Source organism: Chenopodium quinoa, unplaced genomic scaffold, assembly GCF_001683475.1.
Source record: "Chenopodium quinoa cultivar QQ74 unplaced genomic scaffold, ASM168347v1, whole genome shotgun sequence".
Lineage (NCBI taxonomy): Eukaryota > Viridiplantae > Streptophyta > Magnoliopsida > Caryophyllales > Amaranthaceae > Chenopodium > Chenopodium quinoa.
Window position 1 is genome coordinate 5021798 of NW_018744502.1, and position 72089 is coordinate 5093886.

Here is a 72089-nt window from a genome sequence, read left to right on the forward strand (position 1 = left end):
AACTGCGCATCACCACTGAAGCCCGCAACCTCTCTTCACAACGCAAGCAGCAGCGAGCAACCAACTAGCAATTCAACCCCTGCAGCACCGCAACAACATCAATCAAACCGCAACCCAACAACATTAATTTCTCCCTCACTCGGCCAGCAACCGATTGCTCCCAATCTACCATCAACAACCACAATTCGACCGTCAATTACTACAATTTCGGTCACCAATCGCAGCAAGGACTTCGATTGATGGTCCAATTCAATACCTAGATGGTGCGAAATAGTTGGTGATGGTGACGATCGAGCGGTGATGATGAATGGTTGGTGATGGTGCGAAAAAGGGAATAATTTTCCATTAGAGCAGCCCACGATTTTGGACTGTTAAGCTGACAGTTTCAGGGGTAGTACGCGCCGCCGGGGGGTGGCCGAGGTGGGGAGCAGGGTAGCGGGGGTGGGGGCTGGGTGGCTGGATTTTTTTTTTTTGTTAATTATTAGGTTAATTTTGTTTAATTAACCTAATTAGTTGTTAGTTACAAAATTATTGTCATTTAGAGAAACTTAACAAAAGTAATACTATTTGTGAGAATTTGTAAAAAAATTTGTTACCATTGAGAATTTCCTTACTTTTTAAAAGGACTTCGTTGCTATTTTTTTTTGTAAATTAAACGAAAGTATATCTCATGTATTACCGCGGCTTAAATGTTTTGCTCCTGTTAGCAAAAAATTACGGACCCAAAATTTGGACTCGGAAAATCAAGGACCTTCCTTTTCCCATTGATGACTCATGAGTCATGACTTCACGGAGTAAAGAGCACAACTACAACCTAAACTTAGTCAAAAGTTGCAGTTAGCTCACTGAACTTTCAAAAGTTGCAAGTTACTCACTGTAACCTCTTGTGACCTTCATTAACAGGTTAATTGGTAGAGCTCCCTAAACTTTCTGACATAAAAATCAGAAACTCCCTAAACTTTCTAACATAAAAGTTAGTGCACACTCTAAACTTTCCTAACTTCCTCACATGATTTTTAATTAACTAGCCATTACAAAAATATTTAAATAATAATAATAATAATAATAATTAAAAATCGATTATTATATATAAAAAAAAATTTAACAGCAGCTATATATATATATATACATACTCCAATGCATTTTCGATACTCTGTTATTATTTTGTAAAATAGAAAGTGAAGAAAGCTCCAAAAAAAAAAGTAAAATAATTTTGAATTATTCTGTAAAAATGAAAATAAAATGGCTACTATAGCAAAGTTCTTTTTTTTTTCTTTTTTTGAATAAACAACTAATTATAGTTTGTCTTCCTTTAATAATTATTTTCATTCTGCTTTTTTCAAAAAAAAAAAAATTATAGTAGTGACAAAACATTAAAACAACGGATCTTTAACCAAAATGGCTAATTTTATAAAAAAAAATATTTACCAAAACGGCTATTAAAATAATTTAATTCTATAACTAGCTAAAATATTGATTTGGAAGGAAGTTATTTATTTGTTTTTATTTATTCATCTCCTTTGAATTGGTTTAGTTCAATTTTTTTGGCTTTTTATTTATATTTTTGTTTTTTTTTTAAATTTTGTGTTTTTGGGCTTTTTAGTTAGAAAATTTTATAGCCACGTACTAATATAAGTAAACAACCGCTATTAAGCAACCTTAATTTCAACATCACAAAAAATTCTAAACTTTTTTCTAGATTCTGATTGTATCACAAAAAATTGGAATTTTAAGTAGTGTTTTTTTTTAACAACGCGCGCAACTGCAAATTCATACGACGATGAGGGATTTTTTATGTTTTATTTTGTAAGAAGACGATAAGGGATTTTTAGTACTATGTTCTCTGCTAAAGTCTGCTAATTATAAATTTTGTTGAGTTTAATGTTTATAATAAATCAAACATTCCAACTAATTACTATGTGATATATAATGGCACACAAAGAATATGCTCATCTTGTTCGAAGAACAATCTGATTCTCGATTGTTTGGTTTGGTAAGTCATTCTTTCCACTCTGATGTTAATGTATATGGGTCATCTAAAAAAAAAAACGAACCCAACTAGTGCAAAGGAAAAAATAAATAAATAATTTCCTTGCAAGTCAAAAATTTAGTTAGTTTTAGAATTTAAATTTAGAGTTCCCATTCGCTTACAAATGTATGATTAGATTGTTAAAATAAAAAAAATATATAAAAACAAAAAACAAAATAAAAAAAACCAAAATTTAGGGAGTTTACCTATTAGTACAATAGTTTAGGCAAAGTTTAGGGAGTTAACCTGCTATATCAGGTTACTGCCTGAAAAATGACCTCCAGCCACCTGAGTAGTGAGTAACTTGCAACTTTTAAGAGTTTAGTGAGTAAAGTGCAACTTTTGGCTAAGTTTAGGGAGTAGTTGTTTGCTTAAGGCCCTGTTCTTGTAAGCTTTTTGGCATGGCAGAGCAGGAGTCAGTAACGCTGGGCACGGGCAGGGATGACCCGCGTGCCGCCCGGAACGGCTCGCCATGCAATGCAGCACGGCACGGCCCGGCCTGGCATGCCCACCGGAATTCATGCCACGGGCCGTGCCACGGACACGATCCTGGTTTTCCAGGTACGGCCCGGCACGAGCACAGCTATGGCCCGACGTGCTGGCCCGGCACGTGGCATGGTGTGAAGCACGGCCCGCCAAGCACGAAGTTTGTGCCGGCCCGGCACGGCCCGCGTGCCTGCTATTAATAACGGTAATATTACCGTTTTACAACAACCATTAACGGCTATATTTTAGCCAAATTGCTCCCCAAAATTTCTATAAATATCCACCTCCATTCACTTCCCAAATCACAAAATCACAATTTCTTCTTCTAATCTCTTATATTCTCTAATAATCCTTAATCTCTTATTTTCTTATATTCTCTAACAATTCTCTTAAATTCTCTAATTATTTTCTTAATATCAGAAAAAATTAAAAAGTTCGTAATCGTAATTAGTGGAGCGTTGAAGCAGGTTGTAAGATCTAAACTAATCTTTAATTTATTATTGTTTTTATTGTTATTATTAGAATAATCTTGTTTAATTATTATTGTTGTTAATTGTTATTGTTATTGTTATAATTGTTGTTATTAATTATTATTATTGTTACAATTATTGTTATTATTTATTATTGTTGTTATTGTTATTGTTATAATTGTTGTTATTAATTATTATTATTGTTAAAATTGTTATTATTAATTATTATTATTGTTAATCAGTTTTTATTAAAAATCTAATTGTTAATTATGGCATCGAACAACCCATCATGTAGGGGGGGAAAGGCCGACTTGGCCATAGTAGTAGTTCTAGGGAACCATCTAATACAACGAGCCCCCAAATTCCGAGTCCAACCAATGACCCCGGTTACTTCCCCCCGGGCTATGAGCCATTTAGGCACGATGGTACTTCCGGTTTTCAACCCTATAATATGTCAGGATTTCCACCACCACCACCAAACCAATTTCCACCATCAAACCAATTTCAATCACCACAACAATTCTCACAATTCGGCCAATTCCCACCTAATTATTTTGGTGATCAACAAAACTATTATTCTAGCCAAAGTAGCCAAGAAGATACCCAAATTCTCTCTGATTCTACCCCTTCTACAACTACTAACCCAAACACACATCATGAATAGTTAACCGGAAGTGAGATGCTACTTTTGAAAAACCGAAAGAGTGATGTATGGCATCATTTCCTCCTAAATAAACCCCAAACACATGCAAAATGTAAAACATGTAATAGTGTATTCTCGGCATTATCCAAATCCGGGATGGGACACTTAAGTAGGCACATGAAAACTTTTGCACAACTAGCTAGTGATCCAACCCAGCCAAAAATTCCCAGTACCATCCATACGGCTTTACCTACAACTATGAGAGGGATAGGGATGAACTAGGGAAAATGATAGTACACGCCGAACAAACTTTTCTTTTCTCGGAAAGTGACCCATTTAACACTTACATTAACAAAGCACTACAACCCCAACATAAGAGAATCTCTAGGAAAACCGTTCGTTCCGCCGCCATGAAAAACTTCCTAGAGTACAAATTGCGGTTACAAGCCGAATTGAGTAACCTTAACTGTAGAGTGTCTTTGACAGCCGATTCTTGGGATAGTGGTTATAAATATCACTATTTATGTGTGACTTGCCATTGGGTAGATGATCAATGGTTGTTACAAAAAAGAATAATACATTTCAAAATGTTGGAATACCCACACACCGACATTAACATTGCTCACCATTTAATGCAAGCAATAGACGAATACAACCTTCGAGATAAAATGATGTCTATGACTTTTGACAATGCAAGCTCTATGACATACACCACTAATCTTGTCAAACAAAACTTAACCGATGTAATATTAGACGGTGATGCTCTTCATACTAGATGTGTTTGCCATGTACTTAACTTATGTGTACAGGATGGAGTTCGGGCAATTGGCCCATACTACAACAAAATCAGAGATGCTATTATGTCTATTAATAGCTCAAGCATGAGGTACCAAGAATGGAAGAGTTTTCTAAGACAACAAAAGATAAGAGCAATAAAAATCAAAACCGATTGCCCAACTAGGTGGAATTCCACCTATGACATGTTAACCAAGGCAATTGAGTACAAGAATCCGTTAACAATATTTTACAACCAAAAATTTCCACAAACTGCTTTATATGATGATGATTGGTATAACTGTGAAAGATATATGCAATTTTTACAGTTATTATATAACATGACGTATTGTTTTTCTTCTGTTTACAATCCTTGTGCTCAAAACTTTCTTTCTAATGCATGTTTACTCGCCCAACTTTTCGCTGATCATCGCAGCCAAAGTGATTATGATCAGTATCTTCCAGCAATGGAAACAAAGTGGCGTAAATATTATAGTGAAATTCCTTTGATTTATATTTTTGCATCCATATTAGATCCTAGGCAAAAGTATGAAAACACATTTATGTTAGTTAACATTTATTTTCAATGCATGAATCTTGACGGTGATGTAGAAACCTATAAGACTCATGTGAAGGATCAGTTTTTTGCTTTATATAGAGTCTATGAAATCAAATATGGCACCGTTCCTCGCTCATGCCCTTCCTAACCATCCAAAAACGTAAGTAAGAAAGCCAAACATTTATTTTCACAAGCTACTAACTTGATTTCAAGGTTTTCAGGTGATTCATCAATCAGGAGAACGCAAAGCGACGTCTCGGAGTTGCAGATGTACCTGAGTTACGACTTCACCAAAGGCATGGACGACGATGAGATAAATAGCCTCGACCTCCTTGCATGGTGGAAACAACAAAGCGGGAAGCATCCAACTTTGGCGGCAATGGCACGAGACATTCTTGGTATCCAAGTCTCCTCTGTTGCCTCCGAACGAGCTTTCAGCGCATCCGGAAGGGTTCTGGACGATAGAAGAACAAGTCTAAAACCCGAAACACTAGAAATGTGCATGTGTTTCAAAGATTGGTTGGATGCAGAAAATCGCTCACAAGACCGTTCTTACGAGGACAACGACAACGATGAAGGAACCTCCGCTTCCAACCGTTCGGGTTCGGCTAGTTCCCAATCTATCCAACTAGCCGATGATGCCGAAGCCAACGACGAAGACGAAGACGAGAAACAAGAAGAATAGACAATTTTTGTATATTGTACGATTTTAATCATTATCGTTTATCAATATTATCATTATCCAATTTTCATTGTTATCATTGTACAATTTTCTCAACTCAAGTAATAATAATATGAAGTATGCATTATTCACATCCAAAGCCCAATTTGCCTTTTTTCCCCATTTGTCATAATTTGTATATTAATATAACAAAAAGAAAATTATACCAATTAATAATACAAAAAAATATTTAATAAATCATAAACATTAAATTTTAAAGTAATAGTATAAACTAAATATATAAATATAAATATTGAATATAAAAAATAATAAAACATAAATGTTCAACTTAATTTATTTTATAACTTATAACTTATAAGTTATAGTTATAATGTTGTAACTTATAAGTTATAAACTTATAAATTTATAACTTATAAAAGTTATAAGTTATAATTATAATTTTATAAATTATAGGTTATAAAATTATAACTTATAACTTATAATTATAATTTTATAATTTATAAGTTATTAACCATTAACAAAAAATAAAAAAAATAAAAAATTAATTTACACAAGGCCAGCACGAAGGCCGGCACGGCACGAGCCCGCCAGGCACGAGGGCTGTGCCAGGCCGTGGGCTGGCCTTTGAAATTGGCCGGCACGACACGAAAACCTAGGCACGCCGGCACGCCCGGCACGGCACGCCGGTGATCGTGGCCCGCCAGGCACGACCCGCGGCGGCCCGACACGGCACGATGCCCAGGTTTAGGAGTCAGCAGAGCAGAGTAGAGCATATTTTATTATTATTACCGCATTATTATTATTATTATTATTATTATTATTATATCTCAAAAACAGACAGTCATACAACCTACAATAAATTAGTGGGAAGCCGATATACAATCTGGGCCCCCACTCCTCTAGCTATAGCAAAGCCTACCCTAGTGAAGATATGAGCTGCAGCACGAGCCCCAATGTCTTGCGTCGTCGAGAACCTCTTAACACGCTTCAGCAACTCAACAACCTCCTTCTCTAATTCCCCAAGCGAAGAAAAAGAGAAAGGAATGAAACCATATCCAATCAGCCGACAACTAGCTTCATACTTCACCCGCTTCCGATAAGCCGCATCAGCCACAACCCATCCAGGAACAAAGTCAGATAGCCCTGTCTGTGTCAGAGGAGAAGACCCTGTTAAGTCCACACATACATCGCGACCACGATCCCATGAATAAAGTAACACATCTGCAGGTCTGAGGGCCCCGTCATGTCCTCCAGACAACCCTATGTCAACCTCTTTTCTTGTCGAAATCCCAGATCTGTAGCAAATATCAACAAGGGTATCCCGGACAACATTATGCCGATGTTTAATACCCACAATACCAGCACACGACACTACGTGATCACCGAAAATATCCCCAGTAAAAACCCGAGAACAAGTAGAGCACGACGTCGAGATAGAGAACAATGGAACACCCAGCCGGTAGCACAACACACATCGGTAGGTCTTTGCGTTCATCGTCTAACCCAACCCAGAAAGAGGGACCGCCCGAAGCCAAGAAGAGGTGTGATCTCCCTGCTGCGATTTCCACAATGCAGATTATCGAGGAGACAAAGAAAAGGCGGATTCTGCAGAAGCGGTAACCTTTGTGAAATATATACCTGCCAATTTTTTCATGAGTTTAGGGGCAGCGACCTCACTAGGATTACTCAAAATGTCAGACTCCACCGTTCTATTGAACAAGCTCAACGCATCCTCAAAGGCTCGACCAAGGCCAACAACGTCAGCATGCCGTAGAAGCCTTGTCTGCAACCCAGCAGACTGTAACTGCGAAGCAAGAAAAGCATAATGACATACATCATCTACCCAAGGCCTCCATACGGAAAAGGCAAGGTGGCAAGCCGCCACTGCCAATCACCAAATCCAGGCCCTGAAGCAGTAACAATACGCTCCAAGGAAAATCGAAGAGCCCCATCGATTGTGCGCTGAGCCATCTCAAAAGTACTAGGAGGACAAGTACGCAATGCAAATTAGAGTTTAGAAACTCCGGTACAAGCCCTAAGCAACAACAGCTCACACTAAGGATCATCAAGCTTAGCAACCCTATCCATAAGCGCAAAGGTATTAATTACCCTCTGCAGCACAAGCTCACCTCCAAAACCGGAATCAGAACTAGCGGGACCACTAAGCAACTTAACACCACGCAAGGGTCGAGCAATATTAGGTGGAAAGACACCCACAAGCCTGCTTTGAGGGTCTTCTAAAGGCCAGAAAACTTCAGTTTTTTCCACGTTAAGATGTAACCCAAGACAAGGCCCTTCATCCATAATCCCCACCACCAACGTGTCACCAATAACAGTGTCGTCATCCAAATAACAAGCCTGAAGATATACATCAAAGTGTCTCTGATTTTACACACTAGGGGTTGTAAAACCAAAGCAAAAAGCAGAGGACCAAGGGGATCACCCTGCTGCACCCCCTGAGACGACCATAAGGTGTGGTCCCCGTAATATAATCTAGCTGGATTAAAGTAGAAGAACTCAACCCATCGCGAAAGGCCCGGACAATGATGACGAACTTCACGTAACATGGCCGCACGATCAACTAGATTGAAGGCATTTTGAAAATCCACCAATAACATGGAAAGGCCAACATCAGAACCACGATCCTCAATCAACCGATTCATAGCATGAAGAATCGCCTCATCTCCCGAAGAAACCCCAACACCAAATTGGAGACCATCAAAGTAACTTCCTAAAGACTGGCCAACCATAACAGCACCGACCTTCGAAATCAGACGACGCCGAACAGTACCCACAGCTATAGGACGAATACACCACCAAGCTTGACAAGTGGTGTAAGAGGAGCACTAGCAACATACTCTTCTAGTTCCATAAGACACTTTCCAGCTAGAAAGAGATTAACCACCCCGGTCATAGAGCCAACTAACTTATCTGATACAGCCGCCGCAGCACCACTCAATTAATCCATAAGGTGCTGAGCACGTAAACCGTCCCTACCACATGATGTGCCATGCGGAAAACTCTTAATCCGATCCAAAAGAACAACAGAAGTAGTAACGAGATGTAGGCCATCTACGGGTATACCAGGCAAGGATGGAGCTGGAGAAGTAGGGTGTTTAGACTGTAAATCCGCGAGAGTGACGTCATTATAAGGAGAAACACCTGAAGAAGAAAGAACCCAGACTGCAGTAGTGTAATGACCATCACAAATCTTCCTACGACATTGCTTGATATTACGCTCCTCCAAATCAAGGTCCTCATCACCAACCACTAATAAAGTAGGAGAATCCTCTGCCAAAGTATCCCTCACAAGCTGCAAATTACCACCTACACTCCAAGAACAAATAGCACGGGAAATACTCTCTTCTTGATGCCGACGTTTTGCTGAAGACTTAGATTCAGAGCTGCTCTGCGGGCAAAAGGTTTTAAGGGTGCAAAGAGGTAACACCAACAAAGAGACGCAACTAGAAATGTCATCAGGCCTAGATATGACCTGATCAAGGTCACCTTTGAGAACCCGAGAAAACCCCAAACGACACTTGGGAGGTATAGACTTCACAGTACGAAACCCCTTGGAGAGCAAACAATCAAGAAGAGCCACATCAAAAACACAATGTTGATCTTGCACCAAACCCCCTATGCGCCCAAGCTGAGCCGAAGAAGAGGGAGCTTGCGGCTTGGAGAAACCATGAAGCACAAAATGAATAATACCATCTCCTTCATCCGGGGGTGACACAATCTCACTCGGACTATGACGACACTTAGTACGATGTGTATGCGTTTTGTAACAAACCTCACATAACCAAATCCTCATACGCGAAAAAGTAATTTTAGCCTCAGTATAAACTGCCAAATTTGAAGTAAGAGAATGCCGTGTGATATCCCGCGCACCGATGCAACAATGACGATCACAAAGATGCTTGATCAAAGAACCTCTGATAAGGCCATTTCCACCCCCATCTTGACAACCACTAAGACCCACAAAGGGACAATGAAACCTCACGGACATAGCTTCACCACCACCACAGCCAAAAGCACCTTGAACACCAACAAAAACCTATACAAAACCACCAAGAATTGCACCAAAAATAGAAGGTACAAGAAGACGCTGCAAAACACAAATCCACAAAATTACACCACAATTGCACCAAAACAGAACCCAAAAATGCTCACCGAAAATTGATCACCGACTGAAATAATGATCACCAACAGAAATAGTGATCACCGAAATTGAACAACGACAGAAATAGTGAACACTGACAGATGATCACCGAAGAAACCACTGGAAAAACAGAAATCCTTCCTGTATCTGATCAATAATCTGCTGCCAAACACCCTAAAAACTGACCAAAAAACACGCCTGAAACACACCAGAAACGTTGCTTGAAAACAAACTCAATTAGCGCTGGAGAACAGCCTGAAAATCACCTGTAATTGCACCCAAAACCGCGCCCGAAAAGGAGCTTGAAAGTCACCTGAAAACGCATGAAACACACCGAAAACGTCGCCTAAAAACAAACCCTATTCGCGCCAGAGAACAGCCTGAAAATCGCCTGTAATTGCACCCAAAAACGCGCCCGAAAAGGAGCCTGAAAGTCGCCTGAAATTGTACCAGGAGCAGCTTGAAAACCACCCCTGAAGTACGCCTGAACCGTACGATGCCGCCGAGATTCCACCGGACTTTCTGACGCCGAAAAACCCATCGGAAAATGAACTTACCTAAACTGTACCCTTATCGCCTATAGACGGCCAAATTATCGAGAGAATTTTCAGATTATTATTATTATTATTATTATTATTATTATTATTATTACTACTACTACTATTACTATTACTATTATTATTATTATTATTATTATTATTATTATTATCATTATTATTATTATCATCATCATCATTTAATAATAATAATAATTATTATAAATATTATTTATTTATTATTATTATTAATAAAAAAATTAATAATTATTATCTTATTATCTTTAAAATATTAAATTTTATTATAAAAAATCAATTATTATTATTTTTATTAATAATTATTATTATTATTATTGTTACTATTTTTTATTACTATTATTATTATTAAATATTAATTATTATTATAATTATTAAATATTAATTATTTATTATTATTATTAAATATTAATTATTATATTTAAGCAGAGCAGAACTGCTCTAAAGAACAAAGCCTAACTCCGACTTTACGAGTGACTAAACCCTTCCTTTGTTGTTTTTCGCTTTTTCCTTTTCAACGATATTTCTGTTTTCCAACCAAACACAAATTACACAACCAAATAATAAAACCATGAGCCGAAAAAGAGACAAACCCTACAACTCCCGCCATATTCCATACTCCTACCCTAAACGCCGCCGCCCTATTCCACCGCCACCTCCTGTCGTCGAACCACCCAAACAAAAACCAACCCCACCACCCGCTTTGGTCGTCATTGGGCTCCCTTTGGGCTGCTCGGTTTTGGACCTCAAATCCAGGTTCGAAATCTATGGGCCCATTTCTCGGATCCGGATTGACCCACAAGGTGTTGGGTTCATTTCTTACCGATCTAAATCCGCCGCTGATTCCGCCATCTCCGCCTCCGTTGATCCCTCCTTCGGCATCTCCATTGACTCCCACCCTGTATTCCTCTCTTTCTCTCTCTCCTCTTTAGTTTCTTGTTTTTCTGGGTTTTTAAGTGGGTTTCTGAATTTGGAGCAATTATGATTTTATTTGATGTGGGTTTTTTGAAAAAGGGATTTGATTTTATGAATTTTTTTTTTTATTTTATAATTTTTATGAATTTTGAGTTTTAGAATTTAGATTTGTTTAATTGTTTCTAAGAATTGGTGGTTTTGTACTTTTTATTGTATATTTTATATACAATTGCAAAAATCTTGAGAGTTTATCAAGGAGATTAATTTGGCATTGCTAAATCAGTACTATGAAGTATGAACTAAGGTTATAGATTCTTAAATTTGGAATTGTTTGATGCAATTTTAATTTATTTAGGCTATGTAGATTAATGTGGATTAATGTTGAGTTTTCAGTGAAAAATGTCCTGAATTGAAACTGAGATTGTAATTGCTGTATGTTTCACAGGTTCAAGTGATGTGGGCTAGTGAAATGAATGGAGAGGCAGGAGTTGAGGAGGAAAGTGAGAGAAAGAATTTAAACACGAGTCCGAATGCGAATACGTCGAAGCTGTTGAGGGGGGAGGCGCCACTAAGTAGACATGGGAAGGGGAATAGGTTGAGTTCAGCCATTGTTAATCCCAATATCAATACCAATACGAATACCAGTAGTAGTACTAGTTCTGTGTTGGATGCTCCATTTAAGGATAGGGAAATTATTGCTTATGATGATTTATTTTAGTAATAGTTTATGTATATTATTTGAATTAAATAGATTTTGTTGGGCTTTGCTTTGCCCTCATTCAATTCTTGAGTAAGATTAGCAATTTTTTTAGGTGTTTTTTGCTGCTGCTGTTTTTTTAGTATCTCTGGTTTTCTGAACTCTGAAGTATTTGATGTAATTTACTGATGTCATGTAATTATGGGATGATTTTACTCGTTTGAAAAACAAAAACTATAAGCTTAACTATTTGGCAAGATATGATAGGATGTATGTATCTATGTCATCTTTGACTTTTCAATGCCTAATTTAATCAAAATTTATTTTTTTAATTTCTGATTTTTTTTTTTAAATTAAAAATTCTAATTTTTGAAATTCATTCTTTAATCTCATAAATAAATTTCAGAAAATCAATATTATATTCAAAATCAAAATCAAAAAACTTTTTTCATTGTTTTTCATCCAAAATCAAAACTTTTGAAAATTTGTTACTTTTATTCAGCAATTCGTTCAATTATTCAATGTTAAGTTCGATATATCGCCCATGTCGCTCATCGATTCGTTGAATCGTTTCATTTTTTCCAATTTCCAATTATTAGGTGTTTGTCTACAAAAATCTCACGAACTATCCCATTTTTAATCAAGAAGATATAATACACTGCATAGATGTCACGAACACTCGAGTACTCGACAAATTGGGTAAAGATAGGTCAATTCATTTCTCCAAGCCAGAATCAAACCCAAGATGACAATGCACTTCGATAAAATCGAAGCCTGTAGGAGCACCAAATATCCAATGAACAACATTTTTATTTATAATTATAGGTTCAATTCATCCAATCTGAAACAATATTTAACATCCTCAACCACACAAGGTAAACCCCCAACTATTCCGATTAGTGCTATAAACAATAACTTGCCTCATTTTATTACCATGACTACAAAAGTCGGTAACACGAACAATCTTGTAATCGTAATCCTTGTCATTCAAAACTAGGATTTTTCAGAAATTGGATGGAAGTCAGAGGGATGATTATTTCTTGTAGAAGTTGAATGGAACTCAGGATAATGAAGAACATTCATGAACCGTTTTTTTAATTTTAATTTTTTGATTTTGATTTTTATTTGATTTTGTGAAATTATTTATGAAATTAAAAAATGAATTTCAATAATTAGAATATTTAATTTTCAAAAAATGAATTTTAAAAATTAGAATAATGATTTTAATTAAATTAAGTGTTGATAAGTCAAAGCTGATGTGGATAACTACATCCAATCACCTTCCGCCACATAGTTAAATTTATGGTAGTCACTGTAAAATTTCCAGTTATTATGTGAGTTTGTATCTTTTATGCAAAAGCTTTTGCTTCCTAAATGAAGTTGTCGCTTGATGTTTAATCATCAAAAATTAAAGGAAAGTTTGAAGTATAAAAAGTGTGTCCTTGCTGCAACATGGGCATTTCAGAAAAAAGGTTGCGACTTTGCAGCAACAGGACCAGGGGTAGCTATGATTCCTTGCACTTACAACTTACAAGTACTTGTGACTTCAAACAAATCAAAATTGATCCACCGTACTCAATAGTCCATTGAACTTAAAGTACTGTTTTACGGAACTAATATTAAGGTCAAGGTCACTATGTTAGAATGTTAATATATTAAAATAAAATCGTTATATTAATGAAAGAATTACTATGTCAAAATAAAGGTTATTATGTTTAAAAATAAAAATTATTGTATCATAATAAAGGTCGTATATAATACTCCGTAGATTAATATGTTTTTTTTTTTTTTTTTGAAAACAATATGTTTAATAATGAGAGTTTTAATAAACGGTTTAATATGAATATAAAAAGTCACTATGCTATAATTAAGGTCATTATATTAAAATTAGGGTCACTTTATAATTAACACCACGTTAGATCCACAATAATATTATTGTGAATCAGGTTTTTTCCCCTTACTGGTACCAGTAACATGAATTTTCTGCACAGTGTTTATTTATTTATTTAAAACAACTTCTCAAAAATTCCCTTATTTTTTTACCCAGAAATTCCCAAAATACCCATTACTTACCCCAAAATTACAAAAATTATATCGTTATACAATCCCTCAACAGAACAAGTCTTTAGAAAGCAGCAATGGAGGAACAGGAAAAAGCTTTCAAAAAACAAAAAGAGATCAACGAAGAAGAACAACAAGAAAGAGAAATTGCAACTGAAACAACGCAGCAGCAGGCGACAGAACTCAAACAGCAAGAGTTATGGAGTTGGGGAGCAGGAACAGAAGGACAACTTGGAACTGGAAATTTAAAAGACGAACTTACCCCTCAACTTCTCATCAACCTCTCCAATCCTCTCTCTTCTTTTGGTCAAATCTCTCTCCTTTCTTGCGGTGGTGCCCATGTCATTGCCATCACTTCTGGTACAAAATCTATGAATAAAAATCCAATCTTTTTCTTCAATTTTGTAGGGTTTTCAATTGAAGGGTATTTTGGTAATTATGATTTGATGTTGATTTGCAGGTGGGAAGGTCCTGAGTTGGGGTAGAGGAGCATCTGGGCAATTGGGACTTGGTCAGATTATGCCTAATTCCTTGTACCCTAAGCTTGTGGATTCATTGACAAATTTCAACATTTCCCATGTTTCTGCTGGTTGGAATCACTCTGGTTTTGTTTCAGGTTTATTTATTTTTTTTATGCTTTTCTTGTGTTAATTTGAATCCAAATTCCTTTGTCTGTAAATATTAAAAAGTGTGTTTGGTATGATTGGAATTTGTAAGATTGTTATGTAAGTTGCAATTCAATTGGACAGGCATGCTTGTGTTAGTATTCGAGCAGACTATTCAATATTTCGACAAGTTGAGATACATATTTGTGGGAATATGTGATAATCTACTCATGAGAAGATGAAGACTGTTGTGCATATTATATGGACTGTCACAAGTATGCAGTGTAAATTTAAGTTTTTTGTGCTCATAGGAATTGACTTGATATATGTGTATGTAGTGTGATTATAATCTTGGACAATTTTGCAATGGCTACAATAATTTTGTAGCCATTGTAATTTTTCAATCTCAACCTTTAAAATTTGGTATTAAATCTTAACCATTCATTGAGTTGACTATTTTTTTTTTTTACTTTTTATTTTTTAATAATAAATAAAATTTACTGTAGTTTTTTTCTTTAAATAAAATTAGAATTGATCGATTACTTTTAAGAAAAGCCTCAAAGTATTTTTCTCAATCCTTTCTTCCATTGATACGTTTGATTTTGAATTTCGACTTTAGTATGATGTATTTTGTATAACAATGGTGTTGGGTGATATTTTGTTTGCAGGAAAGAAGATACAGAGTAGTTAATTGTGGAGGATAAAATTTCTAATATTCATATTCTTGATGAAAATGCAAAGTTAACCATGTTGATTTTCTACTATACAATTAATGGAGATTGAGAGATTTGCTGGGTAGATCAAAGAAAATAATAAATTGCTTGTGTTGGCTACAAAAACAAGTTTTTTTTATTTTTTTTTATTTTTTTAAATTTTTTTAATTTTTTTTTTTTTTTTAGAAAAACAAACAGTTATATTTCAAATAAAACAGTTAATTTTTTTTTTTTTTTTAAATTTTTTTATAGTCAAACAAATAAATGAACAAGATTTATCCTTAAAATTTTAATGTTTGAGATTGAAAACAATTACCATGGCTACATATTTGTTGTAGCCATTGAATAGTCTTTTTATAATCTTTGTGCTCATGTAATTTGATTTGATGTATTTGCAGTTCAATTGAGAAGTTGCTTGATAGAGCTATTATGCATATGCTCGTACAATATTGTATTTGATATGAGATTTTTGCTTGTAAATAATTCTAATTTGTATTCAACAAATAAGTATTACTGTGTATATTACATGGATATCACAAGTATTGAGCACAAAAATGTCTCCTAATGTCAGACTTGATTGTTGCCACTTATCCAAGTATCGGAAAATATGCCAAGAGTATCGAGCATTTGACTCTAGTACTTAAGGTGTAATAATTAGATATACTAACATAGGCTATAATTTGGAGTTTTCTTTTAAAGATGTTAAATCTTCACTTTTTACCCATCTCTTGATAAGAATGATTATTCTCCATCCAAACACCGTATTGGGGTAACTTGATATGTCACACGGAAATGTTATGGACTTCTGGATTTTATTCTGGTCTAACCCTGGTGTACATGTTCTTGCATGTGTTTCCTAGGCAATATAGAGACAATCTACTTTTGAGTTTTGACCTGCCCCAAATTATATGAATTTGTAATAGAATGCTTTTGAGATTATCATTGTTTTTCTGTCGTGTTGTGTGGTTGATCGAACTTCTTGTCATGTGGACTGTTGATATTAGATTCATAACTTCCTCTGAGGTGAATATTGATCTTCTATTGTCATTATATGTTGCTGTATTGGCACCAAAAACTAACTATGTTAGATTCTGGACGCCTCTTCACTTGTGGGGATGGCTCGTTTGGTCAACTGGGCCATGGTGATTATCAGTCCTGCAGTTCCCCGATGGAAGTTTCATTTTTCAACTCTAAGCATGTAGAGCAGATAGCCTGTGGCATGCGACATTCATTGGTACTATTAAAAGGTAATTTTTGAAGCTTAATCTCATCCGATGCAAGCATAAAGTCTTTTGGCTAAAAATTATATTGTGTGGTCTTAACAGAAAGATTCTACATGTCTCCTGTTTATCTGCTAGCAACTTCATTCATAATGATATGACTACTTTCTAAAAGAAGTAAAAATCTAGATTATGTACCATGTATCTAATAATCCATAATATATTAAAACCATGAAAAGTGATATTAATTGATGCAGGTAATTTGGGAGACAAAGTATATGGATTTGGATCCGGCAAGCGCGGTCAATTGGGTGTTTCTGAAGATAAAATAAAATCGGTGAGTTTTCCCAAGACGTGTTCTGGATTGGAACATGCTGAAGTGGTGGCCATTCTTGCAAATGGAGATCAAAGTGCTGCATTGTCAGGTGAGAAGATGTGCTTTCTTCATATTAATATGGGATGTAGAAACTTGGGGAAGCACTTGGATGAAGAACCTCTGATTTACGCTGTTTTGATCTTAGGCAGTGGTCGTCTGTACACATGGGGAAGAAGTTTTAGTAGCAGTTCAAATGTTTGTATCCCTCAGTCTGTGTGTTCATCTTTGAGCTTCGAGCAAGCTGCTCTTGGTTGGAATCATGCCTTGGTATTAACAAGTAAAATATGAACTTGCTTTTTAATTTGATCTGCTACTTGCTAAATGTGAGGTTTGTAACAATTTTGACTAATAACTGTATGTTCTAATTAATAGGTGAAGGGGAAGTCTTTATGCTTGGAGGCAGTCACCATGGAGTGCTCAGCGAACCTCAAAAAATGACTCACCTTCATAATTCATCTGGTAATGCGATTATTATTTTCTGGCTTTCTGCATAAAAACCTGGATTTTGATAATAAGAAAAAACCCCAATTGCCTTTATGTTTTGGTATTCTTTTTTAGCCTTCATTTTCTGGCTTGAAAATTTCACAAAAATTTATAGGATTATATTTTTGCTCGACTTGAACCTTTATTTAATGCAAAAGTTCATAGGAATTAATCCGAACTTCTCTGAGAAGATACTGTGTAAAATCCTCAAAGAGCTCCTATATCTAGTTGTTTCCCAAATTGGCATGCTAGACAATTTTATTTGGTTGAACTGTATAATTCTTTGAATGTGACACAGGATATACTATTTCAATGTCTGCTAAATTAAATTATATTGTGAATTGGATATTGCTGCATGTCTAACACTCTAGTTTCTACTGTGATTTGAACGTGTTTGTCTTACATCAATACCGAGCTTCCACTTTCCCGTCTTCCTGTTCTTTCTCTTTGTTTCACTGCAACTGCAATTTCAAAATTCTTTGCGTGAACTCTGTTTTCAGGTGAACCCACTCTGTCAAAAGTAACCGGTCTAGATGGGAAGAAAGTTGCGCAAATTGCAGCTGGAGCTGAGCATTCAGCTATACTAACAGGCAGGTTTACATTTTATTTCATGAAATCCACTCTATTAAACTGCATTTCACCCTAAGTTGAAACTTTCTTTTGTTTTGCAATAACAGATGATGGACAATTATACACTTGGGGTTGGGGTGAACATGGTCAGCTTGGTTTGGGAAGTACTAGTGATCACACTGTCCCCCAGCTTGTTCTATTAAAAGAAAACAGCCTCATATCGAGGGTTTATTGTGGAAGTGGGTTCACGTTCGCTTTGAATATTTAGACTTGTAGAACTCAGTGATTTAATAGTCATAGTACACAGATTACCGATACCAATGTAGTCTAGAGATCTTTCTTTACCCACTGCAATGACGGAAGATGATCCTTTGGTAAACAACCCTGAATTACGATGGATGATAAAGCCCATTTATACTTAACAGGAAGCACGTGTGAAAAAATAATGTATTCGGCAATCAAGGGCTATTTATTTGTTACTTCGTACTATGGAGGCAACCTGATTTCATCAGGATCTAGGTGTTGTTTGATCTACTTTTTGACTCGTTTGAGGTTCTTGAGAAGTAGACTTGATGTTCAGCTAACGACAACAGAGGACGTACAACTTCCTATGAAGTTTATAATGTACACAGGCAACGGAAGGTGATACTTCCTACTTTTCTAGTCTATAAAACCAAAAGTTGTTCTTGAGGAGTAGATTTTGGCGTTGCTCAGTTAACTAAAACTATGTGCTCATTGCAAGGAGTTTATAACTTTATCGGAGGTAACACTTCCTACAGGCTACATGTAACCTCCACCAAATTAAGTATGTGAAATTTGGTTCTAGAAGTGTCTTGAGTTATGTGGCCTTGTTTTCCCATGATCATCATTTGCTCGCGAACCATATGTATTAACGAGATTTCTATTATTGGAAGTTAAATCATATTTTTTTATTTGACCTGTTTCTTTTATTGCGTTTGTCTATGTAAAACTTTAACAATCAATAACTTTAATTCGCCATAAGTAAGAACTATAAAAGTTATATATTATGATAGTACTGAGACGAATATAAAAAGATCCTACATGAATATATTTTTCCTTACATATTATTCACAAAAGACGGTTAAAAGAGATGTGGTGAATAGTATAAAAGTCAAAGTGAGTCAAGTAAAAGAGAACGGAGGAAGTACCTTTTTTTTTAAGGAAGATAAATCATACATTTATATATTTTCCCATGACCATCATTTGCTCCGAACCAAATGTATTAACGAGATTTATATTATTGAAAGTTAAATCATACTTTTTTTTTAAGGATGATAAATCATACATGTATATATATTGAATAATATCTGCTAAAAATAAATAGAGAAATTCTCTTTAATAACACTCAAATTTTCATTTTTCTCTATGGTAAATTGGAAGAAAAGTTATTATCATTGGTAACCTTATATTTTTAATTACCAAAGACAATAACTATTATAATAAAAATCTTTAACCATAGTTAATTATGTATTTTTTTAATAATAAAATTATTTTAGAAATATCTAAAAAAAAATAAAACCAACCCCTTTCCCCACTAACCCAGCCACCACATGAACCTCTTCCCCCGGCCGGCGGCGCCCAGCTACCTACCCTTATCGGCAACCCCACATCCCTCCCTCCCCTGCTGGCGAACCCCCACCCCTCTCCCCATACCCTTGCGAAGTTTCTGGATTTAATCGTCCGCCATTGTTACAAAAATTCAAGGTCGCCATAACCTAATTGTAGAGTTTCAATCGACAATAGTCCGACAATTTAAAATGCAGAAAATAGGGTTTTTCGGCATGAAAGACTTGGATCAATTCAACTCCTTAACAAGATTTCTGCAGGAGTTGCTAAAACCTTATCAATTTCTTCGCGTTCAACTTCCGGCCGATTCAATTAGTTCAAGAGGTTTGCGAGCTCGAAGATCATCGCTAGTCACTAGTGGAAAAATACCTATTCGTAACTGGCGAAAATAGGCTTTTCGTAACGGGTAGCTGCCGTTACGTATACGAGCGTTTTTTTTAAAATGTTATTTGTAACGGGCAAAACAAGTGCCCGTTACGAATAACGGGTTATTTGTGACGGGCATTTTCGAAAGCTCGTTACAAATAGTCTGGGATCCAATTAAAAAAAAAATTCAGCACTTGTTGGAGTGCTGGATTTATATTGTAGAGTCAATTTTTCGAATAATAAGAGAAATTTATATATTATATAAGTACATAATATACAATCATCAAAAGCCTGCATTCATTTTCCTAATAACTAAAACTTGAAAAAAAAAAGAAGCAAATCTCAATTGTAATAATAATAAAAACAAGTTTACTTAATAAGACTAAGATAAGATTCAAATGATTTTCGTCTAAATCAGTGTTGAATAATTTACATCTTCCACCATTTTCCGAGTTGCTGCAACTTTGATCATAATTTTAAGGCTGCCTTAGGAACCTGCAACACCCACCTCACACCTTAGCACATAGGAACACTTAGTTTATTTTTTTGTGTTAATGGCTTTCTGAACCTGTAAAGTATAAACAATCAAAGCTTAATATCAAGTCAAATAATCAGATTAGATGGAATTAAGCAATTGTTTCGACAATCTCCTTTGCCATGTCAGCCATGTCAAAACAAGTTGATGCAATGCATTAACCAAATAATATATTGATGCAATGTTTGCAACTAATTGAAGTTTTCACAAGCACAAGGTCCAGTAAAATATATGGACTCTAGGAGAATTAAAAGATGATTTTCACACTAAGTTCAGTGCATACTTTGACATTAATAAACTTTGTCATACACTAGCCTGAAATTAGATTCAGGCCATATATAATCCCGGAATTAGAATTAGTCCACATATTATTTTGAAAATAGAATCAGTATATATATTTGCCAAGAACCGCCAGCAAATTAGAGAAAATTAACAAAATACAGAACCTATAAACACAAGCAATATCACCTCTTCCATGAATTAAACCGCATAATGAGCATCTGTTCTGAAGACTCCACCTTGATAGACTTTATTATTTTATGGGCTTTATTATTTTATCTAACTTTGTATTTTATGATGGAAGTCAAACCCAACACGTTATATTTATTATGGGCTGTTATAATGTGTTTGATTTTATTAAGCCCAATATATGTAGGATTGATATTGCCATAGTCCACGGTTTATCTTTACTTTGGGCTGTTAGAATATTAAACCTAAGTTAATGTTATCTAACGCAATTCTGATTTTCATATTTATCTTTTAATATGTTGGATATATATTTGTTAGAGTGAATGTTTATCTTTTACACTAACAAATTATGTTTTAACAGAATACATTAATCAAGGGATAAGATTTTATTTTGAATCCATACTTATATACTACTAACCGATTTACTTGGGTTTCCTTTTTAAGTGAAAAATCTGAAGCTTTACTTGAATTTTCAAAGATTTGCAAAGAGTTAGAAACTCCGAAAAACCTACCCATTGGCGCTGTAAGAAGTGATCATGGCAGAGATTTGATCAACTAAATTTTGAAAACTTTTGTGCAAAATATGGCATTTCCCACAATTTTTCAGCTCCTAGGACACCTTAACAAAATGGAGTTGTGGAACGTAATAATCGCACTCTTGAGGACATGTCCAGGACAATGCTTTTAGAAAACAGTTTACCAAAATATTTTTAGGCAGAAGTTGTGAATACAGCTAACTATGTTTCAAACCGTTGCTTAATTCGCCCTATTTTGAAGAAAACTCCTTACGAACTGTTTAAAGGGAAAAAGCCAAATATTTTCTATCTAAAACCATTTGGATGTACTTGCTTTGTCCATAATACTGTCAAAGATAACCTTGGTAAATTTGATGCATGTAGTGATGAAGCAATCTTGTTTGGATATACTTTAAATTCCAAAGCTTACAAAGTCTATAATAAACGTACTAAAGTTGTTGAGGAAAGTATTCATGTGATTTACAGGTTTGAAGTTAAACAAGTACGAAGAGCATCTCTCAGAAGAAGAAGATGAAGACAACTAATCCGAAGATGAAGAGAGAAGCCCTACCAAAAACCTCCAGGAACCCATCCTAAACACCGATGAACTAAATCAAAATCCTGAACCTACTCCTCAAAACCTTGACCCTACACCTCAAGACCTTGAAACCTCTCACTGATTAAGTTACTTCTGAAATAACCCTAAGCCCTCAGATCCATTAAGGCCTTGAAAGTGTGCTTCAAGAACCCATATCCTCTCCTTTAATGATGCGCAAAAAATTCAAACATGCCTAATCCCATCCTATAGATAACATCATTTCTGACCCAAAGGCTGGTACCCAAACCCGTTCAAACATCAAAAATTTCCGTGCTTTCCATGCTTTTGTTTCCCTCATTGAGCCAAAGAATGTCAAAGAAGCTCTTCAAGAACCAGATTGGATAATGGCCATGCAAAGCGAGCTAAACGAGTTTGAGAGAAATAAAGTCTCGACTCTCTCTCCAAGACCCAAAGATCATTCAGTAATTGGAACCAGATGGGTATTCAGAAACAAGCTTGATGAAAATGGAAAGATTGTGAGGAATAAAGCAAGACTAGTAGCTCAAGGATATAATCAAGAAGAAGGGATCGGTTATGAAGAAACTTTCGCTCCCGTGGCAAGAATGGAAGCTATTAGAATTCTGCTTGCTTTTGCATCTTTCATGAGAATCAAACTCTTTCAAATGGATGTCAAGTGCGCTTTCTCAAAAGGTAATTTACAAGAAGAGGTTTATGTCAATCAACCTCCTGGTTTTGAAAATTAGTCTTTTCCAAATCATGTTTACAAACTTGACAAAGCTCTCTGTGGTTTGAAACAAGCTCCAAGGGCTTGGTATGAGCGTTTGTTAAAATATCTTTTAGAAATTGGTTTTAAACGAGGTTTGGTTGACAAAACTCTTTTTATAAAAACCAAATCAAAAGATTTATTGATAGTTCAAATTTATGTTGATGATATTTTGTTTAGTGCTACTAATGATTCTCTTTGCAAAGAATTTTCTGAGATCATGTGCAGGGAATTTGAAATGAGCATGATGGGTGAGTTAACCTTCTTTCTCGGATTGCAAGTTAAACAAGAAAAGGGAGGCATCTTTATTAATCAAGGAAAATATACACGAGACCTCCTAAGGAAGTTCAACATGATGCAATCCAAAGAAGCAAAAACTCCCATGAGTTCTACTTTATTGTTAGTTAAAGATGAAGACGGTAAGTCAGTAAATCAGAAGGAATATAGAGGTATGATTCGATCTCTTTTATACTTAACAACAAGTCACCCCGATATAATGTTTAGTGTTTGTATGTGTGCACGATTTCAAGCTAACCCCAAGGAATCTCATCTTACTGCATTAAAAAGGATTCTATGTTATTTAAATTGTACTAAGGACTTTGGTCTCCTAAAAATAGCAACTTTGAGCTTGTTGGATATTCTGATGCAGATTTTGCAGGTTATAAAGTAGATAGAACAAGCACTTCTGGCTGCTGTCAATTTTTGGGTTCATCCCTTATTAGTTGGCATTCTAAAAAGCGAAATTCGGTGGCATTGTCTACTGCCGAAGCAGAGTATATTGCAGCAGGTGCATGTTGTTCGCAAATTCTGTGGATATCTCAACAACTTCGAGATCTTGGCTTGAAATTTACAAGAATTCCAATTAAGTGTGATAATACAAGTGCTATCTCAATCACAAAGAATCCTATGCAGCACTCTCGTACTAAAAATATTGACGTGCGACATCATTTTATAAGAGATCATGTGGAAAAAGGTGATGTATCTATCTCTTTCATTTGCTGACATTTTTACGAAGACTTTAAGTGAAGATCGATTCAATTTTATACGGCTTGAATTGGGAATGTTAAATAAGGATGCATCTTCATAGGGGGAGCTAAGGTACGTATTTTACAGCTTTAATGTGTTGTTTATTAAGCTACACCTTATTTCGAGATCTTAACCTGCATGACAAAATCCTGAAATAAAATTGCAGTGTATTAAAATTCTTGGAACATTAAATATTTGGTGGTTATCCAAGTGGGTAAACATTAAATATTTTTTTTAATAAAAAAAACATAAAAAAAAATGAAGGATCAATAGGGTAATGGAATTAGTAATACATATAATCTAGAAGAGGGGGTTGAATAGAGTATGACAAATTTTCGAGAATATAAATCTCAAGGTTTTGAGATCAGTTTCAAGGCGGAATAAACTGATTCACTTTTCAAAGTCAAAACATTGAGATTCAATTCAAAAACTTAAAATTAAACTTTGTAAATAAGGAAAAATATAAATTGCGAATTAAACAAAAATAAAAACGAGGAAAGTAAAGCAAATAAAAATGAGACAAGGCACATCGATATTTTTACGAAGTTCGGCAAATATGCCTACATCTCCGCCTAGGGTTGTCCAACATGTAGGATTTTAACTTCTTTTTATTTCTTCCTTTAGAGTCCTAAAGCACCTAGAGGATCAACCTATCTTCTCTCCGCGGCCACCCAACTACACCTTAGTAGCTCAATTCCCAGAAATAAAAAGCTATCTCACTTTTATTATACTTAAGTATTATAGTACTCCTCAAAGTATATCTCACTTTTGATATATTTTTCCACTCTTAGATACACTTTTCTTTTCTCTCAATCTAACTACAAAACAAAGTATTTGAAAAACTAGAGAGAAAAAATTTAACTCTTGCTATAGTGAATAAAACTTGATAATTTTTGTGAAGTGTTGCACGCTATTTATAGAGTTGAGATGCTGGATTTCTGAATTTGAATTTTAAAGCAACCGTTGAGTCATCAACGTTATTTGAATAATTCATCCTACGCTATTATTTGGGGCTTCAAAATCAACGTTAATCTTCAACAGCAATATCCAGCCTATTTTCAAGGGATTCTATAAAACAAACTTTGAATCTCAAGCAAATTAGTTAGCAGTAGATAAGTATGGATTCAAAATAAAATCTTATCCCTTGATTAATGTATTATGTTAAAACAGAATTCGTTAGTGTAAAAGATAAACATTCACACTAACAAATATATATCCAACATATTAAAAGATAAATATAAAAATCAGAATTGCGTTAGATAACATTAACTTAGGTTTAATATTCCAGCAACCCAAATTAAAGATAAACTGTGGACTATGACAATATCAATCCTACATATATTGGGCTTAATAAAATCAAACACATTATAGCAGCCCATAAAAAATATAACCTGTTTGGTTTGACTTCCATCATAAACACAAAGTTAGATAAAATAATAAAGCCCATCAAGGTGGAGTCTTCAATCTCCCCTTTGATGGAAGTCAAAACCATCATTAAAATAATCAATAAACCTGCACACAAAGTTAATATTCAAAATATTTATCATATAACAAGCAGGCAACTTCTCCCCCTTTTTGACATCCAACAAGGGAGGGAAAATGTTTGGAACAGTTAAAAAAAGTTTTAAAATATTACAAAACAGAAGTTCAAAGTGAAAAACAGAAATAGGAAAAACAAATAACAAGGCCTTGATCCCAGCATCAAATCACTTCCTGCCTTGCTGATAACGTACATCCTGAGCCCGGTTAACAAAACGCTTATGAGCCTCCCTCATAGTCTTGTCCCTTTGCATCTCATCCAACCTTCTCTGCTTCTCAACTCTATATTTCTTCACCACTCCATATTCCTCAATGTGATGATAGAAGGTTCAGACACTAGAGGTCTAAGAATTAGTCGGTTGCGCACTGAACGTTCACAGTTTAGGAGGACATTTGCAAATATCTCCCTAGCATGCTCAACAACATTCTCATTAAGAGGCATAATAATGCCAGTAGCAGTGAAGGAGAGGGCATTGAGGTGAAACAGTTGATTTACTTTGGCATTTACAATGGCCAAGAGTTTCATGGGTTTGGTCAAGCTTGCTGTCAAGGTCTTGAATGTCACGACGGAGGTCATCCAAACCAAACTCTAAGGCATATAAGTGAGAAGAGGACAAGGAGGAGTCAACAATGCCTTTCCCCTTAGACAGAGAGGAAGCAGGGCAACAACTTCCTCTAGAGTAAGGTTAGAGCGAAGCTTCCAAGAGCCATCGGGGAGACACAAAATGCCGATTTTGATTAGAGAATTTAGACTAACCTTAGGCGATTGAATGCGCTCAACTTCTTCATTTTCAAGAGAAATGTTGAAGAATTGGAAGGTTTTGGGAAATAAGTTGGTGTAGGGCAGAGGCATTGGCTTGGAAGATGAAAAGTAGTGGACCATATGGTTTAGGATGAGAAACGGCAGATCAAGGTCATATCCATTAAGGAGCAAGAACAGAATTTCAAGGGTTTGATCGATAAGTAGTTCCTTAGAGTTTGTTTGGGGAACTATACATCGCACCAAATATGTGAAAATTATTTTAGGTTCAAGGCGAAGAGAGGAGTGTGTCAATTGACGAGAGGAGGACAAATTTGGAAGCAAGAATTGTGCTCTAGCCTGAGTGACACACTCTAAACGGGAAGGATGAGAATCCCGTGAAAAGTCAGGAGATGTGCCTAAAATTTGGGCTAAAATAGAGGAATTCAGAGAGATTTCTCTCCCTTTGACAAGAGTATCAAGGGTAATTTCCCCACGACTCCTTTTAATCACCCTATTTATGTAAAATAGGCGGGTGAGTCTAGGATAGGCAACATCAGAAACAGAGGACAATTTAAACAAGTTCGACACTCGAAACACCTTAAGACAATGTAATTGAGCAGAGGAAATAAACTCGATATCCATCAATTCAGAAAAGCAATGTTTACGAGAGTGAAAACCATCTTTCCATTTACCATGGGATGTATTATTTGAAACCAAGAGGATGGAAACGAAGAATTTACCTCTGGTGCAAATGGATTGACGGGAACAGAAGGGGTAGGAATCTGAAACAAAGAGGAGTTCGAATTTGATGGTTCACTTGAGGAACTCTCTGCCTTGAGGTTGAAGCACGAGCCTTTGAGACTTTAGAGGAAGAGGGTTTTGAAGCAACAAATTTTCTTTTGGGTGCCATTGATAATGAAAGAAAGATTGAATTTGAGATGAAGAGGCAAAAGAAAATTTCGGATAAGTGAAGGGGATGGAGTGAAGGAAAAGAGAGAAAGAAAAATAAATAGGAGATAGAGAGGGAAAAAAGCAGTTTTAGGGAAGAGGGAAGGTGAAAAGAGGTGTGAAGTGACATGGCAAGGGTGAATTATTACGGTTTGCAAAGGTCTAGTGAATGTGAAGGACGCGTGATTCAAGGCACTATTTTAAAACCAAAAAGAAATTACAGCCGGTAACAAAAAATTTAAAAAGCATTTTTTTTTATAAAAAAAATATTTAATGTTTACCCACTTGGATAACCACCAAATATTTAATGTTCCAAATATTGCAATTAGTAAAAACGAACACATTATTTTCACTTGGATGATCGCTGTAAGAAGTGATCATGGTAGAGAATTTGATCAACTAAAATTTGAAAACTTTTGTGCAAAATATGGCATTTCCCACAATTTTTCAGCTCCTAAGACACCTCAACAAAATGGAGTTGTGGAACGTAAGAACCGCACTCTCAAGGACATGTCAAGGACAATGCTTTTAAAAAATTGTTTACCAAAATATTTTTGGGCAAAATCTGTGAATACGGCTAACTATGTTTCAAACTGTTGCTTAATTCGCCTTATTTTGAAGAAAAGTCCTTACGAATTGTTTAAAGGGAAAAAGCCAAATGTTTCCTATCTAAAACCATTTGGATGTACTTGCCTTGTCCATAATAATGGCAAAGATAACCTTGGTAAAGTTGATGCACCTAGTGATGAAGCAATCTTGCTTGGGTATTAAAATATTTTGATCAATTAAATTTTGAAAACTTTTGTTAAAATAATGTTTAAACTTTTGACGAGGAGCAGTTAGAATAATTTTACATCCTTACTTTACACCTCACATTTTTCTTCATCGAATATTCCTTTATTTTAGGTTGATCTTCTAGGTGCTTTAGGACTCTAAAGGAAGAAATAAAAAGAAGTTAAAATCCTACGGGTTGGACAACCCTAGGCGGAGACTTAGGCATATTTTTTGTTATCGTAATTTATTTTTGGTTTTGAAATAGTGCCTTGAATCACGCGTCCTACGCATTCACTGGACCTTTGCAAACCGTTATAATTCACCCTTGTCATGTCACTTCACACCTCTTTTCACCTTCCCTAAAACTGCCTCTTTCCGTCTCTATCTCCTATTTATTTTTATTTCTCTCTCTTCCTTCACTCCATCCCCTTCACTCATCCTACCCTTTTTGTTCCCGTCAATCCTTCCTTTCCATCTTCTTGGTTTCGAAATAATACATCCCATGGTAAATGGAAAGATGGTTTTCACTCTCGTAAACTTTGCTTTTCTGAATTGATGGATATCGAGTTTATTTCCTCTGCTCAATTACATTGTCTTAAGGTGTTTCGAGAGTCGAACTTGTTTAAATTGTCCTCTGTTTCTGATGTTGCCTATCCTAGACTCACCCGCCTATTTTACATAAATAGGGTGATTAAAAGGAGTCGTGGGGAAATTACCCTTGATACTCTTGTCAAAGGGAGAGAAATCTCTCTGAATTCCTCTATTTTAGCCCAAATTTTAGGCACATCTCCTGACTTTTCACGGGATTCTCATCCTTCCCGTTTAGAGTGTGTCACTCAGGCTAGAGCACAATTCTTGCTTCCAAATTTGTCCTCCTCTCGTCAATTGACACACTCCTCTCTTCGCCTTGAACCTAAAATAATTTTCACATATTTGGTGCGATGTATAGTTCCCCAAACAAACTCTAAGGAACTACTTATCGATCAAACCCTTGAAATTCTGTTCTTGCTCCTTAATGGATATGACCTTGATCTGCCGTTTCTCATCCTAAACCATATGGTCCACTACTTTTCATCTTCCAAGCCAATGCCTCTGCCCTACACCAAGTTACTTCCCAAAATCTTCCAATTCTTCAACATTTATCTTGAAACTGAAGAAGTTGAGCGCATTTAATCGCCTAAGGTTGGTCTAAATTCTCTAATATGTGTCTCCCCGATGGCTCTTGGAAGCTTCGCTTTGACCTTACTCCAAAGAAAGCTGCTGCCCTGCTTCCTCTCTGTCTAAGGGGAAAGGCATTGCTGACTCCTCCTTGTCCTCTTCTCACTTATATGCCTTAGAGTTTGGTTTGGATGACCTCCGTCGTGACATTCAAGACCTTGACAGCAAGCTTGACCAAACCCATGAACTCTTGGCCATTGTAAATGCCAAAGTAAATCAACTGTTTCACCTCAATGCCCTCTCCTTCACTGCTACTGGCATTATTATGCCTCTTAATGAGAATGCTGTTGAGCATGCTAGGGAGAAATTTGCAAATGTCCTCCTAAACTGTGAACGTTCAGTGCGCAACCGACTAATTCTTAGACCTCTAGTGTCTGAACCTTCTATCATCACATTGAGGAATATGGAGTGGTGAAGAAATATAGAGTTGAGAAGCAGAGAAGGTTGGATGAGATGCAAAGGGACAAGACTATGAGGGAGGCTCATAAGCGTTTTGTTAACCGGGCTCAGGATGTACGTTATCAGCAAGGCAGGAAGTGATTTGATGCTGGGATCAAGGCCTTGTTATTTGTTTTTCCTATTTCTGTTTTTCACTTTGAACTTCTGTTTTGTAATATTTTAAAACTTTTTTTAACTGTTCCAAACATTTTCCCTCCCTTGTTGGATGTCAAAAAGGGGGAGAAGTTGCCTGCTTGTTATATGATAAATATTTTGAATATTAACTTTGTGTGCAGGTTTATTGATTATTTTAATGATGGTTTTGACTTCCATCAAAGGGGATATTGAAGACTCCACCTTGATGGGCTTTATTATTTTATCTAACTTTGTGTTTATGATGGAAGTCAAACCAAACAGGCTATATTTTTTATGGGCTGCTATAATGTGTTTGATTTTATTAAGCCAAATACATGTAGGATTGATATTTCCGTAGTCCACGGTTTATCTTTACTTTGGGCTGCTGGAATATTAAACCGAAGTTAATGTTATCTAACACAATTCTGATTTTCATATTTATCTTTTAATATGTTGGATATATATTTGTTAGAGTGAATGTTTATCTTTTACACTAACAAATTCTGTTTTAACAGAAAACATTAATCAAGGGATAAGATTTTATTTTGAATCCATACTTATCTACAGCTAACATATTTACTTGAGATTCAAAGTTTGTTTTATAGAATCCCTTGAAGATAGGCTGAATATTGCTGTTGAAGATTAACGTTGATTTTGAAGCCCCAAAAAATAGCGCAGGCTGAATTATTCAATTAACGTTGAAGATTCAATGGTTGCTTCAAAAATCAAATTTAGAAATCCAGCATCTCAACTCTATAAATCGCGTGCAACACTTCACAAGAATTATCAAGTTTCATTCGCTATAGCAAGAGTTGTTAAATTCTTTCTCTCTAGTTTATCAAATATTTTGTTTTGTAGTTAGATTGAGAGAAAAGAAAAGTATATCAAGAGTGCTTAAATTTTGTTATCAAAAGAGTGATATACTATGAGTAGTACTATAATACTCAAGTATAGTAAAAGTGAGATAGCTTTTTATTTCTGGGAATTGAGTTGCTAAGGTGTAGCTAGGTGGCTACGGAGAGAAGATAGGTTGATCTTTTAGGTGCTTTAGGACTCTAAAGGAAGAAATAAAAAGATGTTAAAATCCTACGGGTTGGACAACCCTAGGCGGAGATGTAGGCATATTTGCCGAATTTCGTAAAAATATCGCTATCTCTTGTCTCGTTTTTATTTGCTTTATTTTACTTGTTTTTATTTCTGTTTTAAATCGCAATTTATAATCTGCCTTATTTACAAAGTCTGCTTTTAAGTTTTCGGATTGAATCTCAAAGCCTTGACACTGAAAAGCGAATCAGTTTATTCCGCCTTGAAACTGATCTCAAGACCTTGAGATTTATAATTTCGAAAAGTTGTCATACTCTATTCAACCCCCTCTTCTAGAGTATACTTATTGTTTATACCATTTCCCTATTGATCCTTCATGTTCATTTAGCTTAACTTAATAAGCATGTGGTTAAAAAGCAGAACATAAATTATAGCTTAACTTTAAAAAATTAGAGGAGAAAAATAAAGAATACCAAGTTCTCAGTCAAAGGATGCACAAAAAGATAGCCACAACTCAATAAAATAATCAACAAAGTTTATAGTTCATCATTGACCAAGTTTACACCAGAAAGAATTATTAATTTGCAAATATACCAATTTAGTAGACGATTGGTTTAGGTAGGGCGGCCGGCCTACTAAGTCTTGTTTCTAGAGCTAATTTTACAACTTAAAATTTACTATGGTATCAACAGACCAGAAATTAAACACCATAAATTAAGTATCATTTACAAAATTTCTGTCCCAGCACTCTATTTTGGTTATATATGAACTGGATAAAACTCCCTTAAAATTGAAAAATGCAATCACCAACCAAGTAATTATGACCACATACGGCTACTTAGTGTGCAAACGGAACTTATATTAAGCACATTTGGTCATTTAGGTAGCTTATGATGATATTGTGAGCCAAGGGAATGACTGATCAGCAATGAACAACTTCATAAACACAGTAATTTTGCAGATTTCAAATTGATAAACTACTAATCCAATTGAAATTGATAAACTTCATAAGCGCTTGTAACGAAGAGACTCGCACTTAGGGTCCTTTTGGTAGGGTGTAAAACATATTCAATGTAAAATGGTTTTCCATGAAGGGTCCGTTTGGTAGGACGTAAAATGTTTTCCCTGAAAACCATTTTCCCCATTTTACATTGTTTGGTCAAACTGAAAATTAGAATGGAAAATTTAGGCTGTAAAATTGTTTTACACCACAGTTGAAAACATTTTCCTCCAAAAATCAAAGGAAAACGTTTTCCTTTCGGTTCTCACAAATCACAAAACCCATCCACTATACTTTCTCTCTCCTCTTAAACGCTCATCAACATTTTCTCTCTCCTCCCAAACGCTCAATCTCTGATCTTCATTTTCGCTATCATCGCAAATCTCACTCATCAATCTCAACGAATTTGGTACATAATTGCTCTAATCTCTTTTATAATAAATTATTTTAGGGTTTTGTTCTGAAAATTCGATTGTTTCTAGGGTATATATGCTGCAAGATTTGATTAATTTGTGTTATATTGTTTGATTAGTTTGTGCAAATTGTTTGATTTATTTTGTGCGAATTTGTTTGATTAGTTTTAGCACGAAATTGTTTGATTTATTTTATGCGAATTTGTTCGATTAGTTTTAGTACGAAATTGTTTGATTAGTTTAGTTTTGTGCGAATTTGCTGCAAGATTTAATTAATTTGTGCTGTATTGTTTGATTAGTTTATGCGAAATTGCATTTTCGCAGCTTCAAATAAAGTGAAGTGATTGTAATCCTGGTTATGAATGGGGTTGGAAGTCAATGTTGCTTATAGTGGATTTGATTTACTGCAACCCAAACAACAGTTATATTAGGAACTTGGTTTTAAACCATATTCCAACATAACGATTGGCAGAGTTTGGTGGGCTGAAAAAACCCAGCTTGAAAGTACCATTTCTTGATACTATAGACTGATAATCCTGTAGGAATTGAGTGCTGGTGATGCTGTGGTTGCCAATGGCAGAGCAAAGCAGCCAGCAAAAATAGTGTAGAAAGATAAAAAGCCAATACAGATGATATGATTGCTTAACTCTTGTTGGGGTTTTGATTAGGTTTTCAATGGGGTTGCTTATCTTTTTATTAGTAATCTTTTTAAAATTTTGATGAGCTTGTGATTTCCCATTTATTTCAGATTGACATTATCTCAATCTATCATGGAGTCGAACAATGTTCAAAAGTCTCAGGTTTAATCCACCTTATGCAATAATAATTTGTCATATGTATGTGATTAAAGGAACTAATTTCCTTGATTTTCTTTTTATTTTTTAATCTTTGTAGATAATTCGTAAACGCATGATCATTGGTGTTGTTACCGCTATTATTGCTTATGTCCTTACTTTCCTTAATGTTAAAAATTCTAGGACTAAAAGACCTAAAATAGTTAGGCAACCTTATGTTAATAGGGATAGCTTAAGGGAGGCTAATATCGATAGTGTTTTATATTGTGGTGATAGTCATTGTCTTGGACAGATTCGCATAAGGCCTAGTGCTTTTTTTAGCTTTTGTAATATCTTGGTTGAAAGGGGACTTTTGTCTGAAAGCAAATAAATGAGCGTTAAAGAGCAAGTACTTATTTTTTTATACTTGTTGGGTCATAATGTAAGATTTAGGGATGTTGAGGGGGAGATTTTTTCGATCTACTTGGACTATACATTGCTATTTTCATATTGTGCTCCAAGCAATCCTTCGGTTGTACCCATATTTAGTGAATCCACCAGGAACTCATATGCAACCAGAAATTCAGAACAATCCTAGGTTTTTTCCTTGGTTTGAAGACTTCATAGGTGCTATAGATGGGACTCATGTACATGCATTAGTTCCTATTGAGATGCAAGAGAGATTTCGAGGAAAAAAGGATAAGACAACACAAAATGTACTAGCGGCCGTAGACTTTGATCTAAAGTTTACTTATGTGCTTGCTGGCTGGGAGGGTTCTGCCCACGACTCAAGGGTTTTGGGTGATGCACTTAGAAAGGGATTTAAGGTTCCCGAAGGTAATATTAATCAATTTTCTCTTGTTGATAATAGTGGTCTAAACTTAACATGAATTGATTAAAATATTGATAATAATTTATGGATGTAGGGAAATACTATCTTACTGACGCTGGGTATGGGGACCGTAAAGGTTTTATGCCTCCATTTAGACGTGTTCTTTACCATTTGAAGGAGTATACCGACAATCCTCTCGAGAATGAACAAGAATTATTCAATTTTTCCATTCTTCACTGATGATGTGTATAGAGAGGGCGTTCGGGGTGTTAAAAAAGAGATTTCGCGTCTTAGATGCTGAGCCTTTTTGGTCATATGAAACACAAGTGGATGTGGTTCTTGCTTGTTGTGTGATATATAACTACCTAAGAGGTGTTGATCCCAATGATGCAATTACACGAGAGGCCGACTTGGAGGTTGAAATACATGACATAAGGAAATCGCTTACTCGAAGGAAATTCGTGAGGAAACCAAAGAGTGTGTGAAAAAACGAAATTCTATAGCATTGGCCATGTGGAATGCATATAAGAAGCACCGAACTAATTGAAGTTGTAGAATGTTATTTCTTATTTAATAGATTGTAAACTATTTTGATAGACTCATGGTTCAGGTGAATATATTACTACATTATCAAATATATTGACTTCATATCTAATCGATTGATTTTTATTTTATCTTTTGTCTTTTTGGCCAATTGCTAAGGTCTAGCAAATCATATACTGTATATTATTGCAGTGTTGCTGCCGTGAGTCTATATTTCTGATTTTGCTTCCTATTATTAGTTTATTTTGTTGTGTGTTTAGTTTACTTGTTATGCAGGTGAAAGACGAGAAAAAAGTTAATTTTCGTCGGTCAAAACAAATGTCTAAGGAGCTATTGAAATTTCTTGCTGAAGAAATGAGGAAAGGACTCCGGCCAAATAATACTTTCAGGACTAGCTCCTTCATTGCTGCTGCAAAGATGATTTATGAAAAGTTTTACACCATATGTAGTGCTGACCATGTTGAGAATCATATGAGGACATTGAGAGACTTTTCAGAAATCACTACACAAAAGAATTCTGAAATTTTGTCCTATTTCTAGTCATAAGGATGATGATATTGGTAAAGAAATTGAAAAGTGTTTGCTTGATTGGGGGCTTGAAAATTTCATGTGCATAACGGTTGATAATGCTAGCTCAAATGATACTGCAATTGGGTATATGAGAAGGAAAATAAATGGGTGGAAAACTAGGATTCTTAAGGGTCGTCTCCTTCACATGCGCTGTGTTGCACATTTTGTTAATTTGGTTGTTTCTGATGGGTTGAAAACTGTTAATGAGTCGGTTCAACGTGTTAGGCATGCTATTAGGTTTATCAAACAATCTCCTGCTAGGTTGCAAAGGTTTAAAAAATGTGTCTTAGATGAAAAAATCAACACAAAAAAGGGATTGTGCCTTGATGTGCCTACTAGGTGGACCTCCACCTATTTGATGTTAAATGCTGCTATTGAGCTTGAGGATGCTTTTGAGAACTATTCTGAGGAAGACCCTCACTATGTAGTTGATTTGAATGAGAGGGATGGTAAGGGTAGCCCTGATTCTGATGATTGGAATAATGTGAGAAGACTTTCTAAATTTCTACAAGCCTTTTATGATCTGACCTTGCATGTCTCTGGCTCTTTATATGTCACTTTGAATTTGTTTTTTCATGAATCGGTGAGTGTTGTTGTACTTATGAAAGATTTGGTTTCAAGTGATGATCTAGATATGTGTCTTATGGCTTGTAGAATGAAAGAAAAATATGAAAAGTATTGGGGTGATCCAGAAAAAATAAACCTCCTGATTTTTATTGTCGTTGTCCTTGATCCTCATTATAAGGTTGATTATGTTGAGTGGATGATAACTGAAATTTATGATCCTATTATTGAATCAAAGTTGGTTGATAATGTGAAGGAAGCTTTGAATGCTTTGTATGAGGAGTATCGTGTTTCTACTGCTAATGATGTGAATAGGGAGGAAGTGTCTTCAGGTAAGGATGACAAAACTCCATTGAGACCCAAACATAAGAAGATTGAAGTCTTAAAGAATAAGTATAAGAAACACAAGTGTGAGAGGGATGGAGATGCAAAAATAGAGTTAGACAAATATTTGGAGGAGGATACGACGGAGGATATTGATGAATTTGACATTTTGAGCTGGTGGAAGTTCAATTGTTCAAGGTTTCCTACTGTGGGGAAAATTTCCCGTGATGTTCTTGCTGTCCCTGTTTCGACAGTAGCTTCTGAGAGTGCATTCAGCACTGGGGGCAGGGTTCTAGATCAGTTTAGGAGCTCATTAACTCCCCGAGTTGTAGAAGGTCTTGTTTGTGCTCAAAATTGATTACGTGCTTCACCATTTCCAAGTATTGAAGAATGTTTAGAGGAAGTTGAGCTTCTTGAAGAGGGTAATATATAAGAACATCTAATCAAAATTTACTTATTTTCATTATGTATATATATATTAACTTGGTTATTTTTGTTATGAATTATGATAGACTTGAAGAATATGGCAATTGGTGATGCTGATATTGATGAAGTGCTTGAAATAATAGGCTGATGCGGCTCTTTTCTCATTACTGACTTGTTGTTGCTAGACTTGCTACTGCCTTGCTCTATGCTGTTGCTGACCTACTTGGGCTGCTTCTGTATTACTGCTACTGCCTTGCTCTATGCTGCTGACCTGCTTCTGCTACTGACCTATTGTTATGATGTTACTGTTAGCCTGCTATTATGATGTTGTTGCTTGCCTGCTGCTTGTTGTTGTTATGCTACTGGTTTCAATTGTTAAAGTTGTAATGTTGAACAAAATTTTTTTTTTTTTTGGATGAAGTGTTGAATTTTTAGAACTTTGAATTAGAACTTTGAAGTTTTAGAACTTGTCAATGTTGTTTAAATCTCATTATGCTACTGCAGTACTGCTATGTTGATGAATATGATATTTATATGATTAAATCCCACAAAAATTGCAGATTAAAGCCCAAATAAACAAGGCCCAAAAAATTCGGTTTGGTTCGGTTTTTTCTTTTGAAAATGAAATTTATATGGTTTGGTTTGGTTTGGTTTCAAAAGTAAAGTGGTGCGTTTTGGTTTCTAAAGTCCATAAACCGAATTAGAGTGGTTCGGTTTCGGTTTGGCCTATAAACCAAACCGAAAACCGAACTTTCACCCCTAATTAAAGGAAGCAGGATCCGAGGAGAGAGAAAGAAAGTAAGTAAGAGAGAGAAGAGAGAGTGTGAGTGACGACTGTTTGAAATGATGAAGTGGCCAAGTATCTAACCTATCTGTATCGGACAACTGGTGCCCGTTACAAACACCAACTTATTTGTATCAGGCAAAGCGCTGCCCGTTACAAATAATGCGATTTTTGTAACGGGCATCATTTTGCTCGTTACGAATACTTTTTTCCTGACCACTACGCTGCTTTATTGTAACGGACTGTTATTTTTCCCGTTACAAATAAGTTTATTATAACTGGCAAATTACTGCCCGTTACAAATAGGCCGTTACAAATGACATTTTTTCCACTAGTGAGTCTGTCATCTAATCTTCAGTCTTAATTTCATAAATTCACCGTTTTGATGTTGAATTCGTGTTAATGGTGATACTTTTCCCGAGGAATTGGTGAAGGAGCAAGCGTAGAGTGCCTGAAATTGGAGGATGATGTGAATCAGGACGTGGGAGGTGTTTGATTCTTATTCAATTGATTGTGAATAAGCATGGGAGGGGTTGAGACTCGTGAGTCGAGGTGGGGGAAGGAGGGAGTGTGGTCGCCTCTGAGCGGTTGACGTGAGGTTTGGAGGATGGTCGGCCGGTAGGGGGCTGGTGCTGCCAGGGGAGAAGGAGGGGGGCTGTCGCCGGCAGGATTTGGGCTGGGTTGGTGCAAGTATTTTATTTTTAAAATTATTTTTAAAATAATTTAATTATTAAAAAGTAAAAAAATTAATCATGGTTAAAGAATTTAACTAGAGTTAGACTCATAATTGCATATAATCATCATTAATGTCACCATTGAATTAGTATAACTAATTAGAGTTTATCATAGATAATAAGAATTTTTACAATTTACCACTAAGAAAATTAAAAAATACGCAGTTATCAAAGAGAATTTCCTAAATAAATAATATCATTATGAATATTATGGTTTAAGGTGGAACATTGAATGGCAAGATGGGAAAATTAGGGTATAAGTTGTCCCAAGGGAGAAATGCCATGAATGGTAACATGTACAAGTATGGAAGTTATCTCCTAAAGAAAGAGATGCCGTGAATGGTAAAATGTACAAGCATGGAGGCTATTTAGTACAGGATGGCCGCAAAAGTCTTGTTAGTATTTGCATCAGCTATAGATATACGAGCATCAACGTCGGAGCTTTTTGTCAGTAGAAATCTCTGATCCTCAGACAAATTGCTATCCTAGGTCTTTCAATCCGCAACTTCAAGCTATCGTAAGAAGATTGTTCTCGCACCCATTGTTGTTTACTATCCCGAAGGAGGTCAACTTGCCAGACACCATCAACGATGAACTTTATCTGTGATGTACAATTAGAAAAAAGATGCAAAAAATTAGTTAAGATTTGCTTGAATCTTTCCCTTGATTTTTTTAGGGGGGAGGGGGGTTCCAGAGGAGAAAGAGCCTGAAACATTAGAACTGTAGTGTTAACCTCGTATTTGCCAGGATACAGCTTCTCGTCTAATATATTCTTAGCATCTCTGCACTTAAGAAACCAGTACAACAATATTAGATTTGGTTATGAAGCATACAAGAAAGAGCAAAGGAGAGAAGAAAAGGCCACAAACACTGATGTTAATTTACAAGGTACACACTGCAGTTCAACATAATAGTATGATGGTAACTCATTGGCTCGTTGCTGACCAGATCACATCCTACCAAGAGATTGGCATGTGAAAAAATATGAGGTCAGATTTATTTGTATATCCTTCTGATATTACATTCCCTTCTGATTTTCGCCTCATCTATCTATGATAATTGCATAGGGTAAGTTACGTTAGTCAATTAAGTGACAGAAGAAAAAGTGTGGGACCCAAAGTGGGACAAAGGTCAACTACCAGTTTGGGAATTGAAACTCCAGTTCCTCACTATCCTTTTAAACAGAAATTAAATACAAACACAATAATTCTCCATTCTTGCCCCCCAAAAAAAATAAGTAGGTTGACAGGTCGATTTCAATAGCCCTCTAAGGTGACTAGTTGAGAACAGAAAAGACACATAAAGTCAGTAATGACACTTAAAAGTACAATAAAAAAAAATAATACAACATAGGGGGACCATAACATAGAGAACTGTATACCATACCTCTTTATTTGGAGCCCTTGCCCAAAAACATACAATGGTTAACGGAACTTCATGCAGCACTGCAAGACCTAGCTAGGGTAGATCAATTAGCAGTGGGCTGATGCGACAGGTATTAATTCAATTCGTGAGACAACATAGCACTTTGCTACCTTGACTTACCAATCTTGTCATGATTAGATCACCAATAATCTTTGCAAGAGCAAACCCCATCCTTAAAACGGTGAAATCTCTTGGTATCTCTGGCAGTTCTCTCCCTCCCGACTACTTTTGTAACTAACTTTATCCAAGCATGGCAATCCCACAAACTTTCAAATTTTTTGTAAATCCTAATGCAGCTGGTTTTATGGCTAGTTTCTCACTGTCATAGTACAAGGACCTCTCCTTCTCCTTCTCATCCAGGTTCTATAGCACAAACTCAGTAGCTGGAACATACCCCAACTCCTTAACTTTCTTCATCAGTTCCTTTATTATATAATCTGTTTCTTTAAAACTTGGTTGAGACCAATTCCCTGCCATGAAAGTGTGAACCTCTCCGCCTATGATCACCCAGCTCATAGCAAGACTCTTTTTCAGTCTATTCTCCCTCATTAAAAGACTTAACGCCAATAACCTGATTCCAGTCACCTTTTGATGCATAAAGATTGGAGGATAGAACTAAGCTTCCCTCGTCTTTAGGAGATAGCTCAATTACTTTATTAAATATCCTCCCTGCCATGGTAATGTCTCCACGGAGTCTACATGCACGCAGCAAAGTCCTCAAAAAAAACAATATCTGGATTATCAGCTTGATTTATTAGTGCTTCTGCCTCCTGAAGCCTTCCAGCACGTCCATAAATATCTACCATGCAAGCATAGTGTTCTTTAGTTATCCGAATATTACGATAGCCAAAAAAGGAGTCAAAGATGTGACGGCCTTCATCAACCAGCCCTGCATTGTCGCATGCTAACAGAACACTAACGAGGGTACGTAACGCCATTAGGTTCAAGCCCCAAGTCATTCGGTTGCTGAAGAAGCTCAAGTGTTTTGTATTCAAAACCATTTTGAGCATAAGCATACATCATTGTGTTCACAAGCACCAAATCACGGTCAAACAAGCCATCATAAACCTGCTTAGCAAGTTCCACACAACCACACCTCCCATATAAATCAATCAGAGCAGTACCAATAAACTTATTTAAATGTAAGGCCCCGTTCACTTCACCTTATTTTTTGCTGAACTGAAATTATTTTTACTGACCTGAAATTATTTAATCTGCACTTAAATTATTTTTTACTGAAATGAAATTAATTTTACTGAACTGAAATTCTTTTTGCTTAATTGAAATTATTTTTACTGATTTTCTATTATTCTCCTTTAAAGTTACTAATTTTTACTGAATTGAAATTATTTTACTGAACTGAACTTATTTTTACTGAACTGAAACTATTTTTAATAAACTGAGCTTATTTTGACTGAATATTATTATTTTCATGTGAGTAAACAGGACCTAAGCTTAATTTTAGTATAATGGTGTGAATATGTTTCCCTTGGTCAAGTGTTACAAGGTTGGAGCATGCAACAAGAGCCCCAGACAAGGTAAAACAATTTGGAAGTATAGAGTTGCGCATCATTTCACAAAATTTGGATAGGGCAACTTCCTCTCTACCATTCAGCGAAAGACCAACAATAAAGGATGTCCAAGCAGTAGCGGAGCCAGAAATTTCAAATCGAGGGACAAATGAACATCACTTAGTTTGACAAAAATATTGGAACAAAAGAATACTTAAAATTAAAGTTTTACTACTCAAAAATATAAAGTACGAAGTACTTGGTCAAAAAATCAACATCATTTACCAAATTTTCCTCCATAAACATATTTGATTTGAAAAATTCAAACTATCAATAATATAACTATTAAAATGTAGTACTTGTTCATAAATCTCACTTTGACCCTTTGCCAACTGCTTTGGTTTAACACATTATGCGCAAAATAATGTATTTAAACAATGTTTTTGTTTAACGTGGGAAGACAACTGTCTCCCCTTGTCCCACGCCAGTGTGTCCAAGTCACCAAGTTTGGGTTAACAAGATGCTCAAAAACCTTAAGTGCATCATCAACCATGCCACACTTAGAGTACATAGTCAGAACTCAGAAGTGAAGTCTGCGGAGAAACTCCAAGCTCATGACCACATTTGATTATAAACCCATGTATTAACATGCCAAGACATGAATGCTTCAAGTTACCACAACTCACCAATAAGCTCGTAAAAGTGTACTCGTTTGCCTTAACTCCTTCCTTAATCATCTGATTAAAAGCCTTCATTGCTTCACAATCTTCCCCATTTTGAACATAACCAACAACTAAAGAAGTAAACAAGATCACATCTTTCTCCACAACTCGATCTGCTACCAAGTGAGCATTCTTCATTTGACCAAGTTGGCATACATATTTGAAACCTCCAACCCCAAAACAACTGCTTTCCCATGAGCTTTCTGGCCATCAAAAACAAGACCCAGATTAGAAAACGCTTTCAAAACGCAAGACAATGTAAAATCATCCGGGCAAACTCCCTCCAACGCCATCCGTTTATACAAACCCACGGCTTCAGGATTCCTCTTTTGCCTAATATAGCAAGAAATCATGGCATTCCAAGCAGCTACATGTCTCTGAGGCAATTTATCGAACAGTTGGTGTGCATAAACAAGGTTGCCAAGTTTTAAATACGCATTTATGAGCTTGTTGCCTAATCTTAGGTAAGGAAAACCGTGATTTCTCATGTGGGTATGAATGTTTCTGATTTCTTCTGTAGCTTTTGAAATTTGGATGAGAGAGATGTAGTTCTCTGAGACTTCTTTGAGGTTTGTGACACTTGAGTGCAATGAAATGCCCAATTGTTTAAGGATTTGGGTTGAAGATGAAGTTGCTTTTTCGATGATTTGTTGGGTTTTAATTTGATTGAAAGTGTAGGTTTGTAGAGCTCTCACAAATTTCGAAAATTTCCAATGTTTTACCCGCCATTTCATAGCATTCCTTTGATACAAAAACAAGCAGTGGCAAAGCCGGGACTTGTAATCTGGGGACAAATTTAAGATGTTTAATAAATCAACAAAAAATTTCAGAAAAAATAATTGATCGGACACGGTTGTTTTTTTTTTTATTTTTTTTTATTTTTTTTTTTAATTGACACGTTTTTATTTTAGGTAAGTTTTGTAAGGTTAGATGACAATTATACCCCTTTCTTTCTCTTCACTACCACGTTCATAGCAGACCTCTCCTTCCTCTCTCGTCTGTCCTCCCGACTCATCTCTCTCCTCCATACCCACTCTTTCTCCTATGCTTCTTTCATCAACCCATATGTATTTTTCTCTCCAAAACTATTAAACAGCAACTATAAAAAGGTTTTATTCATATAAAATCACCGCGCCCTCAATTATTTGCAAATTTATGGGAAAAATTTCACTTTCTTCGACATTTCCTTCTCGATCTCCACCTTCGCCGCTCATTATATGAAGCCACTGGTCTTGAAATCTAAAGAAGTCAAAAATCAAAAAAAAAAAAAAAAAAAAAAAAAAAGGTTCCAATCTTCATACAAGTATTAACAATTGGAAAATTATGGAAATTTTTGAGAAAAAAAACAAATCGAAGGACTTGCGAGTAGTAGTGCCTGCCATTGTTGAGTTTTGTTGAGTCTTGAGCTTCTTTAAAAAAAAATTCTCTCCTTTGCAAATGGGATTTCATAGGTGGTAACAATTAAAATCATTGTTTTGTTGATATTTGATTGAGAAGTTTGCAGGTTAATTCAATTGATTGAGATTTTGTAACAATTTGTAGAATTTAGTGCTGCCAGTGTTCTTGTTAAAGAAGCCTAAGGAGGAGAGAGCTTAAGAAACTACAGCTCAATGGATGATGACCAAATTTGGTCTAGGTGTACAAAGAGTGGTGGCCCTGGTGGGGTAATGATTATGTCAGAGGTAAAACGGAGGGTAATTTAGTATTCATATACCTTACTTCCTTCCTAAAAATACGCGCCAAAATCCTTAAAATACGCGTCAAAATAAAACGTGTAAACTATTAAGAAGAGAGGAAGTACATATTTGAAGTTGCATATGAGATATGATAATTATTCTTATATGGCAAAAGAGGAGTTGTTAAAAGTTTCATTGCATATTATGAAAAATTATCAACCAAAAAATAAATTTTTGTTTGTAAACCCCAATTCCAAGTTATGCAATCCCCAATAATCGATAAATACGATTAATCAAATAATAAGAATTTAAACAAATTGATAATAGATATAAAGGGATTTGGGTTACATTCGGAAAAAAAAAAAAAAAAAAAAAAAAACACAACTTTCTTTTACTAATGAAATTATTACAATGTATTCTGTAAAAATAAAATTTAAAACTTAGTTCCAAACGATTAATAAAAATGGAAAAAAATAATAATATAGGGACACATAGTTAAAGAGATATGTATTCATTACAAATAGTTGAATAACACATTAGTAAGCACTACCAACAAATCACTACTTGATTAAATAGTTAAATGAGAGTAGTTAGAGGTTTGAAGACATATAATACCAAATTCCAAAAACAAGAAAAAGAAGTTAGATGGGGGCACTTTGAATTACCAAAAACAAAGTCCAAAAACAAGAAAAAGAATAAAAAAATTTACAAAAAAACGGATTTTCACCATATACCCCTAAATTATTTTTATGCACCAATGCCCAACTTTTTTTTTTCAAATTCACCAAAAACACTTGAGTTTCAAAAACTTATCACAAAATGCCCATAATGACTAATGGCAGTTAACTCCATTAGTCATTAAGGCTAATTATGCCACATGGAAACCTAAAATTGATTGTCATTTAAATTAAATAAATTCTAAGATAATTATTTAATTAATTACCAAAAAAAAAATAAAAAAATCCACCCACCATAACCCAACCGCAGCCACCGCCTCCTCTCTCCCTCGAAAAACCCTCCCCTCCCAACCGCCGGCGACAAAGAACCCTTCCCCACGCCGGCGAACCCTCCCGCCATCTCCATCCCCTGAACCACCACACCAAAACCCCAAATAAAATAATCCTAAATCAAAATCTAAGGTTTTGATTTTGGGATTTTAGGGTGTTGAGGTGGTGGTTTAAGGGGGGAAAGTGGGAGGAGATGGGCGAAACCCCATCGTCGGCAGCCCAGACCTCTTCCCTACATCGTCGCCGCCCACCTTAGCCGTAAGGGGTTTTTTAATTTAGGGGTGGTGTGTGTTGGTTCAAAGGGTGGAGCTTGGAGGGGAAGAGTCGATTTCGGTTCGTCGGCGCGGGGAGGGGTGCTTTGGATGACGGCAGTGGGGAGGGGAGAGGTTTTCGAGGGAGAAAGGGGGTTTTGAGGATTGGGGGAAGGGTGATTTATGGGTACAAAAGGGCGCCGGCGATGGGTGGCTGGTCCGGGTCGCCGGTCGGGGGTTCAGGTCGCTGGCACGTGGTGGTTGGGCGAGGTCACTAGCGGGGAATGAGTGGTAGTAGGGGATAGGCTTGTGGTGGGTTGGGTTTTATAATTTTTGATAAATAATTATTTTAAAATTTAATTAATTAATTAAAAAGACAACCAATAAGATGCTGCCACGTGGCATAATTAGCCTTAATGACTAACAGAGTTGATTTCCATTAGTCATTAAGGGCATGTGGTGATAATTTTTTGAAACTCAAGTGGATTTGGTGAATTTGAAAATAAAGTTGGGTATATATGGTGAATAAAAAAATAACTCAAGAGTAAATGGTGAAAAATCCGTAAAAAAAAATGTATGGGTGAAGAGTTAAACCAGGGAACAAATGAGAGAAACAAGGCTTATTCAAGCCTAACAACCAACAAACCATCTTTTATTTGTGATACAAGTTGATTATGTAATGTATTTATTCTTATTTACTACATCTGTTTGAGCTAATGTAAATCAATTTTTTTTTTCCCCATGTCCCTATGTGGCTCCGCCACTAATACAAATACAATGCAGGATGCAACTATCATCATCAATGGTGTACATAAACTTATTCTTCGAGATTGTCGATGCTGGAGATCTGCAATCAAAGAAAACATTAGAAATTGTTCGATTACGAACCAATAGATTATTGACATCTTTAAAATTTTGAACACAAGTGAAAATGGAATGGTGAAGCAAGAGTAATATGTAGAGAGAAGATTTGGGTAGCACTTAGCTCAGAAACATGTTGTGCCGTGTTTGCCTTACACAGAATTAATTTGAATATTAAATGCTCTTGGCAGGCTCCTATCATGTACTCCCTCCTTCCTAGAATACATGAGGCGTTGGACTTTTTTCACTATTCATGTATTATCTTTGACCATAGTGTTTTACTAACATAATAAAAACATATTTTATTGTAAAATATGTTGTTAGATAGTTATTAATATATAAGTTTTATAATATAATTTTTAAAATAATTTTCATTACTATTTAATTATATAAAAATAAAGTCAAACTAGTGCATAAGCATGTGTGCAATGTTGACTATGTCATGTATTCTGGGACAGAGGGAGTATTGGTGTGTGTATTTGTACGTATGAACTTGTATCCCCCAAATTTATACATCATTACGCGATTCCCAAGACCGTTAAAATTTGTTGGTCCGTTATTTGCAAATGTGGTTGATTTAATACATCCAGAGTGTTAGAATCCGCCTCTTTCTCTATGTATCCCCCTTCCTTTTTCCTTGTATTTTCCTTATGTAATGTCTTCTAAGTCTTTCTTTTTTCTTTCTAGGCTCTAGGGGAAATTATTGTGTTACTGTAGTTTCAACGTTCACTAGTATTTCTCCATATAATCAATATAAAGCTCTTTATGGGGCAAATGGTTGAATGAATGAAAGCTCCTATCCGGGTTGCCTTTGCTTTAAGACTTGTGTATTGATTTAAGCCTTTATAGATATTGTGCTTTCCTTGTTTTAAAGCCTCCCCACCAAACCAAGAGAACCTCAAAAGACGCCTTCCTAATCGTCGGTCCCGCTTGTGCCCGCTTCGAAATATCGGCCGTCACAAGCCCCGATTCAGCACTCATTGTTGACGAGTGCTTCGTTGAGATACCTTTGGTCCGTGCTGCTGTGTGCCACGAACCCCCCCCCCTTTCGCTCTAGGCTTGCGTCCTTGTCGTCAATAGACAAGTGCGCGCCGCACGATCCAGTGTCAAAACTCTCGGATCGTGACAGCTGGTATCAGAGCCGGGTTGCTCGAGATATGTCGAACGAAGAGATGCCAGGATATAAGTTGGAAGAAAGACTTGCTTGGCTTGAAGGCAAGTCAGAACAGTGGGCTATGCTGGAAGAAAGGATGCCCAAGCTCGAAGATATTGTAATAAAGCAAGCCGAGGAAATGGAGAGGCTCGCGTCGACGGTGGATGGGTGACGGAGCAACTTAACTTTGTGCAAGGCTTAGCTGATGAGGCACAAGACAAATGTGCCACCTCGATGCGTGCCCAAAGAGGGCTCGGGGATAGTGGAGGTACTAAGATAAAACCTCCTAAACCTCGGACCTTTAATGGCACGAGAGACTCGAAGGAGGTTGACAACTTCATCTTCGACATGGAGCAATACTTCCGTATATGTCGGTTGGAGGATGAACTGAAGGTTGATACTGCCACGATGTACTTAGTGGACGATGCTAAGCTTTGGTGGCGCACCAAGTACGCCGATATTCAAGCTAAGAGAACGTCGATAGACACTTGGGAGGATCTAAAGAAAGAGTTGATGGCTCAATTTTACCCCGAGAATACTGAGTTTGTCGCTCGCACCAAGCTTGCAACACTGCAACATAAGACCTCTATTCGGGAGTATGTGAAGGAATATTCGGCGTGCATGTTAGAGATTCATGACATGTTAGAGAAGGATCGCCTGTTCAATTTTGTGCGGGGTCTGAAAGATTTGGCTTAAAGGGAGATATGGCGCCAGAAAATTGATACCTTATCGGGTGCTATAGCTGCAGCTGAAAGGTTGATGGATTACTCGTTAGACAAAGCGCCCATCCAGAAGAGGGGAAATAGTGGGTCAACATCAAGCACCCCAAGGAGCACCAGTGGTAATTCTCAGGTCAGCTCAAACAGTGTGGGGAATAGGTTCAGGAAGGGGGGAGAAGACTCGCGGAAGAATGTCTTCACCGCATCTACAAACAGAGGTGGGTCCTCGGGCTCATCATCATCATGGAACAAACCCCTCACCTGTATACTTTGTTGAGGGTCGCACAAATGGTTTGAGTGCCAGCATAAGTCAGAAATAGACAACCTCCAGAAGAAACTCTCCTCAATGTCTTCTGACCCTCATAAAGGAGATGACAAAGAGGAGGACGTGGGAAGCGAAGAAGAACCCTCTAAGTTGGGGGCAGTGTATTGCATGTACACTATGGGAAAACAAACGTCGGAAGATAAGGGTCGGGCTACCAGCCTGATGTACGTAGATGTCTGGATAAACGGGAAGAAGGCTCGGGCGATGGTTGATACAGGGGCCACTCATAATTTCATCACGAAGCGCGAGGCAAACAGGTTAGGGCTGAGAGCCGTGCATAGTTGTGGTCGCATGAAGGCTGTGAACTCTGAAGCACAACCGACTTGCGGCGTGGCAAAGAATGTGAGCACCAGGATTGGGGAATGGAGTGGCAACAATGGATGATTTTGAGCTGGTCCTTGGGATGGATTTCCTACACACCAGCAAGTCTGTCTCGATGCCCCACCTAGGGTCCTTACTTGTGACAAGCCACCAACCGTGCCTCCTACGGATACACGCCCAAGCTGAAAAGGGAAAAGAATTGAAAGGCCCCCTTCTCTCGGCGATGCAACTCAAGAAGGAGATGAGGAGGAACGAGCCCACGTTCCTCGCCACTCTCTCGATGAAGGACGAGGAGGTCGAAGGCGATATCCCAGAAGTTATAGGAGAGTTGCTCGGGGAATATGCAGACATACTTCCTAAGGAGCTCCCAAAATCTCTTCCTCCTCGAAGGGCCATAGATCACAGCATTGAATTGGTGGTAGGAGCTAGACCACCTGCGCGAAGCCCCTACCGAATGTCCCCTCCGGAACTTGCAGAGTTACGTAAACAGTTGGACGGGTTGTTAGAAGTTGGGTTCATCCGGCCTCCCAGAGCTCCCTATGGAGCACCGGTCCTTTTCCAGAAGAAGCAAGATAGGAGTTTGAGACTGTATATCGACAATAGAGCCTTAAACAAGCTGACAGTGAGGAATCACTATCCGATACATTTGGTAGCAGACTTGTTCGATCAACTAGGAGATACTGTGTACTTTACGAAGCTTGATCTAAGGTCCGGCTACCATCAAGTCCGAATTGCTCAGGGGGATGAACCAAAGACAGCTTGCGTCACCAGATACGGCGCGTTCGAGTGGTTGGTCATGCCGTTTGGGCTAACAAATGCGCCCGCAACATTCTGTACCTTGATGAATCAAGTCTTCCACGACTACCTTGACAAGTTTGTGGTTGTTTACTTAGACGACATCGTAATCTTCAGCAACACCCTAGAAGATCACTTAGAACACCTGAGGAAGGTGTTTGAGAAGTTAAGACAACATCACCTGTTCGTGAAGCGGGAAAAATGTGCTTTTGCGAAGGAAGAAGTAAGCTTCCTTGGACATTTTGTGGGAGGAGGCCGCATAAGGATGGATCCTAAGAAAATCCAAGCTATTAGTGATTGGCAAGCTCCGAAGAACGTCTCAGAATTAAGGTCATTTTTGGGGTTGGCTAACTACTATCGCCGCTTCATTCAGGGATATTCAGAGATAGCAAGTCCCCTCACGGACTTGTTGAAGAAAGACAACAAATGGAATTGGTTGGAAAAACAAGGGGCTTTCCTCAAGATCAAAGAAGCAGTAATGAAGGAACCGGTTTTAGCCCTCCCTAACATTAACAAGCCGTTTGAAGTTGAGACGGATGCATCCGACTATGCATTGGGAGGGGTCTTACTCCAAGAGGGCCACCCAGTTGCTTTTGAGAGCCGAAAGTTGAGTGGAGCCGAGAGGAGGTATGCTGCCCAAGAAAAAGAGTTGTTAGCCATTGTTCACTGTTTGAAGGGGTGGAGACACTACTTGTTGGGAGCAAAATTTATTGTTCGCACCGACAACACTGCGGCCAGCTACTTCCTCACCCAACCAAAGTTAACGGGGAAGCAAGATCGTTGGCAGGAGGTCCTAACGGATTTTGATGTGGAGTTCACGTACAAGACTGGAGCCAGTAACAAAGTAGCTGATGCCTTGAGCCGTCGTGACGATCTGGGCCCCCTACAAAGACTGTCTCCCATGTCAGCCAGCAATGTCACCACCTCAGTCAAAGAGAAAGTCAAACAACACCTCTCAGAAGACCCCATGACGAACACTATTAAAGGTCAGATAGAAGAAGGAAAGACAAGACGCTTCTAGATAGAAGACGGACTCATTTTCACAAAGGGTAATAAGCTATTCATACCAAAGGCGGGAGGCTTGCGGAAGATGCTCTTAAAGGAATATCATGATACCCTATGGGCCGGACACCCAGGGTGGCAGAGGACTTTAAACTTACTATCCTTGGGGTATTATTGGCCGGGAATGAAAGAAGATGTCATGAGTTACACCCGGACCTGCTTGGTTTGTCAACAAGACAAGGTAGACCGTCAGAAACCTGGAGGCCCTCTAGATCCTCTTCCCGTGCCGACACGTCCATGGGAAAGCATATCAATGGACTTCATCAGTGGTCTCCCCAAAGTGGACCAGTACTACGCAGCGATGGTGGTGATTGACCGATTCTCCAAATATGCCACCTTTGTCCCCATGCAGAAGGCTTGTGGTGCGGAGGAGACAGCGACATTGTTCTTTAAACATGTGGTGAAGTATTGGGGGTTGCCCCAAAGCATAGTTAGCGACCGAGATACAAGATTCACGAGCATATTCTGGACAGAGTTGTTCCAACTGCTGGGGTCAGACTTAAACATGTCTTCAAGCCACCACCCTCAATATGATGGCCAAACAGAGAGATTCAACGGTCTCTTAGAGGAATACTTGAGACACTTCGTTAGCGCCAACCAGAAAGATTGGGTGAAGCTCCTTGATGTCGCCCAACTTTGCTTCAATTCCCAAAAGAGTACCGCATCCAACAGAAGTCTGTTTGAATTGGTGATGGGCCAACAACCTCTCCTGCCCCACACCATAGCAACATCCGAAGATGGGAGAAGCCGCGAAGCACGAGAGTTTAAGCGAGAATGGCAACAAAACATGGAAGTTGCTCGCGCATACTTGGAGCGAGCATCGAAGAGAATGAAGAAGTGGGCCGACCAGAATAGAAGACCGGTGGAGTTGATGTAGGGGATATGGTGATGGTGAAGGTCCTCCCAGAACAGCTCAAGTTCCTTAGAGGAAGAGATCGCAGGCTGATCAGAAAATATGAAGGCCCCATCCGCATCACTAAACGGATTAGGAAGAATGCGTACAAAGTCGAGCCGCCTACGTGGATGAAGATATGCCCTGTCTTCCACGTTAGTCGTCTCAAACCCTATCATCCAGATCTAGAAGACAGCAACCGCAACACCAGCAACCGCGCCAACATCAAAACCAGGGCGAGAGCCACACCAGCAACAGAAGAGTGAAGCTGTTATTCTTCTTTACATATATGTTTTGATTTGTAAGTCGACGAGGTCGTCGACAGCTTAAGTGGGGGAGTATGTTAGAATCCGCCTTTTTCTCTATGTATCCCCCTTCCTTTTTTCCTTGTATTTTCCTTATGTAATGTCTTCTAAGTCTTTCTTTTTGCTTTCTAGGCTCTAGGGGAAATTATTGTGTTACTGTAGTTTCAACGTTCACTAGTATTTCTCCATGTAATCAATATAAAGCTCTTTATGGGGCGAATGGTTGAATGAATGAAAGCTGCTATCCGGGTTGCCTTTGCTTTAAGACTTGTGTGTTGATTTAAGCCTTTGTAGATATTGTGCTTGCCTTGTTTTAAAGCCTCCCCACCAAATTAAGAGAAACTCAAAAGACGCCTTCCTTATCGTCGGTCCCGCTTGTGCCCGCTTCGAAATATCGGCCTTCACAAGCCCCGACTCAGCACTCGTTGTTGACGAGTGATTCGTTGAGATACCTTTGGTCCGTGCTGCTGTGTGCCACGAACCCCCCCTTTCGCTCTAGACTTGCGTCCTTGTCGTCAATAGACAAGTGCGCGCCGCACGATCCAGTGTCAAAACTCTCGGACCGTGACACAGAGACAGAGATGAGAATATATCGAGGGTCCTTCGTGATAGGCTAAAGTCGTATCACCTGATCAAAAGTAATTCCTAAAACCACTAACTAAAATAAATAGGGAAGTAGGGTCGAATCCACAGGGAAACAACGTTTTTCTATTCCTAATTAGTTATTATAATCTAAATTATCAAGAAACAAATAAGTTTGGTATGAATTAATCTAAGGGAACAATCAATAATAAAAAACCTAGGGTCACAGACTCACAGGTTCACCAATGATTAATACTCCGGGATAAAACATAACAATCAACGATTGACATTGCAAATATAACATGATTAACAAGCTCTCACAATTTATTAATCAACATAGATCTAACAGGCTCTCGCAATTTACTAGACCTAAGTTCCTATTCAAAATAGCCTTTAATATCAAATTAACATCTCAGCTCCTCGATTCATCAATTCAATATTGCTATACTTTTACAATCAAATCACATCTTCTCGATTTATAATCCAATTGTAAAGAATTAAAACAATTCAATAAGAAATTATCATGCAATATCAACTATCAATAATAACAAATTATCCCCTTATAGTAATTATGGATCGCCTAAGAACCCTAGAATTAAACTACTCGTGCATGATTAAAACTAAACTAATCAAAGCAAAAACAAAGCATAATTAAAAGCAATAATAAGAAACTAATATAGGAGCAATAAAACTAAAACTAAAATTAAGACAATGTAAAACATAAAGAAAAGTTAAACATTGGAAATTAAGAAAAACAATGTAAATTGGAAAAAACAAAACTCAAGAACTAAAACTAATAAGTCTGATAAAAGCTACCTAATCTAAGAATATGATAAAGTTAAACTAAAGTTAAAGCTAAACTAAAGTGAATTGCTAAACATCGCCCGCAAATCTTTACATAAAACCCACAAATTTTAGTGAATTGACACTTTTGCCCTTTTTCTAATTTTTACCAAAAACGTAATTCTCTCTCACGAAAAAGCTAAGTGGAGCCGGAGTGGATCGCCGAGAGACACCGGAGAGTCGACGAACATCGGAGAGCCGTCATCGTCGCCGGAAAGCGACGTAAAATGGGAAAAAATCTACGAAATTTAGGAATGGCGTCTTGCCGGGACACCGCCACCATGGTAGTGGTGTCTTGCCGGGACGCCGCCACCATGGGAGTGGCGTCTTGCCGAGATGCCGCCACCATGGGAGTGGTGTCTAGCCGGGACGCCGCCGCTAAATTTAGTATTTTTTTTCGTAAATTTGGGAAAAAGTTACAAAATTTAGGGGTGGCGTCTTGCCGGGATGCCGCCACCATGGTAGTGGTGTCTTGCCGGGACGCCACCACCACGGTAGTGGCGTCTAGCCGAGACGCCACCGCCACGGTGGCGGCGTCTGGCCGGGACGCCACTGCCACGGTGACAGCGTCTGGCCGGGATGCCACAGTCACGGTGGCGGCGTCCTGGCCAGACGCCACTACCATGGTGGTGGCGTCCCGGCAAGACGCCACTCCTTAATTTCGTAATTTTTTCCCCAATTTACGTCACTTTTCGACGACGATGACGACTCTCCGATGTCCGTTGGCTCTCCTGTGTCCCTCAACGATCCACTCTGGCTTCACATTTTTCGTGAGAGAGAATTACGTTTTCGTTAAAAATTAGAAAAAGGGCAAAAGTGTCAATTTACTAAAATTTGTGGGCTTTATGTAGAGATTTTCCGGCGATGTTTAACAAATCCCAAACTAAAACGCCCCCCCCCCCCAACGCTAAACCTAAGTACTACCTACTTTATATACTAGAAAACTAAAACTACTACTCCTAAACTGACAATCATCTAACAAAAAAAAACCAAGCAACCGACCCAAAAATGCATAAGCCCAATAGCTGAAGTAGCCTGCGCTCATATCCGCCCGACCGGACCAGGCCTCGCCCGATCGGGCCCGGTTAGCTGGAGCTCCGAGCTGGGCTTCAAAGCTCCATTTCCTTTTTGTTCTTAGACTTGGGCTTTTAGAGTTTTCTAACCCAAATTTCTTTACTTGTTTGGTCCATGATACTAACTTGTAAAACTTGGACTTTTTCACCAATCTAGCGCAGATTCTTGGCTGTATACTTATGCAGCTAGAATAGATGCATCACCCTCTCAAACGCATAGCATACTTAATGAAACGCAACTGCACCTTTCTTCCTTAAAAATCCTTAACCTTCTTCTTGCAAGAACCTTCATTTTCTTAATTTTTTATTTCCTTTTCTAAGATTCTCTTTATTTACTTTCATATTATAATTTTGATCACAATTTTCTCTCTCCTCTTTAATTCAATATTTTTTCTCTCCTCTTTCTTCTGTTTCATTTGACATTTTCTTTCTCCCCTGTTCTTTGCATCATTACAGATTTGGTTGTTAATCCTAATGAGATCATAAATAAAGGTTAGTTTTTGTGTTGTTTATTTATAATTAGTTTTAATTAGATTAGATTTTGGCTGAGTTTGAAATTGTTTCTGAATTTATAATTTGATAAATTTGATGAGTTTCATTTTACTCTTGATAAATTGATTTCTAATTTTATAAATTTGATTCATTAGTATTCTGATTTTGATGTGAATATTAATTGAAATTGCTTAATTTGTAATCATTTTCTCTCTCCTCTCTTCTCTTTCTCTCCTTTTTTTTTGTAGTCTTTAGATTCTCAATCATGTTATAAATCAATAATTATTTTCTCTATGATGAATCAAGATTAATTAGATTATATTCAATTTTTTAGCATTTGAATAATTCCAATCGAACTTGAGTATAATTTCTGCATAAAAAATGAACATGTAGTAATTAAAAATGAACATTCAGTACAAAATGAACATTTAGTACACCGAAAATGAACATTTAATACATAAAAATGGATATATTTCAAAATTATGTTTTATCTTTATTTTTCGTTAATAATTATGTACAATGAATTGGAATTTATATGAAAATCATGTTCATTTTATTATCCTGCATGTTCATAACTTATTTTGACATGTTCATTTTTTATAATACTGTTCATTTTTTGAAGTGTTCATATATTTTTAATGAAATGTTCATTTTATTAAGTTGAAAGTTGAATTATTTGAACATTTAGCGTTGAAAATTTGAACAATTTATATATTTATTATGAACATATGTTTCGTTATATATTATGAACATATCTGCTATTAATTATAAACACATATGACATAGAATGATTATTTATATTTTTAACCATTGTATTGATGATTATATATTATGAACATTCTAAACAATTATTGTGAACATATATTGTGATGATTATGAAAATTCTGATTATTCGTTGTTATTTGTTATATTTTAGTGAGTACATATTAGAGCTGTCAATTCGAGTAAAAACGAGTCGGGTTTGGGTCGGGTTAGTAGTGTGGGTCAGGTCAACTCGGGTCGGGTCAATTGGGTTAATGTCATAACCATGTAGGTCGGGTTCGGGTCGGGTCATGTTTGAGTCAGGTCATACGTCTTATCGGGTTTGGGTCGGGTTTAGGTCTAGTCAATAACAAGTCGGGTTACATTCAAGTCGGGTGAATAATAGGTTGGGTTTCATTCGGGTTTTAATGGGTTAAAACAAGTTAGGATCATTCTCGGGTTCGAGTCGGGTTTGGTTAAAGTCAATAATTTGCGGGTTATAATCAGGTCGGGTCATTTTCAAGTCAGATCATTCTCCGGTTTGAGTCGGATTCGGTTCAAGTCAATAATTTGCGGGTTATAAATAGGTCGAGTGTAACACCCTAGAAATTACTTTCCTTTAAAATACCCATTTTCCCCTTTAAAAATACGAAAAAGGAAAATCTAAAACATTACCGCCACCGTGAAAACGGTTAAGGCAAATATCAAAGACTCACACAGAGGAAGATTACCTTTAAAATCATTTAAAACAAGTCAACTTAAAAAGTCAACCCAAACGAAAATAAAGTCAAACTAAGTGAAACAAAGACAACCTACAACTTAGAACCATTGTAGGCTCTTAAACCAAACAATATTTAAAACCTTTGTGTTAGTCTCATGATCACAATAAAATAAATAATATTCAATATTTCAATGCAACTATAACACATCATATTCTTATGAGAACTAAGCATGATTCACTCTTGACTCATGCCTTTCATGAAAATGCTTCATCACCTGAAAAGCTTCTCTCTACTTGTCCCCACTACTCGCCATTAGAGATGGATCGTCGTAGAGCCAAGGTAAAGATAAGGCCAAACAAACATACAAATACACAATCAGCAATGCTGAGTACATAAGCGTAATAAAACACACTAACATGCTTTCATCCTATCATCACACAACTTACCTCATTGCACCTGTTTACAAGCATACAAGACACTCAACACTTAACTAGACAACTACCAATATTCATTTAATTTTGATTACGTATCGAACGGGTTTCCCCCTAACCTACCTCAATAAAGGGGTACTAACACGAGAGCTAACCGTGCCAGTATACAATAAACCACTCATAAGTGGCGGAATTCCTGCACATAATAAAAAGAAAAATATTGCGTCCTGTACTCCCAGTAGAAGTTATGATCAAATATAAAGTCGCATAACTCCCCCCATATGTTCATACTCAAGGTATATACGTTCCAAGAGTTTTGGTGCATAATCTCTTTCACTTTACGTTATTTACATATTATTATACTTGGTGATGACTCTCAAACCACAATACAACCAATCCTTATAACTCATTCAAGCAATCAAACATACCAATTTAATTCTTGAATAATTAGTGACCTCATAAATTTAAAGGTTGAATCCGTTTTAAACTACATCGGTGCTAAATAACACCTTAAGCGCATAAAGCACCACAAATCCTATCCCTCGGTGTTTAAAACACCTTAAGTGCACTTAGGCACCAAAAATATAATTTAATCCTCGTGTACACAGACACTTAAATAGCTCCTTCCTCATGCTTATAGCATCAATAAAAATTATATGAACCATAATAAAATTTATTTTCAATATTCCAAACCAAATTAAACACTTAGTTTAATTAAACATGCTCTACATCACGCTAATAATGAAAGTACGGTTCACAACCAATATGCCAACATAATTAATTCCAATCATCCATTCATCACAGATAATTCATGCATCAAAAATCATTCACCAACATCAATCCAATCAACAAATTCCAACCAACACCTATAATGATACTATTTGGAACTAATTAAACAAAACCTAGCATGCCTCTACATATTCAAGTAATTACCAAGTACGCGAACGTACCTTGAATATGATCTCAAAATCGCCACGACTAAATAAAGTCACTCACTTGAAAGTCTCCTACAAACCAAAATTTCAAAGAAGTATTAATACCTCTTCCATACAAATTTCCAGCAATATATACTCTCTTTAAGTAACTCATAAACCCTCTAAAATAATCTGAAATTTAATTTAAAACCCTTACTTTTATTCCCAATTAATGGGTAATTAAAAATCCTTTCAAGAAAATTAATTATAGCTTATATATAAAAATTCCAGCATTATTAAAACTCATAAAATTACTGTAATTATGTTTTAAAACAACTATTTCAATAATTTAAATCACCCACAATCAAATTCCGTTAATATACATTAATATAGAAACCTAGGATTTTCAATTTGGGGCTTTTTAATTCAAAACCAAATCTAAAAATTTATATACAAAATACTTATTATTAAACACCATAAAACCATCACAAAACCCAAAAAATAATTATATTAAGGTAGAATTAATTAAAAATCAAAAAGAAAGTTTTTTTTTTGTAAACCACCGGTGCACACAACCACCTAGGCTGGCTGCCGCCACCGCCTGGTGCTGCTGCTACCAGCGAGTGCAGGTGGTGGTGGCCGCCGGCCAGTGGTGGCGTATGGTGGCCGACCGGCGTGTGTGGTGTGTGTGTGTGTGATTATTAAAATAAAATAAAATAAAAAGGGAAGGGGAAAAATTAAGGGGAAAAGAAAATAAGAGGAGAGAGAGAGTTTACCTTTGGGTGCACTCCACCTTAGGCGTATAATGGGTATTTATACCCCCTCTCAAAATCCCTTATACTTAAAATTCCTTTACTACCTTTAATGATCCATTTCCTAGTCAAACTAGTATTTTGACCTTCCTTAAATACCATTGACTTTAAAAATTATTTTTTATAAAATAATATGCCCTAATATTTTTAAATCAAAAAATAAAATATTTCCAAGATTATTAAATAATTATAAATACACTTTTAATTAAAATAATTCTTTTTAAACTAGTGAAAACCCTAAATAATTCATTTTGAATTATTTAAATACTTTAAGAAATGCTTATTTAAATTAAAATATGTATAAAAATACGGGATATTACAGTCTTACCCCCTTAAAAGAAGTTTTGTCCCGAAACTTGGGTAACAAAATTCAAACTTTTTCCTCACTTTGTATAATATTGTTGTACCCTTTTGTCATACTCTTGCCTTTAACAACTCTTTGAGATCAAAATTACTCGAAATAACCGTAAAAAATGTTCAAAAAATACAAAAATAAATGAAAATATAGGGAAAAAGCGCGAAATTTTACCGCATTCTACCCCCCTTAAAGAACACGAGTTACGTCCCCGTGACTCACCATACCTTAAACAACTCAGGATACTTCTTTTTCATCTCATTCTCTGCTTCCCAAGTAGCTTCCTTATACTCTTGGTTAGACCATAGCACTTTAACAATCTTAACTTCCTTATTGCGTGTACGACGCACTTTACTGTCAGGTTTCTTGACAGGTCTTTTCTCATAAGTTAAGCTTTGATCTAACTCAATAGTTTCAGGTTGTAGCACATGTGACTTATCAGGGATATACCTTCTTAACTGAGATACATGAAATACATCATGCACTTTACTTAGCTCCATAGGTAAGGCCAACCTATAAGCCACTTTGTCTATCCTTTGCAATACCTCGTATGGACCAATATACTTTGGGCTAAGCTTTCCTTTCTTTCCAAATCTCATTACACCTTTCATTGGTGACACCTTTAACAATACTTTATCACCGAACTCACATTCCTCCTCTTTACGCTTCAAGTCCGCGTAGCTCTTTTGGTGATCTTGCGCCGCTTGAATCTTAGCTTGAACCTCCCTCACCTTCCTAACTGTATCCTTGATCATTTGAGGCCCTAGAATCATTGTTTCACTTATATTGTTCCAACAAATCGGACTGCGACACTTCCTTCTATATAATGCCTCAAATGGAGCCATGTCAATATTTGCATGGTAGCTATTATGATAGGAAATTTAAGTAAGTCCAAGCTATCTTCCCATCCCCCTTGGAAATCTATAATACAAGCCCTCAACATGTCTTCCCAGGTTTGAATGATTCTCTCAGTTTGTCCATCTGTGGCAAGGTGAAATGATGTACTCATCTTAAGTGTTGTACCAAAGTTTTCCTGTACACTCTTCCAGAACCTTGAAAGAAACCTGGAATCTCTGTCAGACACAATATCTTTTGGAACTCCATGTAATCTCACCACATTTTTTATGTAAGTTTTTGCAAGTTGTTCCATCTTCCAGGTCTCCTTCATTGGTATAAACACCGCAAATTTTGTAAGTCTATCCACCACTACCCAAATGGTGTCGTTTCCACTCTTTGACTAAGTCCATTGAAATAAAATCCCATTTCCATCTAGGAATTTTCAGTGATTGCACAGTTCCTTGCGGTGTTTTGTGTTCTATCTTCACTTTCTGACAAGTTAGACACTTTGCCACAAATTCTGCAACTTCATTCTTCATTCTAGGCCACCAATACACCTTTTTCAGGTCTTTATATAGCTTATCCCCTCTTGGGTATACTAAGTATGGTGTATTGTGACCCTCTTCCATCAACTTTCTCTTTACCTCCTCACATTTTTGTGGAACACACCAACGACCTTTGTACCTTAAACTCCCATCTTCATGAATCTTGAAATCCGTAGCTTTTCCTTGCTTTATTTTCTCACGAATCCTATCCAAATTTACTTCTCTTTTTTTATTTTCCCTTATCTCATCCAATATTGTTGGTTGGATACTCAGATTCGCAAGTATGCCTGCTAGCACTCCCCATTCTACCACTTCTAGATCCATTCTCCTCATTTCTCTACGTGACTTATCAGACACTATCAAAGTATTCAGTCCATGACTGGTTTTACGACTTAGAGCTTCTGCAACTACATTTGATTTCCCCTCATGATATTGTATGTCTAAGTCATAATCCGTTGTATATTCTAACCATCTCCTTTGGCGTGAGTTTAAATCCCTTTGGGTGAAAATGTATTTCAAACTCTTATGGTCTGTATAAATCCTACATTTCACTCCATACAAGTAGCGTCTCCAAATCTGTATAAATCCTACATTTCACTTCATTCCTTTGGGTGCAAAATTGGTAAATTCAATTAATTTTGTGATTTTTTTTATTGCTACAGTGGTATTTTTAATGTACTATTATATTTATAGTAGTATTTTTAATGTACTATTATAAATGTATTTTATACTACTAGAGTATAAGCTGTTTTAATAGTACTATTTATAACCATTATAGGTAACAGTGATACAATTTTTGTACCGCTAAGAAAAGAAAAATTCACAACTCTAAAAAAAAATTCACCACTATTTTGTCTTAAGTGCTATTTACTTGCTATGTAAATAGCAGCTATGCACTAATACTTAATCATTCTAACTACTCATCCACCGAGGATGTACTAATGCAGTATTGTTATGCTTTTGCAAATGCATAAAAAATACTTCCTCCATCCCATAATATAGTTCCTATTTTCCTATTTTGGAAATCCAAAATGTTGTTTCTGTTTCTATTTTTAGATAGTATGCAAATACCATTACACCCTCACTTTTTTTTAACTTTATTCATTGTATTTCCTAATTTACCCTTGAATTTTGCACATGTCTTGTACTTTTTTTCCACTTTTTCTCTCTCTAACTTTTGTTTATGATTGTACTTTTCACTTTTATTAATGTACTTCATCCACTTTCTCCTCCTATTTCTTAAATACCGTGAAAAAACACAAATAGGAACTATATAATGGGACGGAGAGAGTGCTAAAATATTAAAAATCACATGAAAAAGAGAGAAAGGAAGAGAGAGAAAGGTGAGTGGAACCATTTTTAATTGTATCACTGAAAGCTTATATTATACCATTGGTTATTTAGTAATACTATATATGCACGTAGTTAGTATTACTGAATGCATATATAGTATCATTAGATACATACATAGTACCACACAATATTCAATGGTACTATTTGATTCCCGAATGGTACTATTGATCACTTAATGTACTACTCTAAAGTCAAAATATATATATTACATATAATTACGCCCTTACCCCTCGTTGTGCAATTGTTTATGTATAACAATACTCCCTTTAAACTCCCACCTCATCTACCATGGTTCAAAACAAAAAACTACTCACCCGCCATGTATAGCCGCCCACTCTGTCGAGCCGCTCTCTCCTCTGATGTCCCCATCACCGACATCAACTCTACGCTGCATCCTCTCCCACGCGCTTCGCCGCCCAGTACTGTATCGTCGCCCATGCTGCCTCCTTAAGTTTGCCGCCCACGAACTTCTCCATTGAAGATCGGCGACTTCCATTATCAACCGGCAGTATCTACCTCCTCCATCACCTAGACTTTCCCCTAATTTAAGCAATTCAACTCCTCTACTCTTCCATTTTCAGCAATTGAGCAAGGTTAGGGTTTCAATATTTTTTTACCCAATTTGTATCTTTAATCTTCAAACTACCTATCCAACGACATTCGCTGCCAAATTCAATCCTCTTCTTCCTCTCTCCACCCCAGAAAAAAGAGGATTGAAATCAAGAACGCACGGCACACCAAGCAATCGAGAACGCACGGCTCCACTTCACGCCTTTCTCTGTAAGTTCTAGTTTTTTACTTTGCAAATCTTTTCATTTTTTCAATGTTTCATCCATATCATTCTACTTTTTTTTCAAGTTTCAATTTTTAATTTATATATGATATTATGTAGTCGTTAGATTAATTTATTATACATATTTCATAAAATGATCATAATCCTAATTAGTGAATAGTGATCTATAAAGTAAATAAAAAAAATCTAAAGTGAATAAAAAAGACTTTAAAATAAACCTATTAGCTCAAGTGGTAGAGCACTATTTGGATGCATAGAAGTGTAGGTTCGATTCATACATAAGTTATCTCTACAAATATATAATTCGCACTAAAGTAACTCAAACTTTCTCAAAAGTAAATCAAAATAACAATAAAGAAATTTAAATTAGCTTAAAAAATCAGAATTTAAAAACAGGTTGTGTAGTAGCAGCAGGAAGGGTGGACTCTTCCTAAATACCTTTATGCAGAATTTCATACTAAGAATGAGAGAGAAAGAGAAACTTGTTACACATGCTCTCTCAAATCATACTTTAAAGTCATCCTCCAATATATCTCAAAAGAGATACAAAATACTAAAAAGTAAATCGAAATATTCTAAAATTAAATTAAAAAAAATGTAAAGAGTAGAGTAAATAAAAAATAATCTTATATCTAATAAATAAACCAACGTGGGAATCGAACCCGCGTTTTTTGTCCATTGCACAATGCTCTGCCATTAAAAAAATCAAAGTAAAGAAAAATGACTCAAAAGTAAATAAAAAAATTGTAAAAGTAAATAACTCAAAAGTAAATAAAAAATCGTGAAAGTACATAATATATCTCAAAAGTAGATATATTTAACATAAAAGTAAATCAAAATATCTACAAAGTAAATCAAAATAGCTCGAAAAGAAATCAAAATGGCTCGAAAAAAAAAATCAAAAGTAGATAAAAATATCTCAAAAGTAAATCATAATAACTCAAAAGTAAATAAATAATTCACTTCTATTATCTGCTAATATTACAACAAGGCCTTGTCAAAAATATATTACAGCAAGGCAAGGAATAGTTTACACATAACTCAATTCTAATATGACCAAAAGAAGAAGAGTTCTACTAATAAAGCTTATATGAACCTACGTTGGATTCGAACCCACATCTTTTGTGCAATTACACAATTCTTTACCTGTTGAGCTAATAGGCTTGTATATTTAACATTGAAAGTAATAAATAATTACTCTTAAGTAAACAAAAAGTAAATAAAAAAATCTATGCGCTGATTTATAACTGTCAATGTATATGGAGGAGGGGCCTGGGAGGAAATTAGTATTTTCTTCACATTGTAGACAAGTCTAAAATCTGAAAGCTAGCCTCTTTCCACTTGCTTCTAGCATCAACTATACTACAACTTGTATAATTGCTCAATATTTGCGTACAAGAGATCTAGATATCCAGCTGCAGTTTTTATAAAAAAATTCTGAGGAAATACTAGCAAAAATACAAGACAGTACTACCTTGCTCCCCGTAATGAGCAGCCAAAACATCAGGCGGGATTCCTTACATTCCATGCATTTCAATATCAGTTGCTTCCCTTTTAGGTTTCGCATTAGGCACCCTGCAAAAATTACAAAAATGAAATCATATGTAAAGATCTTAACATGATACCCATGTGTTCAAGATAAAGCAGCTGAACAACGATTGTGTTTCGGGGTTTTCTGATGTCCTGCGGGAGAGTTACAATTCCGAGACTGGAACCGGACGCCTGTACCTGCAAAACAAACGGATGCTCCAGATGGTTGGAGATCCGCCTCCGACGGTCAAGTTAGTACTTGATTAAGGAGTAATTAATGCGGAAATTAAAGTGATTGGGTCTCTCTAGGTGAGAGTGTTTAATGTGTGTAATCTGCTTTTTTAGCATGTTCCCCCCCTTAATGAGGATTAAGGGAGGTATTTATAACCTCGGGTAACGTGCCAATCTAGGTAGGTTAACCTTGGGCTGATTGGGCTTCCCTCGGAAGTTGGGCCTAGGTGACCGGTTATCCCAGGTGTCATGGGAAGGACACGCGTCGTGTCGTAATTGGTCCATGGTGGACGGATCATTGCTTGACACGTGGCAGACTCCTATTGGCCCATGTGACGGACACATGGCGGAACCTGATTGGTCCACTTGTCATATGGTGACTGGTGGGGAAAAATCCCCTAATTATTTGCCCCTCACAGGTGGCACGTGACTGGTCATGTGTTACCTGTGACAGGTATCGCCCTGTAACAGGCGACAACCTGCTACAGGTGTCACTCGGCGAGAGGCCGAGAGATTCTCCCGCCAAAATTTTGAATTCTGGAAGTGACCCTTCGCCTTCTCACTTCGCCTATATAAAGGAGTGTTGACTTCGGTCATTTTCACACTTGAAAACTTTGTGAGAGAACATTCGGACCCCTGAACTTGCTTTGACATTTTGGACTGTTTCTGCCTACCGCCTGCTTTGACAAGCCGACTGCAAAGGATTTTCAGAAATTCATCAATCGTCACTCGTTCAGGTAACCGTCGGTTCTCTTACTCTTAATTTTCTCTTTATTCTTTTTTGAAATGGCACCACAGAAGCACACGACACGACCTAGGTTAGTGATCAGCCGGTCACCGGGGACGGCTGAATCTAGGACTAGGAGTGCCGCATGCCCTTTTCTGGACCCATCTTTGCCCTTTATACAAAGTACGACTGTATCTGTGTCTATGCAGAACATGATGGCCAGAACAAAAAAGACTGCCAGGATCTCAAACTCAGACGGCTCCTCCCACAGGGTGCCGATTAGTGAAACATCTGACCAGGCGCCAGATGTGGAAGTGAAACAAAGCGGCTTGAAAGCCGGCAGTTCTGAGGGAGGAGTCAAAGTGACCCCTTCCCATTTTACAGTTGACAATTCTTCATTCTCTCCTGCTCCTTTTAAAGGAGAGGAGGCGGGCCCCTCCGGGAGAGGGGAGGAGTCGTCCTCTTCGGACTCGTCAGAGGACGATTCCGAGTCTAGCTCTTCTGGCCATGCTTCTCTGGACACAGAAGAGAAAAACAGTCGCCTACAAGAGGCGAGGCTTTCTCACGCAGTTGAGAAGGGGGACGATTGGGCGGAGCCATCCGCCTCTCACCGAGAGCAAAATACCCCCTACTACTGCACGGTACCTCGGGGCCGGATCACATCCATGCAAGAGAAAGTGGAGAGCTTTATTGCAAACCACACAATGGGCCCCGGCTTTTTAGTGTTCGTACCGGATCCAGAAAACAGTCGTCTGGCCGGCTGGTACCAGTTATGATGGCGCCTGCTTTGGCTGCTACGAGGCGGCCATCAAGGCTGGGCTGCGCTTCCCATTACATCCGGCTGTTCAGCGGATCTTGGATGGGTATGAGTTTGGGTTATGGCAGTTAGCCCCGAAAACCTGGGTCAACGTACTCGGCTATGTGGCCGGGTGCGAACTGCACGGGGTGGAGCCGAGCTTCGAGGCTTTCGCCCACATGAACTACCTCAGTCGGACCCCTAAGGCAGGCGGTACCGGCTGGTATCAATTGACGAGCCACAGGGGCTACCTCATGACAAGAGGTAAAGCAAACAAATAGAAGGACTGGCGGAGCACCTTCCTCATCATTGAGAGTTCAGACACAGAGCTGAACAAGCGCTTCAACAGGTGGAACAGGAATCCGCCCCTTCTTGCAGGCGGCCGCAGCATGCCGCCTGTTCCCCCCAAGGCTAAAAAAGAGATCCTAGATAAAGGACTCTTCAAAGTAGAGTCGAAGGTGAACTCTACTTCAGGGGTACGAGAGCAAGTACCCCTGCACTGCGTCCCGAGCTTCAAATGGCTCTACGACGAGTACTTTTTGGCCGCCTGTGGCCTCAGCAGTCGGTGCTCAAGAGGTAGCCGGCCTGTCGAATACTCTGTTGTTCCGTGCATTTCTTGTTATCACTTTTATTAACTTTGCTATTTGTTTTTGCAGCGGACGCCATGAGCAAAATTACCGCCTCCAAGACTGCGGCGGCCATGTTGCGGGCCTCCATCATGCAACAGTCTTCAACCGACTCCCCCAACAAGGGGGCACCCTTGGTGGGCTTCGAACCTTTCACCCTCTTTTTGGAGTTGTGTTTATGCATATACTGACTCCTTTCTTCTTTTTTTAGACGGGCGCTCCAAGAGCTTCTTCTTCCCAACAGCCGGACCCCAAGGCCCGGAGGACGATTGTTGCGAGCTCTCCTGGTTCTGCCAGGAAACATGCGGCGGTTGAGAAACAGCCGGCCACTTCTTCTAAAACTCCAGCTGGGCCACCTAGAAGTATGAAATTGTCCTTGTAAATTTTAGACTTGCTCCCTTCTTTACTAGGTCTAATCCGTTTGTTTATGCTTGATGCAGCCGGCCCTCAGGAGCCTGACTTGGTCGAGGTGGCCAAGTCTATGATCAAGGCCGTTCCTCCAGCTGAAAGGGAGGCGGTCAGGGGTGTCGGCACCCTTGACCTAGACGGGATTGCAGGGGTCCTTGCTGAGGTATACTTAGCATATTTTTGAGTATTTGAATTCCAGGACGCCTGTTTTCTTTTTGTTTGGAAACTGACGCCTGTTCCCCTTTTTACTTAGGCCCTGCTCCGAGTGAACGGCCTTCGCAAGCCGCTTGACCGGAAGAACAAAGAGGTAAAGGCTGCAAAAGCTATGGCCGCCTCTGACTGTGATAAGGCAATGTTTCAAATTGCCGAAAATGAAGTTCTGACCATTGATATTCTTTATTATCAGGCGCAGGCTACCGCCGCTATCCGGGCTCAGTTAGAGGCGGCCCAGAAGAGGAATAGCGAGCTGTAGGCGACCATCAACAACCTCAAGGCCGAGCTGAGACCTCTTCGCCAAAAGATGTCCTCATACGAAACCTTGGAGAAATCCTTGGCGAGCGTAAAGGTACGCCTGGTGACCCAGGAGAAGAGTCTTACTCAGGAGCTCTCGGAAAAGGCCGAGCAAGAAAAGAAAGAGCTGGTCCGGGAGATGATGGAAGACTCTGCTCAAATCCAGCGCATGACTTGGGGCCGCCTCTTCCCCAATGCCGACTTTGCCTCATGGGAAAAAACGTGCCGCCAGTGTTCTGATAGATATAATCAAGAGATCCTGGCGGCTGCTGAGGAAGAGGCGTTGGAGGACGTGTTGGAGGAGGAGGAGTAGCCGGTAGTGGCACTTGTGCCGCTTGGGGGTAATGCATCAAAGAAGGATGCAGCTGAAGCCGAGTCCAGCAAGAAGAGTGCTGACCAGGCGGCAGCTGCTGATATTGAAGATCTGCCCCCTTCTTAAGCTTTATGTCTTCTTTCCACGGCCTGCATGCCGTTTGTTTGTATTTACCCGGCCAGGGGGCCGGGGCTCTGAATATTTTGCCGGTCTTTAATGACCGGCTTCTTTTTAATGAATTTTTTTGTTTTGCTTCAAATTTGTTTAAGTATTGAATACTGATATCCAATTGTACACTATACCGACTGTTTTACATGGCCGATAGTTGCAGACAGGTACGGATAGTTAGTCACGCCGCCTATGCCCCTGGACGAATGGTTGTCTGTTTCCAGGCTAGACGATCAGTCGGCCATTTATCCAATCGGTATTCGAACCATTTTAAACTGGATCCCCTTTAGGCAAGCGGTCCTGTCATTTGTAAAATTAACCAAGTAGGAAAATGGTTTCCTACTTGTCATGCTTTTAGGCTAGAGACTTTAGGCCGTCTAGGCCGACTGTTCCCCGCCATATTTAATCTAGTGTGAACGGGTGCTGTATGAACACCTTTTTAGTTTCATACTAAATTTTTAAGGAGTGACCAAGTAAACATGATTGTTACCTAGTCGCCAAGTAACTGAGTAGTAGAGGTATCAAGCGGTGGGTACCGGTTGTTCCCCTTTATTCGCCAATGTTTGTTGGCTTTTAACTCATAGGTTGTTAACCTAGCAGGAGTAGTGGTTGAGAGCCCCTGTTTGCTAAAAACAGGCGGACGACTCATACCTTTTAGGCTCCATACTAAGTTTGAGAGAGTGACTATGAGTTAACTTTGGAGTTACTCAGTCGCCGTCACTCCTGCTTGAGTAGTAAAGGTACCAGGCGGCGGAGGCCGACTGATCCTTTTGATTCGCCAATGTTTGTTGGCTATTAACTCAAGAGGTACCCCCTGCATTTATCCCAAGTAATACAGGCGGTCATCTGACTCAGATGTCAACTGCTACCACTGGTTTGGTTAGTGATAGAGTTATCCTTGTCTCAAAAACGGCTACGTGGTTGACCTTGGGGACAGTCGTATAGGTGCCGTGTAATTAGTTTATAGAGCAATGTTCCACCCAAAAGGGAGCTGCTCTCTGCGACGAATTTCATCCGGAGGGATGCCGCCGGACGCCTGCTATGATGTTGGGACAGGTCGTATTAGTTTTGAAGATTTGATCAGTTGGCTTGGCGCCTGGTCTGATCATTCGGCCTGTGGCCTTGGTTAGTTCTTGGTGAACGTAGGTGCTAAGTAAAACGAGGGTAGCCGCCTGTTAGGCACAGGGTCGGCCAGGCCCTGATCATTTTTAGTTAAGTATAAGGGGGGTGGTTGTGTGTTTGGAACCAGTCGGCCCTCTTTTATGGAAAGTAGCCGACTATATGTCCAGACGGCATGCCCCTATGGTGATAGAGTAAAATATTCAATGAAGAGTAGCCGACTGTAAAGGTACAGGGGGCATGCCCCTCTGAAGATAGAGTAAAATACTCAATGGAGAGTAGCCGACTGTAAAGGTACAGACGGCATGCCCCTCTGAAGATAGAGTAAAATACTCAATGGAGAGTATCCGACTATAAAGGTACAGACGGCATGCCCCTCTGAAGATAAAGTAAAATACTCAATGGAGAGTAGCCGACTGTAAAGGTACAGACGGCATGCCCCTCTGAAGATAGAGTAAAATACTCAATGGAGAGTAGCCGACTGTAAAGGTACAGACGACATGCCCCTCTTAAGTAAGAATAAAAATTAAACATGGAGAGTAGCCGACTGTTTGTTAGTAGGCGTGCCCCTCTTAGTACAAAATTGAATATTAAGTATGCAAACTTTAATTAAGTAGCCCTTGACTATTTACATCATTCAAAAGAAATATTTCTTAAGATTATCTACATTCCAAGTTCGAGACAACGGTTATCCGTCTGGTGTTCCCAGACGGTAGGTACCGTCCCTGACCTCTTCACAGATTCGGTAGGGTCCTTCCCAGTTGGGAGTTAGTTTGCCAGACTCATTAGCCCTACCAACTGCTTCCATTTTTCTAAGTACAAAGTCCCCCACTTTGAGTGGACGCCTGTGTACTTTTTTGTTGTATGATCTAGTCATTCTCATGCAGTAAATTTCATGGCGCAAGACAGCATTGCCCCTCCTTTCAGGAAGTGAGTCTAATGCCAGGCGCATGGCTTCCCAGTTTGCCTCTTCGTCATATAGCATTACTCGAAGAGTCGGCTCGTAGTGTTCTATTGGAAGAACAGCTTCCGCACCATAAGTTAGGAGGAATGGAGTTTCTCCAGTCGCCCCTTTTTCAGTCGTCCTAATGGCCCAGAGAACATGTGGTAATTCATCCGCCCATAGGCCGCCTGCTCGTTCAATCTTTTTCTTGAGACCGTCTGAGATGATTTTATTAAAGGCTTCTACCTGGCCGTTTGCTTGTGGACGGCCGACAGATGCAAAGTAGTGCGCAATTCCTTGGTCACCCAACCAGCTTTTGAGAACAGGCGTCTCAAATTGGGGACCATTATCAAAAACCATAGACATGGGAACCCCGAACCGAGTGATGACATTTTTCCAAATGAATGAAATTACATCCTTCGTCTTGATTCCCTTTACAGCCTCCGCCTCTACCCATTTAGTGAAGTAGTCGACGGCAACAAGTATGTACCTCCTTCCGCCTGTAGCAGACGTATATGGACCCAGAATATCCATGCCCCACTTAGTAAACGGTAGTGGGTTATGAATGGTAGTGAGGTCAGTAGCTGGACGGTGAATTAGTTTGCCAAACCTTTGGCACTTGTCACATTTTTTCACCATCACCATCGCATCTGCTTCTAAAGTAGGCCAAAAGTAGCCCTGCCGCCTTGCCCGTTGAGCAAGCGTCCTACCGCCTATATGGGAAGCATAGTAACCAGAGTGAAGATCGTCTAGTATCTCTCGTCCCTTTTCTGGAGTAACACACTTTAAGAAGGGTTGAAGGTACCCCCTTTTTTGAAGTTCTCCCCTTATTATTTCAAAACTGGTTGCTCGTTTTTTCAGTGCTGCCGCCTGTTGATGATCATCCGGCAGGGTACCATTTGTCAGATATGCCCTGATTGGATCCATCCAGGTTGAGCTTCTGTCTAAGATTCCAATAGGGTCTTCCTCGATGCTTCTCTTCTCCATTACTTCCAAAAAAACAGTTCGAGGAGTATCACAGGAGGCGGATGATGCTAATTTTGAAAGTGCATCCGCCTGGTTGTTTTCTGATCTCGGTACTTGGGTCAGATGGAAATCCTCAAGGGAGCCGACTGCTTGTCGGACCGCCTGTAAATACTTGATCATGGCCGGATGGGTTGCTTCGTATTCGCCATTGTACTGACTCACTATCAATTGTGAATCGGAACAGGCGTCTATTTTTCTTGCCCCTGCCGCCTTGCACATGCAGATTCCGGCTAGTAAAGCTTCATATTCTGCCTCATTGTTTGAGGACTGAAAACTGAAGCGTAAAGCATACTCGTACCTGTCGCCCTCTGGCGACTGACATATGACGCCTGCTCCACAACCATTTGAAGTAGAGCTTCCGTCCACATATACCTTCCAGACTTGGTCTGTAACTTGAGAGTCAGGAGGACGAGTCATCTCAACAATAAAGTCGGTAAAGGCTTGCCCCTTCACTGCTTTTCTAGGCTCGAAAGTAACTTCGAGGCTCTGTATTTCTATGGCCCATTTGATCATTCGGCATGACGACTCCATGATGGTCAGTGGCCGCTTGATAGGTTGGTCTGTATACACGACGACTGCATGTGCCAAAAAGTAGGGCTTCAATTTTTTAACAGCCATGAAGAGTGCAAGACCAAATTTCTCCACTAAGGGATACCTCAACTCGGCATTTTTCAGTACATGACTGACAAAGTAGACCGGGAGCTGACAGCCGTCTCTTTCAGCAAGGAGAACAGCGCTTAACGCATGATCAGAGACGGCCAGGTACATGTAGAGTACTTCTTTGGGCAAAGGGCTGACCAGCCTCGGCAAGGAATGCAAGTGAACTTTCAATTTCTGGAAGGTGGCCTCAGCATCCGGCCCCCATTCAAACCTTGCCTTTTTCTTAATTGCCTGGAAAAAGTATAGGCATTTGTCGCCTGATCGGCTTAGAAATCTTCCCAAGGCCGACAGACAACCTGTTAACTTCTGAACCTCTCGGATGGTACGAGGCGACTGCATGTCGATGACCGCCTGCACCTTCTCAGGGTTCGCCTCTATTCCTCTCTGATTGATAAGGAATCCGAGAAATTTCCCAGACTCAACTCCAAAGACACATTTCTTGGGATTGAGCATGACATGGTGCCGCCTGAGTGTGGCGAAAGTTTCTCGGAGGTCGGACAGATGATCTTTCTGAAGTTTAGACTTGACAATCATATCATCAATATATGCCTCGACATTTCTCCCAATTTGATCAAAGAACACAGTGTTTATCATTCGCTGGAAAGTGGCCAGGGCATTCTTAAGACCAAACGGCATGACCGTGTAACAGTATAACCCCTGATCAGTGACGAAGGCCGTCTTCTCCTGATCTTTCTTCCATAAAGGAATTTGATGGAAACCAGAGTAGGCGTCCATAAAGCTCATCAAAGCATGGCCGGCTGTTGAGTCGACCAGGTTATCAATTTTAGGCAGAGGGTAACTGTCTTTGGGGCACGCCTTGTTTAAGTCTGTGTAGTCTACACACATTCGCCAGGTGCCATTCGGCTTTTTAACAAGCACCACATTTGCAACCTAGTCTGGGAAGTAACATTGCCGAATGAACCCTGCATCAAGTAATTTTTTAACTTCGGCGGCTGCCGCCTGACTTCTTTCTTCGCCATGGTTCCGCTTCTTCTGCCGTACCGGCTTCTTTTTCGGATCCACGGCCAGTTTATGTACCGCCAGATCAGGACTAATGCCTGGCATTTCATGGACTTCGAATGCAAAGATGTCCTTGTATTCTTTCAATAGTTTGTGAAAGTCGTCACCCAGGACTCTCAGAGCAGTCGTCCCAACTTTGACTGTTCGCTCAGGACGTGAATCGTCTAAGATCAAGTCCGTATGCTCACCAGCCGGGTGAGGGCGGAATTCATCCGACCGCTCCTCTGCCAATGATTGCTATTTTCTATCTTTTCTTGCGGCCCCTGTCTGGGATGCCTTTCTCTTCTTGCCGCCTGCTTCTTGAACAGGCGCACTCTCCTTGACATTGTCAAGGTCTTTTTTTCCACCACTCGACCCAGTGGCCATAACAGTGGGCTTGACATCCGAGAGATACTACTCTCGGGCCATCCTTTGATCTCCCCTTAGGGACCCGACTATTCCATTATCCCTCTCAAACTTGAGCAACATAAGAGATGGGATTATAACAGCCTTGGAATTATTCAGGGTTGGTCGTCCCAGAATCATGTTGTAGGCCGAGAGTTCTTTTACTACCAGGAACCGGACTACCATGTGTCGTCCTTCTTCTTTTTCGCCCAGGCGGATGGGTAAATCCACTCGTCCCACTGGGTGGACGACTCCTCCTCCAAACCCTACTAAAGGGTGGGATGCCGGATGTATGCAATCAGTTTGATATTTTAGTTTCGACAGACATTTGCTACTGATGAGATCTGAGGAGCTTCCGGTATCTATGAGGATTCGGCCAACTCTCTGGTTGGCCACTTTACATTCAATAACGATAGGGTCGTCATGCGGCCCTCTTACCCCTCCTCGATCTTCTTCAGTGATGACAATCTCAG

At 38.0% G+C, this 72089-nt stretch overlaps 3 protein-coding genes and 1 pseudogene across 4 annotated transcripts; 3 read left to right on the plus strand and 1 right to left on the minus strand.

The window, feature by feature from the left end:
* The first annotated feature begins 10852 nt into the window (after positions 1–10852).
* Positions 10853–12246, plus strand: LOC110698028 (uncharacterized protein At1g27050). Its single transcript, XM_021875434.1, has 2 exons — positions 10853–11278; positions 11738–12246. Exons 1-2 carry the CDS (start codon positions 10949–10951, stop codon positions 12008–12010), a joined length of 603 nt encoding a protein of 200 aa, XP_021731126.1. The 5' UTR covers positions 10853–10948; the 3' UTR covers positions 12011–12246.
* A 1635-nt stretch (positions 12247–13881) lies between these two features.
* Positions 13882–18947, plus strand: LOC110698027 (ultraviolet-B receptor UVR8). Of its 2 annotated transcripts, none has more exons than XM_021875433.1 (8): positions 13882–14410; positions 14511–14666; positions 16457–16615; positions 16846–17013; positions 17110–17241; positions 17337–17423; positions 17948–18041; positions 18125–18214. In XM_021875433.1, exons 1-8 carry the CDS (start codon positions 14128–14130, stop codon positions 18126–18128), a joined length of 1083 nt encoding a protein of 360 aa, XP_021731125.1. In that variant the 5' UTR covers positions 13882–14127; the 3' UTR covers positions 18129–18214. The 2 variants fall into 2 exon arrangements, with proteins under 2 accessions (XP_021731125.1, XP_021731124.1); XM_021875432.1 differs by having other exon boundaries at positions 13908–14410; positions 17948–18037; positions 18125–18947.
* Positions 18948–34842: 15895 nt separating this feature from the next.
* Positions 34843–36051, plus strand: LOC110698239 (zinc finger BED domain-containing protein RICESLEEPER 2-like). Its single transcript, XM_021875637.1, has one exon. It carries the CDS (start codon positions 34843–34845, stop codon positions 36049–36051), a length of 1209 nt encoding a protein of 402 aa, XP_021731329.1.
* Positions 36052–38318: 2267 nt separating this feature from the next.
* Positions 38319–43083, minus strand: LOC110698029 (annotated as a pseudogene).
* Between the last annotated feature and the right edge of the window lie 29006 nt (positions 43084–72089).

Excerpts from the sequence above, each read along its gene's own strand:
- LOC110698028 (XM_021875434.1), top strand. The coding sequence starts at position 10,949 with ATGAGCCGAAAAAGAGACAAACCCTACAACTCCCGCCATATTCCATAC. Across the intron at positions 11,279-11,737 it reads TCTCCATTGACTCCCACCCT|GTTCAAGTGATGTGGGCTAG; the intron begins GTATTCCTCTCT and ends TATGTTTCACAG.
- LOC110698027 (XM_021875432.1), top strand. The coding sequence starts at position 14,128 with ATGGAGGAACAGGAAAAAGCTTTCAAAAAACAAAAAGAGATCAACGAA. Across the intron at positions 17,242-17,336 it reads TCATGCCTTGGTATTAACAA|GTGAAGGGGAAGTCTTTATG; the intron begins GTAAAATATGAA and ends TCTAATTAATAG. Across the intron at positions 18,038-18,124 it reads GCATTCAGCTATACTAACAG|ATGATGGACAATTATACACT; the intron begins GCAGGTTTACAT and ends TTGCAATAACAG.
- LOC110698239 (XM_021875637.1), top strand. The coding sequence starts at position 34,843 with ATGTGCATAACGGTTGATAATGCTAGCTCAAATGATACTGCAATTGGG.